The sequence below is a fragment of the Gouania willdenowi genome, chromosome 4 (assembly GCF_900634775.1).
Source record: "Gouania willdenowi chromosome 4, fGouWil2.1, whole genome shotgun sequence".
NCBI classification, from domain to species: domain Eukaryota; kingdom Metazoa; phylum Chordata; class Actinopteri; order Blenniiformes; family Gobiesocidae; genus Gouania; species Gouania willdenowi.
The window spans coordinates 728,830-800,918 of NC_041047.1; the positions used below are offsets into that span (position 1 = coordinate 728,830).

At 39.5% G+C, this 72,089-nt stretch overlaps 4 protein-coding genes across 5 annotated transcripts; 3 read left to right on the forward strand and 1 right to left on the reverse strand.

Annotated features, from left to right (window-relative positions):
• Positions 1–421: 421 nt before the first annotated feature.
• Positions 422–18,758, forward strand: cdc14ab (cell division cycle 14Ab). Of its 2 annotated transcripts, XM_028444949.1 has the most exons (16): positions 422–792; positions 2,041–2,131; positions 4,184–4,259; positions 6,099–6,191; positions 7,879–7,958; positions 8,843–8,909; positions 9,254–9,316; positions 9,429–9,516; positions 12,582–12,812; positions 12,890–13,028; positions 14,267–14,381; positions 14,566–14,666; positions 16,978–17,025; positions 17,099–17,224; positions 17,782–18,073; positions 18,519–18,758. In XM_028444949.1, the coding sequence occupies exons 1-16, from the start codon at positions 696–698 to the stop codon at positions 18,546–18,548; spliced, it is 1,737 nt and encodes a 578-aa protein (XP_028300750.1). In that variant the 5' UTR covers positions 422–695; the 3' UTR covers positions 18,549–18,758. The 2 variants fall into 2 exon arrangements, with proteins under 2 accessions (XP_028300750.1, XP_028300751.1); XM_028444950.1 differs by lacking the exon at positions 17,782–18,073.
• A 2,197-nt stretch (positions 18,759–20,955) lies between these two features.
• vcam1b (vascular cell adhesion molecule 1b) lies at positions 20,956–29,269 on the forward strand. The gene is made up of 9 exons (XM_028444948.1): positions 20,956–21,077; positions 21,649–21,951; positions 22,015–22,365; positions 22,912–23,178; positions 23,304–23,582; positions 25,657–25,962; positions 26,047–26,319; positions 27,699–27,959; positions 28,061–29,269. Exons 1-9 carry the CDS (start codon positions 21,038–21,040, stop codon positions 28,216–28,218), a joined length of 2,238 nt encoding a protein of 745 aa, XP_028300749.1. The 5' UTR covers positions 20,956–21,037; the 3' UTR covers positions 28,219–29,269.
• Positions 29,270–41,650: 12,381 nt separating this feature from the next.
• On the forward strand, positions 41,651–57,664 carry slc30a7 (solute carrier family 30 member 7). The gene is made up of 11 exons (XM_028444474.1): positions 41,651–41,830; positions 42,038–42,139; positions 45,784–45,897; positions 45,968–46,055; positions 46,135–46,264; positions 48,540–48,698; positions 49,675–49,725; positions 49,818–49,953; positions 55,774–55,864; positions 55,950–56,099; positions 56,943–57,664. The coding sequence occupies exons 1-11, from the start codon at positions 41,751–41,753 to the stop codon at positions 56,988–56,990; spliced, it is 1,149 nt and encodes a 382-aa protein (XP_028300275.1). The 5' UTR covers positions 41,651–41,750; the 3' UTR covers positions 56,991–57,664.
• Positions 57,618–61,671, reverse strand: dph5 (diphthamide biosynthesis 5). The gene is made up of 7 exons (XM_028444475.1): positions 61,537–61,671; positions 60,648–60,772; positions 60,482–60,590; positions 59,997–60,117; positions 59,530–59,569; positions 58,060–58,163; positions 57,618–57,994 (listed from the first exon to the last, which is right to left on the reverse strand). The coding sequence occupies exons 1-7, from the start codon at positions 61,669–61,671 to the stop codon at positions 57,762–57,764; spliced, it is 867 nt and encodes a 288-aa protein (XP_028300276.1). The 3' UTR covers positions 57,618–57,761.
• Positions 61,672–72,089: the final 10,418 nt, after the last annotated feature.

Consider the following 72,089-nt stretch of genomic DNA (forward strand, 5'->3'; position numbering starts at 1 on the left):
GCTCCTGTACCCCTGTTTGGGAACCACTGGTTTAGCGTTATATTCAACCTCCTGAGCATGTAAAAAACATATTTTAAGAAAGTTTTTATTTAAACACTAACATTTGTATTCATAAAAAGAAAAATAATTAAATCTCATTGACATTAATAAAATGTTAACTGTATCACTAATTAATTTAAATGTCAAAATCCTGATTTCAGCTCAGAATTCAAAGTTCAATCTATTTAAGTCAAAATTCTGACTTAAAAGTCGTCTTTAGTGCCTCTGTTCATCTATAGTTTAAAAAAGGCTCCTAAACGCGTCATGACGTGTTTTTACCAGTATACGTAAAGGCGGCTTCGGGAGGGGGCGTTTCCCTTGGCCGCCGTTGTTATGGCAGCGGCCAATCTCCACCCCTCCCCCCGTTGTCATGGTAACGTATCTTAAGGAGGGATTTGTTCAATCAGAGCCTGAGAGTCTGTTTGGTGTCAGCGGGCTAACATGAACCGGAGCGCCGGAGCGTTTACCGGCGGTTAAAGCAACCCCTGAGCCCCGGAGGCGGTGAGGAAGCACCGAGCAACAGCCACGGGCCGCTTTAGGCACCGATGGGTCCCAGTACAGAAGGTTTTTAAAACTTTTTTGAGTGGTTTTAACCCCCCCTGGCTGGCCGCCTGCTAATGCTAACAGAGCTGCTAGCAGTGGGAAAAGTTTGAGCCATGACCGGGGAAAGAGTGAAACACTCCCCGATACTGGCTGCTCTGTTCCGTGGAAGTGACGAGACGGAGCCGGCAACTGGAGCCGAGCTGATCAAAGGTGGAGCTGGTTATTATTAGTATTTATTTATCCTATTATTAACTCTAGTTCACACACTCAAAAAGTGATTTACTCCTGTTATAAATGTATCTTTTTTGTTTTCAGATATTAAAGTGTCGGGTTTAATTATTTTTGCTGCTGTGGACATTATTATTTTTATTCAGGAAGTATTTGCATTGTTCACCGTAATTCACACACTCGCATTGATTTCTCACCGTTATAGTGATATGTTTATCTTTTTGTTTTCATATATTAAAGTTTGTGTTTTGTTTTTGCTGTGGACATTATTTATTTTCTACGGGTAGTCCATTGTGACAACGATATGTAGTTTTAAACAGACTGTAAACGTTTAATATATATATAGTTGCTATTTTACATTATTTGTGTATTTGACACAAAATATTACGTTTTTATAGCTGTAAAAATCAATGTGAATTTATGTGGTTCTCTTTATTTTAACTGGCTCTACCAATAAATTAAAAAAAAAAAACACACGATTAAACAACTATAGTAATTATTAACATGCTGTTATGGTATTTCCATAATGTACCCCAGAATAAAAACGATTGCATAAATTAGTGTATGTTTGTAAACTTTATTTTCTTTTTATTCTGATTATTATTTGCTCCTCTAATGACAGTTTTGTCTCTTATATTTATTACAACTCTTATTTTTATTTATTTTACTACATTCCTCTGATTGTTTTAATTTGATCATTTCCACAGTGTAATTGTTCTTGCTGCTGAATTTCTTCACTGTGGCATAAATAAAGAATTTTTACTTATCCGTTCTTATACATTCATATTTTTTGTCATAATTGATGAGTTTTTCATTATTTCCATAATACAAATATATATTTAATTCCAGCAGCAATAATTATTCAAATTATTGTTTCTTAAAAGGATGAAACAATCTTTTTAAATTTTGATGTGAAGCGTTAAATAATAATAAAGAACAAAAAGATTTTTCACACATTCATATCACAGTATTTGGTAAGGTTTTAATCAATAGTGTTTCTGTCTAATATTAACTGCTATGCTCATTTGTATTACAAGTGTTTTAATTGGTCCAACATCATCAACATGCTTTTTCCTCAACATATTTTAATAAAAGCCAACTTTTATTGACGATCAATGTTGATTTGTGTCCATCCAGTTTACCTGCTGTTAGTGTACGATCCCAGTCCTGTTTCAGTGATCCATCACCAGTAGAACCAGTAGAATGATCCAATGTGTTCTCCTCCCACAGAGCGACTCTACTTCGCCACCTTACGAAGCAAACCCAAGAGCACGGCCAACACGCACTACTTCTGCACCGACGACGAGTTTGTCTACGAAAAGTAAGGCCGACCAACCTTGTATGGCACACGTGTCAAACTCAAGGCCTGGAGGCCAAATCTGGCCCTTTAAAGCATCAAATTCGGCCCTCAGCAGAAAGCAAAAAAGTCAGAGAAGCCATGAATCATTGTGTAAATTATGTCTCTAAAAATAATTTGCAAATTCAATGAAACTCCACAATATTAGCAGGGCTCACATTCCCCCATGCTTATATTACATGCAATTTTTAAAAACATTTTCCACAAAATTTCCCAAAATTACTTAAAAACGGGTCACATAATCAAATAAATATAAAGTGAAGATCCTGCAGGGACTGAAATCTGTCACTTAATTGCTTTGATATTATCAGTGCTGTAGTTATTGGATCATTTATTTATACGTGGAAGTACAAACCAGAGCACAATAATGATTAAATTACTCAGTTTCCTGCCTAAAATCTGCAGCCCACTCAAGGTCAAACTGGTCCATAATTGGCCCCTGAACTAAAATGAGTTTGACACCCCTGTCGTATGTGGCGCCAAATGTAAAAACTCACTCACCGTTTCATAGCTGACATATTTTGAACATTTAGCTCATTTTTATTATATTTGAGACAGAAATTCATGTAAAGCAGCATGTTCTACATCATTGTTAAAAATGTGTACACACAAGAAATCTAAATGTAAACGTTAAATCTAAATCTAAATGTTGAATCTAAATGGTGAATCTAAATCTAAAATGTAATCTTAATCTAAATGTTGTATCGAAATTGAAATGTTGAATTTAAATGTTAAATCTAAATCTATAGCAAATGTTAAATCTAAATCTATAGCAAATGTTGAATCTAAATCCAAATATGAAATTGGTAGCCAAGTGTAAAGCTAAATGTTTAGATATAATACAAAGTGGACACCCCACCCTCCAAGGTGTTCTTCATGATTGGTTAAAGTGGTTGTACATACAGAATCTCAGAGTTAAACTGGGTGAGGGCAGTTGTCCACATGTGCAGCCAGTACACCAGGTATTACCGCTCCTTACAGTTCATCAGTTTGGAGCCATCTCACCATGCCTATGACTCCTCCCCTCTCCTCATTCGGGGCCTTGTGTTCGACACGTGCTGACCTGCTCACGTTGCATAATTTATAAACATTTAGCTTTACACTTGGTCACTGATTTAACATTTAGATTTGCATTTATCATTTAGATTTAACATTGAAGCAATATCACACTGGAGGTGGTGCTGTGTGAAATATCAGCACTAGTGTGATTGGGTCGTAGATTATCACACCAGTGCTGATATTTCACACAGCACCACCTCCAGTGTGATATTGCTTTCATACAACAGTTCTACAGCCACATTTCATTAGTTAACAGTAATAAATGACAATAGATTATCATTTGTTTATTCAGCTAATCATTTGGCTCCACCAACAAAAATAATGTAGTGGTGTAGTTTGCCCAAGATGCAACAGTAATTGAGGGTATTTAGATCATGTACAGCGGAGTGATATGATCCGTAAGAAGTCCTGGTGCTTTATATCAGCACTCTTGGAATGTCTGTTGTCCAATCAAATTAGAAACACACGGGATGAAGAAGTTTCATTTTTGCTTTACACTTGGCAACCGATTTAACATTCATATTTAGATATTAAGATTCAATATTTAGATTAAGATCTAACATTTAGATTTAACATTTAGATGTTCATTTAACAATTAGATTTACCTTTACATTTAGGTTTAACATTTAGGTTTACATTACATAACATTTACATTTTTCATGTGTACAGATTTTTAACAGTGATATAGAACATTCTGTTTGACAGGTATTTTTGTCTCAAATCAAAGAAAAATGAGCTAAATGTGTTTAAAGAGTTCAGCTCATAACCTCGGACAAACCCAACATTCCCAGTATCGCTGTCAGGCTGATCTAAAGGCCTCTGTAGGTCCTCATCAGGACAGTGTACAGTACATGACTGTTGTACACACACACACTGGTTCTACTGGTTGAACTGGGAGAAGACACTGGTGGTCCTGCAGTTGTTTGACTGTGTGTGTGTGTGTGTGTGTGTCCACAGCTTCTACGCAGACTTCGGCCCACTGAACCTGGCCATGTTATATCGATACTGCTGCAAACTGAACAAGAAGCTGAAGGTGAGAGGGTGTGTGTGTGCACGTGGAGCTCCTCCCACTGCAGGAATGTGATGTTTAATGGTTACTGTGGGAACACATTCCTCCCTGTTGGGTCATGGCAACGGTAGGACTGGCCCGTCCTGATCTACGGCGTGCGTGTGCGTGTGCGTGGTGTTTGTAAAGTTAGTTCTATACTGACTCTAGCAATATGACCAGCAGCAACAGAAGATGGTTCGTTATAGGAACCCTAGATGTGAATGAAACAAGAGACCAGTCGTATAGATATGTTTGTATTGTTATAAAAGAAAAATATATACGGTACATTAGTTGTGTGGTAATGATATGAGAAAACAATACCAACAGGGTGTGCAAAGGTTGGTGTTGATGCTCATTAAGGAGGGAGAGGGAAAATATATATTTATAATCCAGCAGGTTTTGTTGGAGAAACTAGATGAGTGACAGGAGGAAATGGATTTGTCCTACCACATCCTGGCTCACCATTCTGTGTTCAGCAGTGATTGTGTTGATTTTGGTTTAGGGTTTCATTCATATAAAAACCTGACCTATAAGCACAAATATGTTTCTTATTCCAAAAATAAATATGTTAATCAATATATTACTGTAACCCAACATTCAAACTTCAAATAATATATGAACAAACATGCAAGATAATGTCTATGATTAAAATGTGTTACATGTTACATTATAACAAAAAGCATCTATTTCATAAACTTCCAATTAACTTTAACTCATGAATCTCTAAATCCAAATGATTATAGTGCATTTAATATCACCATCAAAAATATTCAATTCATAATCAGTTCAAAATACTCAGTCCATAAAATAAAAGTGTTGCACATCAAACAATTGACAGAAACAAAACACGTAGCCACGATTTAAACAGACAAACATTTACTGCAGCATCAGTTTTGTTATTGGTCTGAATTATGGATTTTAATTCTTCATATTTTTATAGAATTCATCCTCAATTGTGACGTACGTTCTTCTCCAGTTTCTCTGTGATTGTGATTGGTCTGACGCTGTAATCTCCTTCTCTGTCACTAGAGCGCGCACGTAGCCAGGCTGGAATCAGCTGATTAACTTAGTGTGTTGTAATCTAGATTCATAGGACAGCTTCTGTCTGACTGACTATGTTTGGTTAGCTGAAGCTAACAGAGATAAATCCAGGAAATAGTTATCTAGCTTCATAGTACACCCCCTGTGTTTACTGTTTACACACAAACAAACAAACATCCTATCTCATCGAGGTCGGCCAACCACAGTGTACATCTGTCAATTATTAAGAACCGCCCACAAAGGAAGTGGTCACAGTGCTGATTCAGCATTTCTGGCAGAAAAAACAAATGTCTAAACTTTGGAACTTGTTATTGAATATTTTTGATTATCTCATATCTCATGTGGGGAGTGGTGGCCTAGTGGTTAAGGACGCTGGGCTTGTAATCGGAGGGTTGCCGGTTCAAGCCTCACCGGGGCCGTCACTGTGGGATGTTGAGCAAGTCCCTTAACCCCGAACTGCTCCCCAGGCGCCGCAAAATGGCTGCCGACTGCTCCTCAGGGATGGGTTAAGTGCAGAAGACAAATTCTAATAATGTACTAACATTACATGGCCAATTAAAGGCGAAAGCCCGATTTAATCTTTAATCTTTAATAATGTTTAAATGTGTGTGTGACAGTCTGCCGCTCAGCCTCATTAAAGTAAATTTTTTTCTTTTTTCTTTTCTCTATTCTTTCTCATGTAGCATTTTGAGAAAGAATGAGACATGATGATTAGCATGTTAGCACATTAGCATGTATTGGACGTGGTGACGTGTGTGTGTGTGTGCCCGTGTGTGTCCACAGTCGTTCACGCTGACCCGTAAACGCATCGTTCACTACACCAGCTTCGACCAGAGGAAACGCTCCAACGCTGCCGTGCTAATAGGAGGCTACGCTGTGAGTGATGTCACTTCCTCCTCACCCTCACACATGTTTGCCCTATGACTGCGCTAAGCTAACCTTAATATGTTGGTTAACGCCTTTTTGGGATTTCTTTTAAAGGGGACATATCATGGTTTTAAATCCTTCCTTTTTACATATAAATCATACAGTTGTGGTCTATATAAAGAAGAACTGCAATGCTTGGGTCTGAATTCCTCATTATTATAGCTCCACCCCTTTTCTAATGTGCTTCTGAGAGCAACTCGTTTTGGTGCTGTCTCTTTAAATGCAAATGAGACACTTCATACCCCGCCCCCTCTTCAGGGGACACTCGGTTCAACTCCACCCTGCTCGGCCATTTTTGTAGTTTGATAGAAGAGATACGGCTATGTAGCGGAGCATAAACTTTTTATTCAGAGGTTATTTACAAAATGTCAACAACGTTAGACTTGTCCATCCAGCCTTACATGTTCCAGCCAGAGTCTGACCCAGTGGAGTGAGATGAAAATGAAGATGATGAACCTGCAGAACCCTAACAAGTGAGCTAACACAAGCACCGAGCTAACGCTAGCGCCAAGCTAACGTCACGAAATGCATTTTAATACAGTCTTTTCTGAGACAAAAACGTCAAAATGAAATGACTAATGAAAACTTTAGACTTAAATTAAATCACGTAGGCCATATCATCAAGGATCTAAAACGAGCACACAGCGCTAACATATGAAGACGGTGCTAATGCTAATGCTAACAAAACAATGACAGGGACGTCTTATCATCACTTTTTAGCGTTATTTACAGCTTACCAAAGTGCTCTGTTCATCGTCTCCAAAGATAGAAGGAATTGAACCCTCAATCAGACAAAGTCTTTCTGTAAATCCTTCTTTATACTGGTGGAGGTTGATGAAGCAGTCATCATTGAAGTGCTTCACACACACAAAAATGACCTTATCCACAGATGTGGTACATTTCTATAAAAAATAAAACTCAACCAGACACTTTGAAAAGGTTCTGATGCTGGGAGACGGTGTAATGAAGCGTGTGGGTTACTACATCCAACAACCCAACATTTTGACTTATCCTCTCGTAACTTCTGCATCCTGGAGCTTGGACTACAAAATAAAAGCCAGAAATAAAAATGGTGGATTGCTCGAAGTGTTGGACCTGGAGTTGATGAACTAATTTGGCAGTTCTGCTGCAAATACTGTGACGTAATAGTTCAAAAAACGTAATAGAGAATAGAAAAATCAAAACAGATTGAAAAATATGACCAAAACAGAATATAAAGATATCTACGGAGCACCTGAAGAGACTAATTTTAACTTTTCTGTACTTCTAAACACTCTAAATATACAACAAAATGCATTTAAGGGCTAAAAAAGTGGATTTAGCATGATATGTCCTCTTTAAAAGTTAGAATTTGGAGGAATAGAATGTTTTATTCAGTGATTATTACACTTATTTCTTCTTTTTCACAGAAAAGAACCAAACAAACTCCAGTTTATAATGATTTGTTCTGAACTTTGTGTTGTTTGGAGGTCAATTTAAACACATTTCAACAAGTCAATGTAAAGTTAGCGAAATGAGTCCAAATAACGTCACCTGTGTGTTAGAATCCTCCCTCAGCTGCTCCGTGTTCTCTCACAGGGACGTTAATGAAGGTGTGTGCGTGTGTGTGTGCGTGCGTGTGTGTGTGTGTGTGTAGGTGATCTATCTGAAGAAAAGCCCAGAGGAGGCCTACAGGGCTCTGATTTCTGGCTCTAATGCTTCATACCTGCCTTTCAGGTGAGTCTCTGTCTGTCTGCTCATGTGTGATAATGAAATGACTCCAAAATCACTTAAACATAAACAACAAAAATACAGTTTCCTTCTCCCTCACCTGGAAAAATACACAACAGATCTATTCTATATATGTCTGTGAACTAAAGTAACTCCATCAGTCGAAACTGTCAGGAAAAAAAACAGAATTTTTAGCTCGTGTGCAGCATTAGCTTTAGCAGCATTAGCTTTAGCAGCATTAGCTTTAGCAGCTAACTCGGTCTTTCTGCCTCAGGGGCCGATACTACGTTTATGCTAAAAATCATTCATGGAATCAAAGCTACAACTGGTAAAATAATGTAAATCTCTGTCAGACTCACTTCCTACATCGTCAGCCATGGAGAGTTTATCCCTCTGACCTTTGACCTAATGAGGAAGAACTGAACCAGTGTGAGTGTGAAAAGGCTTTTTCTGCTGCAATGCTGTTAGCATAGCCGTTAGCATCGGATGAGAGTACACTTCCGGGTCACATACTTTGGCCAATCGTTAATGGAGAAAATGAATAAATGTGTTTGTTTTTCATTTTCTGTACGGAAGCAAAAGAGCTTGAGTTTGATAAAACAAGGTGTTTTCCAATTTTTCATTTTGGTTTTGGAAACAAATATCAAATAAAGAGTGTTTTTTTTGTTTTTGTTACATAATGAAAAACGAATGAACAAATGACAAACAAATTCTAATAATAATAATAAAGAGCCTTTGTATGTGCACGTTGTCGTGCCAACACTTGGTGCTAAATCTGCTGCGACACAAATAAACCGCGGCCACAGACCTGCTTATGTCACAGGATTAAACAGAGCCCTATCCAGGGGCATTATGGGAAACGTAGTCCCACTGTGTGTGTTTGTGTGCAGGGACGCTTCGTTTGGGACCTGCAGCTACAGCCTCACAGTGTTGGAGTGTCTGCAGGGAATCAGGAAGGTACGTGTGTGAGCTGTTGTGTTGTTTGGTAGCTACATAGATATATATAGAGATAGATAGATAGATGATATTTAGCTTTTTATTGTGATTTTACAAAGTCATATAACTAAATTGTAGCAGCTTGGAATGGTGGACACATAAAAACATTAAATAACAATAATATCTTAATAAATTAAAAGCACACCAATATCTGCTGTACTTAAGAAGAGGTTAATACATACATACATACATATATACATAATAAATATAAAAGGTTAAATACAACAGTGCAATGGATGTTTTTAGTTTGTTTATTTCCTTAGTGTGTGTTAGATGTTGTTTACAGTTTGTTTATGTTTATTCAGGCTCTGCAGCACGGGTTCTTTGACTTTGAGAACTTTGACGTGGACGAGTACGAACACTATGAGGTGACTCATTTTTTTAGTGTTTTTGTTCAAAGCATTTTTTTTTTTTAAAACCATCGTCTGATTTTACGAGTTAGTGGAGCAGAGTGCAAACGTCTGTGTCTGTGTCTCACAGAGAGTGGAGAACGGGGACTTAAACTGGATCGTTCCAGGGAAGTTTCTGGCCTTCAGCGGCCCTCATCCTAAAACCAAGGTGGAGAATGGTGAGCCCTGATTGGTCGTCACTGATGTGAATCCTTTGATGTGAATCCAGGGTTTTCTCCTGCGCTGTTGAGCATAGGGCCTTCCGACGTTGTAATTATTCTCCCCTATGGAGCGATAGCGCCCCCTACTTTCAGTTTTCTGCAACGTAGGGAGATTTTCTGTTGATTTTTCCTTTTTTAATCGGTAATTGTTGCACACTTGGACACTAAAAGGACTTTCAGGTGTGCACGGGTTGTTTTATATGAAATAGATTTCATGTCACAAATGATGGGAAAAAATTGTAATTTTTGTTATTTGTATGTTTTTTATTTACTTGCGTCAAATGTTGTTTACAACCACAACTGTCCAGTGATAACTTCTTCAATCTACAGCTACAGAAACACAAATTACTGTTGTCAGGTGAATCGATATAGTGAATAGATATGACCTCGAGGATCAAGAGCTGACAGCTGATGCAGTGGCCAAGCGGTTAATGCATTTTACAAAATCTACAATCTGAAGCAATAAAACAATGAACATGTATGTAAACTGTCCCATAAAACTAAAGAACATTTTAAATACGCTTGGCCACTGTATCAGCTGTCAGCTCAATCCTCATCTCCACATAGCGTTTACCTAAATGTAAACAAGGAGAATCACTCTCGTGACTCTTTTTGTTCATAAATGACTCTAACAACATTTTTCTAACAATCTGTGGAGGTAAACTTCAGCATGCTGCCTTTACAGTGAAGAACAATGACTTTGTGGAGTGATATGAACAAAACAGAGGTTTATTCCATTAAGTATGTTATGTTCAAACTCTGAATATGTTCAGGCTTAAATGAGGAAAACTCAGAGTATCTCATTCCTAGACATTTCTCTGAGTATGTTACCATGGTAACATTGTCTGTGAACTAAACCTGGTCACTGACAGGTTTTATCAAAGAAACCCTGGGTTTCTACCTGGCTCCGCCCACCTGAACACTTTAATGAACCATAACACTTTTCTCTGAAACACATTAGTGACATCACACACCACAGACGTGTTCACATCATTACTAATGTTGTGTTGATTTATTGTGATAACAGTAGTTTTCTTTCTAACATTATAGATGTAGATCATTTAGTGATAGACACTGAGAGGTTGATCTACATTAAAACATCTACTGACGTCTGTAGTAAAGTTCACTGAATACAAACCTGTAGATAATATAAAGTAGAAGATGATCATTTAAATTAATACACTTTTAAGGCTTAATTGTTGTTTTATATTATTATACAGTTAAATCTGTAGATCATGCATTTTTGAAGTTATGATGTCACAGTGAATTGTGACGCTGCTCTTGTAAGTGACAAGTTGCGGGTTCGCGTCCCGCTTCAGTGTTTTTTCATGACATTTTTTAGGATGTTGAGATGATTCTTGTGATAATATTACATTAAAATCAATATAAATGATTAGATATGAAGCATCAGTCACTGTGTTTATATCCAGTGTAACAGGAGGACTCTCTATACAGACATCCTATGATGCTGACACGTCTCCTCAGACACATTTTATTATTATTATTCACCACTCGTCACATCACTGAAGAGATAAAGTGATGAAGTGATCATAAAGTGTTATTAATTACAGGTGATTTAATCACTATAATCACTGAAGACTGAACACACCTTTAGAACAGGATCATATTCATCAAACACTGACTTATTTCACCATCAGGGTGAATAAATCACTCTATTCAAGGTTGTTATCTCTGATCCATTGATGATGGCTTTTTACCACACGCATACACGTCATTAACCCAAGGTTTACATACTCAGGGTTTATTGATCCACTTCATACCAGCTGTAATGAATCAGATACACAGAGTTTATCATGGAGGGTATGTTGACCTAGAGTTTATGGATAAACTCAGAGTTTGTTAAACCTCCTTTATGGAACACACCTCTGGTGTGCTAAAAAGACACAGCACTCTGTCTCCAAATTGTCCCTTCTGATTGGTCACACACACACACACACACACACACACACACACACACACACACACACACTAATTAGATTAATTAAAAAACATGCAAATAATAACATAATAAAGAGGTTTCCCATCATTTGACTTGAAATTTATTTCACGTGTGTGGATTTTTTATACACAAGCTCACATCACATTCTACAAGCTCACATTTTGCAACATATTTACCGTCATACTTTTAACTTTCTTTAATCTACATAACCCAGAAACACATACATCACCCATACGGTCTGTTTAATACAGGCAATCTGCTTTACCTGAGGACCCCTGTAGCTGCCCCTGATGCTGCCTGTGTGCATCCTCTGCTTGGTAACTGTACTTACTGTCCAATATGGACAGCTCTTCAACCACGTGTAGCAACACATGAAGCTGCTCATCATGTTTCTAACTCACAACGTATCATTCTACACACACACACACTCTGATGTGAATACGTCTGTTGAAACGTGTTTGTCTTCATTGTGGTCAGACAGGTTCAGGACGTGTTCTCACGGGTCAGATCTTCTTTGTTTGGTTCAATTAAAGCTCGTGTGTGTGTGTGTGTGTGTGTGTGTGTGTGTGTGTGTGTGTGTGTGTGTGTGTGTGTGTGTGTGTGTGTGTGTGTGTGTGTGTGTGTGTGTGTGTGTGTGTGTGTGTGTGTGTGTGTGTGTGTGTGTGTGTGTACCATTATTAATGTATCTTTTACATAATATCTCATTTAAATTTGAAAAGTGAGTCTTTGAATCAAATGTTATTTCTTGTCTCTACAGTGTGTGACAGTATTTATTTATATATAGGCATGACTAACTCTATCTACATTATCATCACTTTCACCAATTCAACATATCACTTTTAGTTTTACAGTAAGGCTGGAGCAAAGATTAAAAATACAACAAAACCCAACTTTAGCTTTACTTCACTAAATTTGACCCTCAGAAAGTTAAACATTTCTAAATTTTTTACGCCGGTGCCGCACACACACAATCCCCCTGTGCTGTTTAAAAATTCCTGGTGAGAACCCTGTAATCCTTTGATTAACTGTTGTTGATAAAGGTTGCTGGCTTGAATCCCTACAGGCTACCCTCTTCACGCTCCTGAGGCCTACTTCCCGTACTTCAGGAAGCACAACGTGACCACGGTGGTGCGCCTGAATAAGAAGATCTACGACGCCCAGCGCTTCGTGGATGCTGGCTTCGACCACTACGACCTGTTCTTCGTAGACGGCAGCACGCCCAACGACGTGATCACACGCCGCTTCCTGTATGTGTGTGAGAGCGCAAAGGGAGCAGTGGCCGTGCACTGCAAAGGTTCTGATCCTCACACACACACACACACATGCTCAGCTCAGCTCAGCTCCAGCCACTAACCACTATTTATCTGTCAGCTGGTCTGGGCAGGACGGGCACTCTGATTGGCTGCTACCTGATGAAACATTATCGCTTCACGGCGGGAGAGTGCATGGCATGGATCAGGATCTGCAGACCGGGCTCTGTGATTGGACCACAGCAGAACTTCCTGGAGGAGTGAGTGTCAGAGATGGAAAACCATGAAAACTCTAAAATCATACATTGCATAAATTTGACAATACGATATGATTTGTGTCACTATACAATATATCCCCATACTAAAAAATACCTTATATGTTGCGTCACAATGTCAATAATTAAAAATGTCCCCTTAACTAATACAAAATGGTATGAAATACATTTTATTTAATTTTTTTAACTTGTGAGAACTTGTGGTATGTTTATCAAAATGTCAAATTACATTTTTTTTTTAAAGTTTAACTTTTACTTCTTACAACAGATTCTGTTAAGTTCTTAAATTCTTCAAAAAGAGTAACCACATACATCTCCAGTATGTTTTATTAAAAAACATGATTTAAACATTTAAACATCGCTTCTGTTTACTGCACAGTATAAATGTGTCCATTCATTGATCAAAGATGAATAACAATTAACCTGTGAATATACAGAGAGGGAGGGGCTTCAATGACAGTCATAGGGCAGAGCTCATCTGCACCAGGAGAGTCTGGATGTGACATCCAGCAGCGCACACAGCACCACTGCTCCCTCCGTTAAACACTGACTGGTGTTAAACTCACGTAATCATTTGTTCTCTAGGATAAATTGACTAAATAACACCATCTTTATCGCTTTACTACTTTTATGATGTTCAAACCACAGAAATGTGTTTGTCCTTTATTCTCATTGCTCAGTAACAGATGATGTCACTTCCTGTTGGTGTCAGCAGTGGTTTCTATTGGCTGTTTAGTCAGAGTAATGCTGCAGCGCATGCGCCCTGGTCTCTCTTTTTAAAGCTATAGGGAGCCATTTCATAAGAGTCAAAGAGCCACATTAGGCTCCAGAGCCGTAGGTTGCAGACCCCTGCTCTGGTAGAACCACAGCTGAACATCTGGCCTGGTATCATAGTCCATCATTTGTGGTCCCTCCATGATGGTTCTGATGAGGTCCTCCTCAGTATCAGTGTGAACACTGGCCCTCATATCTGATTTCATCCTATTTTGTGTTGAGAACCATGTCTCACAGACTGCAGCTGATATTGAGAACTGTGCTGTGCGTGTACGCTCTCTCACTGTGTGTGTGTGTGTGTGTGTGTGTGTGTGTGTGTGTGTGTGTGTGTGTGTGTGTGTGTGTGTGTGTGTGTGTGTGTGTGTGTGTGTGTGTGTGTGTGTGTGTGTGTGTGTGTGTGTGTGTGTGTGTGTGTGTGCGCGCGCGCGCGTGCGTGTGTGTGTGTGTAGGAAACAGGCACCTCTGTGGTTACTGGGCGATAACCATCGTTCTCAGAGGGCGGAGTCTCAGCTCATCAGCAGCATGGAGGAGCTCAGCCTAAGCCCCGCACACATGCTCAGAGAGGTCAGACACACACACATGGTTTGATATTTATGAGTAAATGATGTTTATATGATATCATACAACACTCACTTCCCTCCCATCACTACCACCACCAGGGGGAGACATTTAGAAAGTTGTTTTATAAAAGTTGAAATGTGGAGTAAAATCATGGGATTAAAGTGTGTGTGTGTGTGTAATATTTCAGGGTGAGCTGACAGACGGTGTGTCGGCTCCGACTCAGGGAGACAAACTGAGAGCCTTAAAGAGCCGACGAGCTCCCAGACCAGCCACCACTGGGACACTGAGGTACCACCGCTAGATACATTCACCTGTAGAAATACACACCATGACACACACACCATGACACACAAACTTGAGCAACAATGTCAAGTTAAAGTGTACCTGCAGTAGAAACGTAAATAACAAATGTGTTTAATGTACTACTAATAAACAATATGACTTTTTATAACTATTTCAAACCTTGGATCATAAACTATGGAGAGATAACATTTTAGTCAGGATGTGACACACGTTGGTTGATTGTCACGGCCTGTGTCTTTAAATACTGTAACTGGTGCATTTTGGGAGGTAGAGGCGTAGCACGTGTTTACATAGTGTGAAGTGTAGTTTTTCAGCAGCAGTGTGTAACCTCTCCCTCATTGACCCTGTTTACATGGGAGCTTTAGTTCCTCTTTAATTCAGAATAAAAGTAAAATCCTCCTTGTAAACACTTAATTCCTAATGCAAATTTAATTCCAAATTAAACTTGAATCTGAATTAGGTGGCTGGTTTATTTCAATTTAAATTCCAAATTAAATATTTCCTCTATCTTGTAAACACTTAATTCTGCTTTAAATTAATTCTGGTCATTCTGCACCTCACGACTTGCTGCGATGATGCGCTGGTGACGGCATAGTCCAAGATGGCCGCCCGGGCTGGAGCTGAGACTATTTATTTCACAAGATAAATATATATAATTATAGTATTAAACACAAAAAGAAACCAGGAATAACCCCAGAACATAAATTAACAGAGGAAAATAACGTAATGTCAGATGTGCGTTAAGCAACAAACTGTTCTAGTTTCTGTTCTAAATTACATTAACATTAACAGGAATAATTATTCAACCATGTAATAAACTGCTTCTCAAAGTTAGAAACTTCTCAGAACAGTGCTGAGTGAGAAACAGAGAGAGAGAGAAACACGCACACGCCAAACCTCCAGCCAGCTGCTCGTTAACTACAACAGCGACGACAACAGCACAACGACCCACGGAACAACGCTAAGTTAAACAGTTAAAAGATGCATTGAAAGTTTAAAACCTGCCGTTGGGATTGAAGATCTTGCTTCACGAAGCTGTTGTTAGCAGCAGAAACGAGCCATGGCTGAGTAGTTAAGTGTTGGAAGTGATAAATATGGTTAGAAACTGATGAAAGCTGCGTGACAGGATGTGTGTTCATTGATTGGATGATGATCAGCACCTGAACCAACAGGTAAGTTCTCCTGACAGAGTTCATCATTTTGCCACAAGGAAATAAGAGGGAACAATGTGGGGGGGTGTGGTTAGTGCCATGACCCGCTCCATAGTATTCCCTGTAAACACAAACGTAGTAGTGCTCTGAACACGTACGTTTACAAGCTGCTTTCAACCACTTTCTGTGAAGAAATTCTGTCCATTAGCGTAGCCTATTAGCTTAGCATATTAGCTTAGCCAATTAGCTTTGCACCCAAAGTGGTGTGCACGTAAAAGTTTTCAGTGTGTATCCCATACCGATATTATGGAGCCAACATCTGGATAACTCTGACTTAGTGTTGTTATTTGGCTCAGAGACACTAAAGAAATGTTTCTGTTGTCATAGCAACCATTTAGAAACTAAATGTCCACTCTTCATAGTTTTTGTCCTAAGGTGTAAAATTGTTCTAAAAAGTTATTTTAATGTGATTTTTTTATGAAAAAAATGCACATATTTGATTAATTGGTAATACATTAAACACATTTTTGTTATATACATTTACACTACAGATACACTTTAATGAATGTTTAAAACACAAACATGACTCAGCATAATCACACAACATTATCAAAAAGACACACATTACACTAAAAAACAACAAAATGACACACAAGACAACAAGAAAAACACTAAATGATGACAAAAACACAATCGGGCGTAAAAAATCAGAGCAGAGGACGACAGAATCTCTCTGAAGAAAAATAAGGTTGAAAGTTGTGCCAAACAGGAAGCGTAAACATAAAATGATGTGTGTGAGGACACCTGACATACCTGAGGGTTGAGACGCTGTGATGTACGAGTGTGTTTGTGTAGATTTAGGACATCCTGAGCTGTTTCCTTACACTGACTTATTACTCACACACACTAAACACTCACTGAAACGCTGACACCACTGTGTGTGTGTGTGAAAGAAGCTGCTAGCATTAGCTGCTCCTGTCCCACATAGCAACACACTGCTTGTTATGGTTTAAGTGGTAACCATTTAAACTGAGGTCTGATCGTAGCATATGCTTACGTCAACATTGATCAATACCAAAGTTTGCGTGAATGTGATGGACCGATCAGTATGTTGATCAGAGGGGGGCGTGGTCTGTGTGTTTCAGGATGGAAGAGATGAAGCTCCACAGCAGGTCGTCCTCTCAGCCCCTCAGGTAACATCACACCAGCTCACCTGCATTCAGCAGCACTTCCTACTTTAACCTGATTGGTGCGTTCGTGTCCCAGGCTGTCACTGGGCACTGGCCAAGGCCCCGCCTCCCCAATGAAGATCTCCAAACTCCCAGCATCCTCTGCTTCAGCTGCAGCCAAAAGGATCAACAGGAGCTCAACATCTCCGTCCAACAGCAGGAGGTCAGTCTTCATCATCATCATCAATGTGTGCTTCTTATTATTCTAAATATTCATACGGAGGATAAAGAACACATCAATCACAAAGATTACATTTCATTTATCCAAAGCCACGCCCATCAGGAGCAGTTAGAATTAAGGGATGTGATCAATATCCAACAGTAATGGACCAGGATTAGAACCAACAACCCTCTGATTACAAGCAACCAGTCCCACGTGTTTAGTTAGCTTAGCATGTAGCAACCAGTCCCACGTGTTTAGTTAGCTTATCATGTAGCAACCAGTCCCACGTGTTCGATTAGCTTAGCATGTAGCAACCAGTCCCACGTGTTCGATTAGCTTAGCATGTAGCAACCAGTCCCACGTGTTTAGTTAGCTTAGCATGTAGCAACCAGTCCCACGTGTTTAGTTAGCTTAGCATGTAGCAGCACCGGTGAGGCCAGAGTGGGGCGGGGCTATGTTACACTATTAAAATGATAACATTGATAGAATAACTGATGATAACATAACGTGTGTAATTTGTCCCGCCCCCTACCCCTCCTCCTCCCTGCCGACCACAGCTCGGTCTTCAGCTCCCGATTGGCCAGCTCCCTCAGCGACCTGTATGTGGAGGACAGGAAGTCGGCATACGCCTCCGCTCCCTCTTTCTCCCTAAGCCCCGCCCCTTCCACTCTAGCTCCACCCCCGGTTCCTCGCTATGCAAACGGGACTCGCGGCGCGCAGCACGAGGTCAACAACAACAATGGCAGTGGCGGCTCAGCAGCGCCTCTTGCAGGAAAGGGCTTTGTCTACAGGAGCCCCTACGGCGCCATGAAGGGCCAATCAGGACGCTACCTGAGCCGTTCCATACCTGTAAGTGTGAGCTAGGCCCCGCCTCCTTTGTAATGACGGCACTAACATGTGGAGAGATGATCCTGATTAGTCAATAATTAGACAGCCTCTGATTGGTTAGGGACTCACCCTCCGTCGTTATCCACCAATCAGCATCAAGGGGGGGTGTGTGTTCGTGCGTGCGTGCGTGTGTGTGTGTGCGTGTGTTCATGTTATCTTGTGATTGATTTCAGACCAATCGGTATCATGGTCGTCCTGGTGACGGTGTTTTGTTGACACTTCTCTTCCTCTGTGTGTGTGTGTGTGTGTGTGTGTGTGTGTGTGTGTGTGTGTGTGTGTGTGTGTGTGTGTGTGTGTGTGTGTGTGTGTGTGTGTGTGTGTGTGTGTGTGTGTGTGTGTGTGTGTGTGTGTGTGTGTGTGTGTGTGTGTGTGTGTGTGTGTGTGTGTGTGTGTGTGTGTGTTTCAGTCACTCCAGTCGGACTTCATCCACTACTGAAGCTGCAGCGCTCACATGAAGACTCCGCCCCCTGTATGTAGATGTACATATGAATGATGCACATGCGTGTTAGCGTAGCCCACAGAAACATAGATATATATTTACATTTTATATTTTAACAGAGTCTATTTTTAACCTTTGGATGACGTCGTCATGGTTACAGTATTTTTATTCTGTTTATAATAATAATAATAATAATAATAATAATGAGATGAAGAATGATATGTTCCTTTAAACTCAGGGGATCTGTGTGCGTATGCGCGTGTGTGCGTGTGCGTGTGTGTGTGTGTGTGCGTATGCGCGCGTGTGTGCGTGTGCGTGTGTGTGCGCGTGTATGCGTGTGTGTGTGTGTGTGTGCTCTTTGAAATAATGTTTTTTTCTGAGGTAAAAATATGACCAAGTTTTGGTTTTAGAAACAAAGATAATGAAAAATTTTACTGAACAAAAATACACGCCCACTTTTAATAGGACACAGCTGTAATGTTTTATATTTTATTTTTTATTTATCTATATTTTATTGTCTTTTTTTTCAGATAAAAAGTGAAATATATTTCATTCAAACAGCTTTTTTTATTCTCCAGCTTAAGTCACACTGTAAATCTTTTTTGTCTAGTTCTTCACCTCTCCACTAGAGGGCGACGTCACTATAAATTCTATTGCTGATTATTTAATTTAATTCATGAAGTCATTAATTTAAAAACAAACCCACGTGATTTTATTATGAATATTATCACCATCTGTTTATTTCTAATAAAATCAGATTAGAAATAAGCAAGAAGTTCATACTAAATAATACTGGTTATAATAAATATATAATGAGTATTAAAACACACACACACACACACACACACACGTATGGATCAAGGGTTGTTTGTGTTACTGGGAGAAACTTTGCACATTTCCGAGCGTTTCTGTGAGAAATCAAAGGTTATTGAACGTTATCTTCTGCTGATTGAGGATGAAGTGCCTTCAAATAAAAGTTTGAAATAAAGGGAAATTAAAAGTGTTTGTTTGTTTAAATTAAAGATTTTTTCTCATGCAACGTTTCTCTGACTTATGTTTTTCATCTATTTTAACAAACAGAATTAAAATTACACTATTCCATCTTTATTAATGTTATTCTATAGTTACGTTAAATGTTGAAGATTATTCACTATTGTTTTGTTTGTATTTAAAAGCTTGAAAAATGAAATAAAACATTTCACTTTATTTTGAAGTTCTGAACAAACCATCAACGGTTCTGGATGGATGGTGATGGATGATGATGGATGATGGTCATTTGTGTCCATCCCAGCCTGTGATTGGCTGATCTGGTTAGATCAGCAGGTCTGGTCCTGGTCAGTAGATGATGGAGCCACAGTGGGGGACAGTCACTGCTGTGGTATCTGTCATTGTGTCCTTGGGCAAGGCACTTCACCCACATTGTCTAGTGGTGGGAGGGGCCTATGGTTCACTATGGCAGCCTCTCTTCTGTCAGTCTGCCCCAGGGCAGCTGTGGCTACATTAGTAGCTTACCACCACTAAGTGTGGAGTGAAAGAATAATGCTTTAATTCTATAAAGAGCTTTGAGTGTCTATGAGAAAGTGTTATATAAAATCCAATGCATTAATAATATTATTATTATTATTCTGGTATTTTTGCTAAATTCAAAGTATTGCAGTGCTGTGTTTGTCCTGCAGAGGGCGTCCTCCATTCACACCTAATGAGATTTGACCCAAATAAAGCCGATGTTTCTTTAAGCCTGAAACCGTTTAATACAGATTATTATTATTATTATTATTATTATTATTATTATTATTATTATTATTATTATGTCACAGGACTGAGGCTCTCTATGAACACATACGTAAAAAATTAAAAATATCAAAAATATGTACTAGAAAATTCGATTTGTAAAAATGCTAAAAATAGAAACATAATTTGAAAAAATAGAAAAATACCAAGTATTTGTTTTTAATTATGACGGCGTATTAGAGCCACTTTAAAATAAAATCAAAGTCATAATTTTTATGCATTGAGAAGTGATTGATTACAGGGTTATCAATGTTCATTTCAACAGGGAATTGTGAGTGCTCTACTATTACCAGTTATTTAATATACAACTTTATTCTTATAAAATTACAACTTTAATCTAAAAATATTATGACTTTAATCAAGAAATATTACCACTTTAATCTCGTAGTCCTCTGATTACTTTTATCTAAATGTGGCCCTAAAGCGCCGTCATATTTAATAAATGATGCCATAACATGTAAGAACATTTATAGTTGTGTGTAAAATGATATAAACTATTGATACATTAAAATGGCTTTTAAACAGAAATAATAGAACACGTGAAAAGGAAGCTTGAGAGTGTAACAGTGTGTTTGTCCTGCAGAGGGTGTGTGTGTGTGTGTGTGTGTGTGTGTGTGTGTGTGTGTGTGTGTGTGTGTGTGTGTGTGTGTGTGTGTGAGAGCAGACACAAAGGATGTTTCCTCCGCTGAGTGAAGATGATCTCTGCGTGTTTCTACATCTCTCTCAGATTTACAGGTAAAATGTGTTTATTTCTGCTTCATTTTCACATTTAATCACACACACACACACACACACACACACACACACACACACACACACACACACACTGTGATGATGATGATGATTAAATCATTTCTCTCACAGAGACAAAAGCATTCTTTAGACTCTTTGGGACTTTTATTATTTTTAATTATTTATTTATTTTCTCTCTTTCTTTAAAACACCTTTTCAAAATAAAAAAAATTAATTAGTTTTTTTATTTTCAGTATTTTCTGCAGATTAACAATAAACTAAGTTTCTTATTAATCTGCTAGAATCTTGTTTTCCTTTGAAGTTGGTTAAAACATATTCCATGGTGTGATCATCATTATAATCTTTATTAATTTTATTTGAATGAAGTTTGTCTTTTTTTAAACTATTACTGTAATAAATGCCCTATTACAATCCTTTATTTTCAAACCTTGTATTAATGAAAAACGTGAAATCAAATAGTTTATCAAAGAAAACCATCTTTAAAAAATCACTTCATGTATAGAAATCAAGTGATTTTATGTCAGTTAAAATGTGTTATGTACGTTAATTCCAGCTGTGCTGCTGATGTGCTCGTGGTGCGTTCAGGGACTGCGTGTGGACGTGTCCCCCAGGCGCCCCCTGCTGGAGCTCGGCAGACGCTCTCAGTTGTTCTGCTCAGTCAGCGACTGTCCGTCCACACCCAGTGTGTCATGGTCGACGCCCAACGACCGCCCGCTGTCGGCCGATGTTAGCACTAACCGTAGCGGCTCCAGCCTGACCTTTGACCCCGTCACCACCGACCATGAGGGGGCGCTGCTGTGCACGGCGAGCTGTGGAGACGAGAGCAAGCATGTGACGGTGGTCGTACAGCTTTACTGTGAGTCTTCACTGGTTCCTCACTGGTTCCTCACTGGTTCCTCACTGTGTGTTTCTCCTCCAGCGTTCCCTGAGCTCCCAGTGATCAGTGGACAGGAGCAGCTCAGACTGGGAGTAGAGTCACTCCTCCTCTGTGAGGTTGACCAGGTTTATCCCACTGAGAGCCTCAGGCTGACGTGGACCAGAGCAGACCTGGTGCTGCAGACCAGGGTTGGAGACCCAGTCGACCCAGTGTCATTTGGCCCAGGATCGGTTCGTTCCCAGTACAAGTTCACCCCTCAGGTGGAGGACGAGGGTCGAAACATCAGCTGTAGAGCCACACTGGACCTCAAGGACCTGCTGGAGTTTCAGGAGCATCAGGAGCTGAGCCTGGACCGTCTTCGCCGAGAGACCAGCATCAGCCTCAGCCTCCTGGGTGAGTCGGTCACCGTGACAACGCGTCTGTGAGTCTGTCACCGTGACAACGCGTCTGTGAGTCTGTCACCGTGACAACAAGTCTGTAAGTCGGTCACCGTGACAACGTGTCTGTAAGTCGGTCACCATGACAACGTGTCTGTGAGTCTGTCACATGACAACACGTCTGTGAGTCTGTCACCATGACAACGTGTCTGTGAGTCTGTCACATGACAACACATCTGTGAGTCGGTCACCGCGACAACGCGTCTGTGAGTCTGTCACCGTGACAACAAGTCTGTAAGTCGGTCACCGTGACAACGTGTCTGTAAGTCGGTCACCATGACAACGTGTCTGTGAGTCTGTCACATGACAACACATCTGTGAGTCGGTCACCGTGACAACGCGTTTGTGAGTCTGTCACCGTGACAACGCGTTTGTGAGTCGGTCACCGTGACAACGCGTTTGTGAGTCGGTCATTGTGACACATTTGAGAACGTTTGAACTTTCTTTGACCTCGGTGTCTTTTGTAATTGTTGTTATTTATTGTTGTTGCTTTTGTCTGTAGCCCCGCCTTCAAACACCTCCCTGTGGGTGAGTCCATCTCAGGACTTTGTGGAGGGGCGGAGCCTCTCCTTTACCTGTCACTCAGACGGAGCTCCACCCCCTTCACTGGCGCTGAGCAGGGAGGGGGTGGAGCTGAGTAGGGTTGACTCTGCCCCCTCCCTCACCTTCAGCCTTGGCCCTGCCTCCCTGCAAGACTCCGCCCTCTACCAGTGTGAAGCAACCAATCAGCTCGGACAACAACTGGTGTCCACATACGTCAGTGTGAGAGGTTTGTTTGTTTGTTTATTGTTGTTTGTTTATAATTATTTATAGTATTATTTATATATTATTTATTTATATATATTATATATATATATATTATTATTTATAGTATTATTTATATATTATTTACAGCCCACCCTCTACAGGTAGAAACCAGTCCTCTGCTATCGGCTGATCGAGGCTCCGCCCTGGTTCTGTCCTGCAGAGCGTCAGGATGTCTCAGACCCACCATCACCTGGAGCCGCTCGGACCAGAACCAGAATCGGAGTGTCCTTCAGGGGGCCGGGAACCAGGACGGGCTGTCCCTGCTCCGCCTGCAGGACTTGGACCTCCAGGACCAGGGAGAGTACCAGTGTGAGGCCGAGTGTGACGGAGTGAGCCGGACCAGAACCATCCAGGTCCGCCTTTACGGTCAGAATCACAGCTTTGATGTCTTTGATGTCTTTGATGTTGTTTGATGGTCAGTGGGACAATAATGGGACAGAATCGCTGCATTACCATGGGCTGACCTTTCAAAATAAAAGCCTGTGATCAGCAGATGAACAAACCTCCCTCAATCATTTGCTGTGTGTCTTTCTGCTGTGACCTCAGAGGTCAAAGGTCGCCCAGCATTGTTGTTTTGTCAGCAATAAAAATGCCATTCACACAGCTGGCTTTTCAAAATAAAAATGTCAGCATTAGAATAATGACGAACCTGATCATTAAAACAGAGTTTTTATAGTCATTATGTGTATGTTTGTTGTTGTTTTGCTGTTATGAGTACATTATTGTTATCTTTTTGTGTATTTATCTTTCCTGTTTTTTAGAGTCACTAGTACAGTGCCCGTTGGAAATATGTATTCAAATAGTAGGAGGAGCTTAAGTAGAGTTGTCAATTATGACCAAATGAGTATGTGTTTGAAGGTTGTATGTACATACTGTACTCTGTAGTGTTATAAAGGGTTTATTTGTGGGTGTAAAATAAAATAGTGTGTGTGATTTATCTGGTTTAATTCTATAAGACATGAATATGATAAATGTGTTTGTTTGTTTTATTCATTTTTATAGTTTTTGTTTGGTGTATTTTTCTGTAATGTATGTTATTTGGAGTCATTATGTGTGTTTTTGTATCTTTCTTTTTTTGTGCATTTTTTGTATAATTATTGTTTTTTGTTGCTATTGTAGTGATTCTGGAGTAATTTTGTGTATTTTTGTATAAATATTTAGTTTTCTGTATTTCATATTTTTTGTTGTTTGGTGTATTTTTCTGTAATGTAAGTTTTTTTTAGACATTTTGTGTGTTTTTAGAGCCTTTTTGTATATTTTTGTGCATTTCTTTTGTTGTTTTTTGTACTTTTAGTATCAATATTGTTTAGTTTTGTTTTATTTTACTCATTTAGTATATTTAACTTATGTGTGGTGAGAGCGTGTTTTGACATTGCATCAGCCACGTGCATGCACGTACTCCGTCACAGGTTGTTGAAATGCGTGAGACGCGCGTTAGTGAACAATTACACAAACAGTTACAGTATATGGTTTGAACAATGGGAACGTTGTTGGTAAACGACTCACCAGTGGCTGATGGTTTCTCAGAGAGGTAGCATGGCACGGTGATGAGACGGAGGAGGAAGTGAACTCTGTGAGTTGATGGGAATCATTTAAATAACCATGAAATATTAACTTTTAGCAGTACAAAAACATACTACATGTAATATTGACCTATTTTTTTTTGAACCCAATCAAACTGCGACACAGTGACGTCATGAACCCGAAATCAGAAGTATCGCACTCAATACCGAACTCATTACCAAGAGAGTTGTAATCTTGTTTTGCAACACCAAATGACTCCAAAATAACGAGAGTATATGTGGAAGATCTGGGAGATATTTGCTACACACACACACACACACACACACACACACACACAGTATTTGTGTTGTCATTTTGCGTTATTTGGAGTAATTTTTGTGTATATCTTCTGTTGTTTTGCTTGTGTGTAGTACTGTGGGTTTGCAGTCATGCTCTTTGTGTACTTTTGCTGTCATTTTTTACATTTGTTATTTGTTATGTGTGTAATTTTGTGTGTGACTGTTGTTGTTTTGATCATTTTTGTTGTAGTTTTGTGTGTTTTTTTAAATATTTTCTGTGTTTATCTTTGATTCTTGCTTGTCATTTTGTACGTTTACTTTAGGGGCCGCATGTAGCCCCCGGACCGCCAGTTGTCCATACCTGGTTTTCAGCCTGAGGAGATGTGGATCAGGTTCTGATGTTCTCTTCAGGGCTTTATTCAAACTGTTGTAAACGTGAGGAGGTCAGAGCGTGAGAGCTGAGTTGTAGAAGTCGGGCTTATCTCCAGGACCTGTTGAGTGTGTGTGAGAGCGTTTATTTCTGGACTTTCAGAGAGTGTTTGAAGTGTTCTGTCAGAACCTTCAGAACCTTCAGGCTGCATGGATCTGTTGGTCTTTGTAGACTTTATTTTCAATCCACCTTCCATCTTCCTCTCCAGCGTTCCCTTCAGACCCGGTCCTTGAGGATCCCAGTCCTGTCATTTTGGGTGAGGAGGCGGAGTCTCACTGTGACATCAGTGGTGTCTTCTCGTCCAATCAGCTGAGGGTCCAGTGGCTATTGGGGAATGTCACCCTAAAGTCCGAGTTCTTCGGGTTCTCGGGTTCCTCCATGAACGTGTCGTCTGTGCTGATTTACCGGGTCCAGGAGGAAGAGGAGGCGGTCCTTAGCTGTAGGGCGGAGCTTTTGACGGAGGGTGGAGACGTGTGGAGGACCAGGAGGACTAGTGTCCAGTTGCTGGTCCATGGTGAGTCCCTCAGAACCAGAATTATGGAAGAACAGACCAGCTCATATTTTACTTGTTGTTGTTTGTTGTTGTTTTTGTCTTTAGCCCCGCCCTCCAACATCTCACTGTGGGTGACTCCGACTCAGGACCTTGTGGAGGGGCGGAGCCTCTCCTTCACCTGCCGCTCAGATGGAGCTCCACCCCCTACGTTGGTGCTGAGGAGGGAGGGGGTGGAGCTTTGGAGGGCTGACTCCACCCCCTCACGGTCACTCACCTTCAACCTCAGCTCTGCCTCCCTGCAAGACTCCGCCCACTACCAGTGTGAAGCAACCAATCAGCTGGGACGAACTCAGGTGTCCACGTACGTCAGTGTGAGAGGTTTGTTTGTTTTAATTACAAACGCATAACAAACATACACACATGCACAAACACACACACATGCTACACAATCAAACCCGTCCACACACTAACACACATTTAAATGTTTCAAACACACAAAGTCAGACATTTATTATTAAAATCAGATCTAGAACTGGTCATACACACATTTATATCATCACACATTAACTATTGTAATTCTACATGTTTTAATAAGTCGACCCTAAACAGACTCCAGATCGTACAGACGCTGCTGTCAGACTTTTAACTGGTGCTTCTAGAACATCCCACATTACCACCATTCTTTCTACTCTGCACTGGTTCTAGTGAAGTTTAGAATAAACTATAAATATTAGTTATTACATTACATGAGCGTTACATGGTCAGACCCCTCAATATATCTCAGACTTGTTGTACCCCTACACTTCAGGGTGAAGTCTTCAGTCTTCAGACCAGGGTCTCCTAAAGACCCTAAAACTAAATGTAAAACCAGAGGAGACCTGGTGTTCCAGACTCTGGAATAACCTGCACCAGTCTCTCAGGGAGCTCAACTGTGTGGTTACTTTTAAAAACTGTTGAAGACTTTACTTTACAGAAAAACTTTTAGTTACTGGATTTTAAATGTTTTTATCCTTTTATAATGCTTATGGCCATGGTTTATTATTCTATTATGATGTTACACTTGTTGTAATATTAATATTTTCACCACTGCTCTGTTCAGCACTTTGTGATTTTATCTGTAAAAAGCACTTTATAAATAAATGACTTACAAACCTACAGGCAACATAAACACAACATAAAGACACAATTCTAATCCAAAAAACACACACGTTATAAAATGTGATCCGTGCAACACAAAGTGTGAACACAAAAACATGTGACACAAGCAGCCAGGAATGCAACACACTTTCAAAATAAAACAGACAAAAGTCAGCAGGAGAGCACACTGACACACACACACACGCACGCACGCACGCACGCACGCACGCACGCACACACACACACACACACACACACACACACACACACACACACACACACACACACACACACACACACACGCACACACACACACACACACACACATACACACACACACTAAAAACACAGTTTGATTCAAACAGAACAGGTCAAAGGTCACATCAAAGCAGCTGAGTCATCACTGTTACTGTGACCAATCAGAAACAAGCTACACACACACATAAATACGTGTGTGTGTGTGTTTGAGAAGTGGCCATTGTTGACCTGTACGTCGACCTTTAACTGTCACTTCATCACCTGATAATGTGTTAGTGTCCTTGAACACATCACAGCCTCTCTCTGTGTGTGTGTGTGTGTGTGTGTGTGTGTGTGTGTGTGTGTGTGTGTGTGTGTGTTAGCTCCTCCCAGGAACACGTCCGTCTTGGTCCTCCCCTCTACAGTGGTCCATGAGGGTCAAACCGTGACCGTGTGTTGTCAGGCCGTCAGTTTCCCACCTTCAGCAGCGTCGCTACGCAAACTGAACAATGGGGCGGAGCTTTACTCAGACAATGGGACTTTCCTATTAGTCAATGTGACGGTGGGGGACTCTGGACTGTACCAAGTCACCATGACCAACGACCTGGGACGGCAGGTCAGAGTCTTTAGTCTGAGCGTCAGAGGTCAGTGAACGCACCATAGCCCAGTTCGAACTGGTCCTAACCAGTTAGTACTGGTTAGGACCGGTTTAGACCAGTAACTCCTCCTCTTCCTGTCCCTACAGAGAGAACCTCAGAGCAAACAAACCAATCTGTGGCCATCGCCATCGCTGTCGTTAGCGGTGCTGTTTTACTGCTGCTGCTTCTGCTCAGCCACCTGCATCGATCCAGGAAGAAGGGGTTCTACCAACTGTCCCCCGCCTCAGTGCATGTGGGATTATAATCTGTTATTAACCTGTGATTATAATATTGGATTATATCCTGATATTATAATATGGGTTTATAACCTGTAATTATAGGCTGGGATCATAATTGTAAATTATTACAAACCAGAGATTACATCAGTGTAATATAATGGCACAATCATACCTGGAGTCTGTGCCCTCAGATTAAGATGTAGATTTACAAAAAGATATTATAAATGTTAGATTACAGAAGTCAGATTACATAAGAATGATAGGAACAGGATATTAAAACTATGAGATTACATAGAAATCAATAAAACATGGATTAGAACGAGGAATTATGAGGAGAGATTAAATTAGATGACTTCAGATTACATCATTGGGATTACAAAATGAGATTGTAACAATGTTTACAAAAGGTGATAATGACAGGAAGTGGATTACACTGTCAGATTATAACAGATTAGAACAACAAAGGGTTTTTAGAGCACAGGATCACCATGGTTACAACAGCAGATTATAAAGTACATGCACTCATTAATATGAAAAGTGTCTGATTTGACTCTGATTTACAACAGGTGGATTATGGGATTATGACCTGAGATTCCATCATAATTTTAAAGGGATCCTCCACTGTTTTCACAATAAAACCCTGAGGATCAACAGTCTGTGATTTACTCGCCTACGTCGGCCACCGGAGCATGTCAGCGTACTGTTTAAAGGTAGGGTAGGGGATTTTCAAAAGCTAGCATGATTTTGAATGTAGCCTCCTGATGGCTCTGCCTTTACCCCCCTCCCCCCCTCCCCTCTGTGCTCCGTCTCACTCACATGCATGCTCACAGCTGCTGCAGAAGAGGAGCTCATCACTTGTATTGTGTAGAAACGTTGTTGTCTCATTCAGTAGTAAGTAAACAAACTTTATCATTATATATGTTCAAAAAACGTGACTAAAAACTCTGTTTTAACTCTGTCAGCGGTGACGAGCTTTAAATGTGAACTCATGTATGTGAGGGATCTAGAATGACAGGGAGATAGAGAGACGTGATTGGTTAAAAAAAAACATTGGTTGAAGTTATTACAGGTTTACAGCTGCTACAGAGAACATAAGATCTTAATTTCTGTCAGAACATAAAGACAATTTCAACCTAAAACTTAAAAGTGTATCTGGAGAAAATTACTTACCCTAGCTTTAAGGGAGAGTAAAGGTTCCTTAGCAGAGACATTTTTAAAAATGTGTAAAAATGGTGGAGGATCCCTTTAAACTGTTATACCTGCATCCCATTGTTACGGCAGAATTTACGGTTGACCTCATTTGAAGACATAATTCATTGCTCTGGTTGAATGATGGAATCCAGGAGAAGCATTGATGATTTTATATAAAAAGTTTATTCTATTGCTAAGTAAAAAGGTACAAAATGGAACAAAGTGAAACAAAATTAGCGTCCGTCCAGGCGGACGTCCGAAGGAAGTGCCGCGCCCCGCCCCAACAGTTTCAAAGCTTAAGCTTTTTATACAGATAAGAAAAGGTCCCAACAGTGAGAGACAAAAGGGAGGGAGTCAGATGCCCATAGTGGCAATGTTGGAGGATGATGAAGATGTTATGAGAAGGTTTGGCTCCAGTCTTTATCTGTCTTGATAAGTGTGTACGTCAGTGTATGTCCTTGGCAGAGACTGTGCTGCACTGAGAATAATACGATCTGTACTGTTTAATCATGATTCAGCTGTTCAAAAGTGTAAAGATTAATGGAGTCGTCATGTATTAAAACATGACAAATTGTACACATGAACATACATTTGAGGATATGATGATGAATATAAAATTTGCCATGACATTCCCCACTTTTGGTCGCCTCAACGACCAAATCAAGAAACAAAATTATTATATTCCACCTTTGCTGTCTGTCAGGGTTAACCATTAGCATCGTTATTGTCATACATTGGATATATTCTTCTTTTGTGAGGCACGGATATAGACATATCAAGAAAAATGTGGAAATAAACCTTAAAAAAAACTTCATCATTATTATCAATGGCATGAATCATCAAAAATCATCCTTTATTACATCTAGATAAGCAAAAATCATCATTTGCATCAAGGACATCACTCGTCTTCATCGGCTGAGTTCAGTGGTAACTGGGGTAACCAATAGCATCATGAGTGAAGAACCTTGAGTATTTTCCTCAATCGTAGCAGAAGGGTTTATGACTGTATTCCTGCAGCTAGGTGTGAGGTTGTCCTCCCTCAACCTAGCTATGAGCATTTGGTGTGGCTTATAAACAAAGCTAGGCCCTTGTTCTAGAGAGTTTTCTTGTGTGTGTGTCCCAGTGGCCTTGTCGGTTCCCCCTTCATTGTTCGGTCAGCCTCCGTCTCAGCATCAGCTGGTGTCGGCAATCATCTTGGATCCATGTTGCCTGCTCCGCGACCTTCACTGCCGTGTGGGTCGTTCCGGTCGGCGTTGTAGATGATTGGTTGTTGTCTGAGGAAGGGTAGTCTCCACACACCTGGCAACCTCTCTTGGGATCGGAAGGTACCTGAAGAGAAGAAAAAGGGGGTGGGGGGGAAAAACACTCACCCAAAATAAAATAAAATAAAATAAAATAAAATAAAAAATAAAATAAAATAAAATAAAATAAAAAATAAAATAAAATAAAAAATAAAATAGAATAGAATAGAATAGAATAGAATAGAATAGAATAGAATAGAATAGAATAAAAGTTTAGGGGTGTGAGGTTTAGTTAACTAACTAAATGAATAGTTAGTATGGCAGAGACAGGTCAGAGGTCAGGATCTGAGAGCTTTTCAGATCCTAAAAGGTGCTGCTGCACAATCACACAATGGTTAGGTGTGGGTTAGTGAGCTTTTAGCCATGCTAGCTCTGTAGCCCATTCGCACGCGAGTGGGAAAATATGAGGCTGAAAGAAAAGCAGGAAGTATTAATTCAATTTTCTTTTCCTGGAGTAAGAAGAAGCATAGCTGGAGTTGCAGTGATTATCTGTGGTACGTCTACTTACCTGGTGAGAAGCAACAATTTGAGAACCACTGTTTACAAGGACATGCAAGTCGGACGGAGAAGGACATGCAAGTCAGACGGAGAAGTGTGGAGTGTGATTACATGTCTTCTCAAGATGAATACATACAATTGGGAGACATGGAGATGTGAGAAAGCTAAATGAGTTTAACCAAATAAATAAATGATGTTATTTATTTATTTAAATTGTTTGTTTATTTTCTTTGCTATCTCTTATTTGTGAAGGAGAAATCTTATTCTATCCTTTATTTATTCTGAATAATGTTAACACTCCACACCTATTTACATAGCCTAATTCTTTTATAGAGCTGAATTTGTCAGTTCATTTATTTCATTCATTTCCCTCATAATTATTATTTGAGATGTAATTTACTTAATTTTGAAGGTCAATTGGTGGCAAAAGTGTCTCCTATTCTGTGTCTGAACCAGAGTTTAGCAAGATTATTGGCCCTTTAAGGTTAGACAGAATTAAAGTTAAGTTGAGTCGAACAATCATATTGTCTTTTGCTCTCTGTATTTATCCCATTCGTGGGGGTGACGAGCCCCAGCACGGTTTGGAGAGCTTCCTTAAATGCTTGGAAGTTACTCAACTTTAAACTATCTCTTATTTCAATCAATTATCAAGAATTTCAGGAGGACCCTTTTTTAAATCTCAGGCGACCCAGATTGGGCCATCAACCCAATGTTGAGAACACTTAATTTTTCCCTTAAAAGTGTCTAAACCCAGTGAAGGTGTTTTATGGTCTTGCACGCTAAGTGCTGTTGGAACAAGAAGAAAATGGTTGGAGGGTTTTGGGGTATATTATTTTCCTATGATAAAATATAAATCAAAAATCAGAGGGACGTTGGCCCCTCCCTTCCCTTTTTTACATAAGAATACATTTGGATTCTTAAAACCATATGATAAATATCATTGGAAAATCACTTATCTGATCATTTTGGATGTGTCTCCGTTTTCCTCTCTCTTGTGTCTACCTGCCTTTGTGCCCTCCAACCTCCTCGACCTCCTTCTCCTCAGCCATAAAGGTCAAAGCCAGGGTCAACTGTACGCTCCTTTTGGAAATTTGAAGATCTGTCCCCACTTTCGCAGTTGGATTGGAAGTCTCTGTAGTCTCTGGAATAGATATTATGTTAGAACATGCACAATATGTCATAATGTCACGTGTCTATTTCAATCTATTTCCCCTTTGTTTCCCAGTTACAGTTATGGACAATACTTCCCTTTAATTCTCATCCTTCATCATAACAAGCAGTGACCAGGCATGGCGGCTGGAGGAAGGATCGGAGTCGAGAAGGCGGTGGCATTCTGTTAGGAAACACTCAGAAACAGAAAGAGAGGAAACCATTAAGACTTAACTGGATAATTTAAAATATCTCTTTTCTTTAGTTGGATCTGATTCGTCTCCTTACAGCGACCTGTATTTTGGAAAAAGCTACATAATAACAACAACTAAGACGAAGACGTAGACAAGTGCACACCACAACGAGTATACACATATAACAACAACAAACATGGACACTGAACATGTAAGGTCAGTCAAGGTCAAAGCCAGTCATTCCACTGAAAGTGGTATCATATATAAAAAAAAAAACGTCGTTTGGTGTTTTTAAACACCCAGAAAAAACCTTTAAAACCTGGTAACTTTTTAGAAGGCCCAAGGCCTAAAACCTTAATTTTTAACAAGCAGCAGTGTTTTCTGAACACCCCACTACATAATTGGCAAAAACAGGGAGAAGATCAAGTGCATCAGAACCCAGGAGGAAAAGAAGGTGAAACAGAGGAACATGTGTAGTCAAACAGCCATTCATCGGTCAATCACTCAATGACACGTCCACGGCACATTCGCACTCACAACGCGGTTCTCTCAGGCATACGTAACGTGTCATCATTCAGTCATTCATGCACCGCACACGTTCATGCCTCAATTTTCACGTCCATGCATTCACAAGGTTCTGCTGCATAGTGTCTAAGTGGAATATAGGTCTCATCTAACCCACCAATGGCGATAGCCAGTCCACCTCGTCTCTCGGGGTCAATGAGCTCTTATTGCCCCCCCATGCTTTCCCTAGCAAGGTTTATCCTTTTTCTGCACATTAAACCGGGACTTCTTGTTTGAAAAGTAATTGCCTATGTACTCATAGCAACTAATGGGACATTTTTTTTTTTTTCTCAGGAAAAATTTGGTACCCCCCCCATGCTGTCGAGTGGCTTTGGGCCGGCCAGACAGTCCGACGCGGTAAGGGGGAGGAGCGCAAAATGAAAATAATGAATGTTGAACTAGGCTGTCTGTCGCAAGCAGCTTCAAAAAGGGTAAGGTACAGATTGTTTACGAGGGTATCGGTCAAAAAAATGTCAAAATTTAAACTTGTTGAGGCTGCAGTCCTCAATCTCTGTCTCAATTTTCCTGAAATTGAGTAAAAACAAAAGAGAAAAAGAAGAATCGTTCAGAAATAACAAAGGAGAAAAACGTGTGAGCTCAAAAAAATCATGGCCAATAAAAATTAAAACTTCAGCTCCAAAAGCTGAGGCAACAGAGGGCTCTGTCTTCAGCGGATGTAACCATATCTTGCATTGTGGGGGGCCTCCCCTCAATCAAGAAAATAAATGAAAGAAAAGCAAACAAAAACAACCTTTTAGTAACACTATTTTCTTCCCCTTTGTTTGTTGTTTTCTCATAAAGGCCAAAGCAGTGTAAATAAATGAGCAACATAATGAATAAAAGCAAAGATAAATGATGGGCACACTTGATCTCATGTGGCAAACAGAAGGGTTCTGTGTGAAGTTCTGTGTTTCTCATAGTTATGAATGTGGGTGTGTGACTGTATGTCTGGTCTGTCTGCGTGTGAGAGAATAAATGAAAACAAAATAATCTAGTGCACAGTCAGAAGATAGAGGGGTTAGTATTGTGCGAAGGAGAAGCTTGTTGGCTATTTGCTAGTTGTCCCCCTCCATGCCAAAGTTCAAGGCTAAAGTGATTTAGCACTGCCACCAAAGGCTGTGGTGGACTTCTTGTTGCTTGGTATCCTTGTGGCTTTTGAAACAGTGTCTTTTTGGTGAAGATTTCCAGCAGACGTGTGACCAGTCTGCAGTTGCTGCCCATCATTCAGGCAGTAGTCGTGGCGTTTAACTCGCAACTCATTGGTGGGGGGAGTGTCCACTCCGACGCCCACAGGTTCTCAGTCTTTGATGATGGGGCAGGATGTGTTAATCCAGCATTGGCATGCGGCCCATTCATAGACGATGAAGAGTTGACTTGGGACTGAGCGAGTTATTTCAGCATTGCTTTGCTGAATGGGAGTTGAGTCCTTGAGTCCTGAAAGGTCACACACCTTTGATTGTCCATTTCCTTCTGATGCTTGGTCCTTTGAATGATGTTGACATTCCATTAGCGTAAGAGTTGAAGGTGATTTCATTCTTTCATTGAAGATGTCGTTTCTTCAGGGGACAACCACAAAGCCAACAGAAACTAACAATTTAAATAATAAAAAATGATAATGATGGTAACAGTAATATTAAAATAAAATAAAATGAAATACTGTATTCATCTCTGTACGTGTGTGTGTGTGTGTGTGTGTGTGTGTGTGTGTGTGTGTGTGTGTGTGTGTGTGTGTGTGTGTGTGTGTGTGTGTGTGGCCACACGTCCAAAAAAAAAAGAAAAACACAGCAGCGACGTGTGTGTGTGTTTGGCTCTCTGTATTTCTCTCCCTTTCTCAAAAGCTGACACTCGTCAAATGAAAGCATTAAAGCCAAGCCAAAGGGAGAAATCTGATTCCACGTTTAAACAAAATAAAAACAAAGATAAAAAAAAGTAAAACTCGCCTGAAAGCATGATCTGAGTTCACATCATACCAAGATTGTATATGCGTATGCATATATTATTTGTTTATTGGGTTGTTCATCTGTTTGATTCACAGAAACACAATTTAGGTTAGATTCGGGGTTTTAATCTATTTTGCTTTTGGTACAGAGGTGAACTCAGATCATGGCACCGCTGGGATGTTTTGGAAACTTTGGTTGCCCGTCTATCTATGGTCAGGACCTCACAGGCTGTGGGTGTCCGAACAAAACAAAGTAAATAATGACCAGCCGTATTTTATGCCTAAACAAAATATCCGAGCCCGAAGAAAACCAGAGAGAACCTACAGCATTAAAAAGCATAGAACCTCAACCATTTGAGCCTTTCTCATAGCTATTCACTGCGTCAAAACACAGAACAGCTGAGGATCAAAATCAAAGCTCAAAGCTGAAAATCAATACAATGCTTGACTGGTTCCAAAAAAAAAAATCAATACAGAGCGAATATATATATATGTAAATGAAAATTTATACATATATGTTTATAAAGGCAGCTTTACCTTAGTCCGAATTGGTGTTTGAGGTTCAACCGATGGTTCGTGCTCCAGTCTCTGTCCGAGGGGTGGACAGAAGATGGTCCTGTTCGTGATCGCCAATTGTTACGGCAGAATTTACGGTTGACCTCATTTGAAGACATAATTCATTGCTCTGGTTGAATGATGGAATCCAGGAGAAGCATTGATGATTTTATATAAAAAGTTTATTCTATTGCTAAGTAAAAAGGTACAAAATGGAACAAAGTGAAACAAAATTAGCGTCCGTCCAGGCGGACGTCCGAAGGAAGTGCCGCGCCCCGCCCCAACAGTTTCAAAGCTTAAGCTTTTTATACAGATAAGAAAAGGTCCCAACAGTGAGAGACAAAAGGGAGGGAGTCAGATGCCCATAGTGGCAATGTTGGAGGATGATGAAGATGTTATGAGAAGGTTTGGCTCCAGTCTTTATCTGTCTTGATAAGTGTGTACGTCAGTGTATGTCCTTGGCAGAGACTGTGCTGCACTGAGAATAATACGATCTGTACTGTTTAATCATGATTCAGCTGTTCAAAAGTGTAAAGATTAATGGAGTCGTCATGTATTAAAACATGACAAATTGTACACATGAACATACATTTGAGGATATGATGATGAATATAAAATTTGCCATGACACCATAAACTAGCATCAACGAGCTAACGTGTAATAAATGGTCTTATTGTGGGGCTGAGTGGGTTCTACTTCCTGTGTGATAAACAGATTAAATACATCCACCTTTATATCTTGTTCACCAAATATTTACAAAGTGAAATGCTAATGCTAATGTTGCTAATTGGTCCCTCTGTCATTACAGAGGAAGGTTTGTGTGTTTGTGTCTTTGCCTTAATTAAAGGTATTTATTTCCTCTCCCGTGTGTGCGTTAGTGTGTGTGTGTTTTCCAATGCTCAGCGAGGGCCTGTTCCCATGGCGACAGCTCCAACGCTGTTTGTCCTGCAGAGTTTTTTGTGTTGTTTTTTTCTCACAGTGAGGGCAGTCCTTTTATTTATCAGACGCACAAAAACCAGCATTAGTAACGCAAACACTTAAAAGTAACACAAACTGCAGCTGTGAACACAAAACAACACACAGACGCAATACACAACAAAAACACACAACAATATGAGAACTAAACTGAGCTTGACAACATCACACAAAACTTTCACAAAAGAAAGAAATGATGCACAAAAAAGACACAAAACACGACAACAGATACAACAGGTGTGTGTGTGTGTGTGTGTGTGTGTGTGTGTGTGTGTGTGTGTGTGCGTGTGCGTGCGTGCGTGCGTGCGTGTGTGTGTGTGTGTGTGTGCGCGCGTGCGTGCTCAATCTGGCTTGTGGTCTGGTTGTCATGGTAACGCAGAGGCGAATGTGGGCGATGTGTGAGGAGGCCACTGTGTGTGTGTGTGTGACTCATGGTTGAAACACTGGGACGTCCTCAGAGCTTTATTATTTATGTATTTATTACATTTCTAAAACCTGTGATTTTATGTTATGTTATTTTCATGAGATTCAGATCATAACTTGTTCTCAAAATCTATATTTTTTTACAGCACTTTGAATTTTACTTTTATGCTAATGTGGCAAAAGCAATAGTGAGACTGTCGTACAGGCTAGAGTTAGCTTTAGCTCTATCGTTAATTATTTAACTCAGTCGTAAGAAGATGATGTCATCCCAAAATGGAGAACTAAGTACAAAGTTGATGGTACACAGGTTGGTTTTACCAAAGAAGCCAGAGACACTGTTCCATATTTACAGCTTTATTACAATGACGTAAGAATAATTTACACATTAATGTACATTATAAAATAGCTAAACCATATATCTCCTATTTCAACACACACACACAAACGCACGCACGCACGCACGCACGCACGCACGCACACACACACACACACACACACACACCAACAGGGCAGACTAGTAGACTGAGGTCAAGCTGGAGGGAGGGGGAGAGAACCAAAATTATGGGGTAAACATCACACAAATCACTACACACACAACCAAGAAAACGAGTGCACTGCAAATATATAGAGAGATCACCACCAACACAGAACACCATCAGTTCCTGTAACAACAATACAAACACTATCGAGCTGAGGCTCAGAGTCCTGTAGTTCTCAACAATCCTGTCCCAGTGAGCTGGATGCAGTGTAGAAACAGCTGTGCCAGCCGGCAGCTGAGTTGTGAATGCCCAGATAAACCCAGGCCCAGCTAAGCCCAGGCCCAGATAAACCCAGGCCCAGATAAGCCCAGGCCCAGATAAGCCCAGGCCCAGATAAACCCAGGCCCAGATAAACCCAGGCCCAGATAAGCCCAGGTCCAGATAAGCCCAGGCCCAGATAAGCCCAGGCCAAGGATTACAATTTGTGTCGACGTTACGAGACAAAACATTCGGAGAAAAATAAAAACTTGAATGATGGTGAAATGGTGCAGATATCAGAAGATTTGGTAGTGAAGCTCCAAAAGCAACAAGGATTTTTTACCAAGCTTCACACACCAGGACCAGCTTTGTAATATCCCACAAAACGCTAAAACAGAGCCATTCTCAGAGGGAGAGTTTGTAAAACAGTGCTTGGTGGACTCTGCAGCGCTGATTAGTCCTGAAAAATAAGAAGCATTTGTCTCGCTCCAGGCATTCGGTGACGAGAAGGATCGAAGACATTTGGAGCTTCATCTGCAACGTGAAGTGGCAAATTTTGACTTTTTCTCCTCGGCTTTGGACGAGAGCTGTGATGTCCGTCACACGGCCCAGATACTTGTATTTGTTCGTGGGATAACGAACTTTAAGATTACGGAGGAGCTGGCAGCAACGCGCTCAATGAAAGGGACGACGACAGGGGGCGCTCTGTTCACGGAGGTAAATGTATGCATGGACACGCTGGGACTGAAATGGGTCAGACTGAAGATGTCACAACAGATGTTGTTGAAACGTTTGTAAGATAAAGTGTGAAATCAACGCAAATCAGAAAGTTGTATTTTATGTATTTTACATCAACGTCTGTTGTGCAAGTCAGTGCTTAAAACTGACCATGTGATTAATGTTGTAACTAGAATAGTGAACTTCATCAGGGCACGAGTGTGGAGGACAGATTATACACTTACTGATGAGGTGACAGCACTGATGATTAATGATTAATGATTAATGATTGATGATTGATTGATGACTGATGATTGATGATTGATGATTGATGATTGATGATTGATTGATGATTGATGATTGATGATTGATTGATGATTGATGACTGATGACTGATGATTGATGATTGATTGATGACTGATGATTGATGACTGATGATTGATGATTGATGACTGATGATTGATGACTGATGATTGATGACTGATGATTGATGACTGATGACTGATGATTGATGATTGATGATTGATGATTGATGATTGATGATTGATTGATGACTGATGATTGATGATTGATGACTGATGATTGATGATTGATGATTGATGATTGATGACTGATGACTGCACTGAACACCAAACTACAAGGCGAGGCCCTTTTCATCCATGAAATGCACAACGTGGTGAAGGCTTTCATGGCCCAGTTATAGTTTGTTTTAAAGCACCTGGAGAGCAACAATCTCACTCACATGCAAACCCTGAAGGAAGACACCCCATCAGATGATCACCTCCACAGGTACTGTGGTACTCCTCTATGTAATCCCACCTGGTCCATCACTGTGGGACATTGATCTTTTAACGTACTGAATGTCATGGTAAATAAAAAGCAGCGTGTGGTGGATGAAGCTGTAAAAACTTTGTGCAGTGGTGTTTTTGTCCTCTCCTGACCTCTGACCTCCGACCTTTGACCTCTGACCTCTGAGCTGTTGTGTAACAACGTCTCCTCACGCTGCAGCTGATGCTTTTATTGTGTTGGTATTTCCTGAAGTGTCGGAGCTGCAGCTGAAGACGCTCACGGCTGATGAAACTGACAGAGTTCAAAGGATCAGCGATCCCAGCAACACGTTCAGGAAGTGGACCCTTTAAGACAGCAATAAATGCCTTCCTGACAGAACCTTCTGGAAGGATTCAAACTGATGACTGGCCTTAAATAAACTATTTTTCCCTGAATCGAGCAGGAAAACACACTTTAGATCAGAGATGGACAGTTTTTATCACAATCTAAAGTCTGACTCATCAATATTATTATTATTCTTCTGTCATGTATGTTTTTGAAGTCATTTTGTGCATTTACTGTTGGGGTCTCACTGAATCAGACCCTACGTCTGCTTTAGATACTGAAAGTCAGAGATTAGTGGGAGGTTTAGGGACGTCCGACTTTAATTCAAAAGTTAAGTTAGGACAATAGAAATAAATTCATCCTAAGACACAAGTGAGATCACACTTTGTACCTAAAATACACACGTTTGTTACGTAAGAGGCTAATTTCTCTGCTTTTGTTTTAACTATAACGACAAATCTGGTGTCAAAGTTTTATTTTTGGGGTCAAGGAGTTCCATAAATAGGTTCCAAGTTTAAAAAAAAAAAAAGTTTTCCCCTTTTCATGACAATTGGAGGTAAAATGTGCAGTTTTTTTATTGGAAAAAATACATGCCAAAAGAAACTGTCCATTCACAACATAATAATAATTTTAAATATATGTATTTTTTTCATCTGTAAATAATAATGTTCCTCCACAGCCTTACTATGTGAAATATTACTCAGTACTCATTGTAAAACCCCACTTACTGCTTATATATATTTCCTGTACTGTTTTCTTGACCAATATCTATTATTTATTGTATATTTTATTTTTGCCTTCATTTTTTCCTCCTCTATTTGTATTTTAGCTTTATTATTTCCTTGCTTTCGATGTCTTTGGCTGCTGTAGCGTGGGAATTTCCCCACTGTGGGATAGAATAAAAGATAATCTAATCTAATCTAATTAATATATAATAACAACATAAATTGTTGATAGATGTAGAGCAGTCCCAAACTGGGGGCTGTGACACCTTGACCCCCCAAAACACATTTTGATACCGAATTTGTCATTATAGCAATAACAGAAACAAAGATATGGGCTCTAGAGAATTAAACACGTCTATTTTTAATACAAAGTGTGATCTGACTTTAGTCTAACGATAAATATATTTGTGTGACACTAAGTGGAAGTCAAAGGCCGATTATGATACATTTAGAGCTCATTGATGTCTTTGTCTTTCAGGATAAACACTTGATTAAAGTTTAACAGTCACAGAATAATGTGATCAGCGCCATCATCACTTTATCACTGAAGTCCACAAAGATTCATTGATTTTGTTCTTTTTTTTGTGACGTAAAAACACTAAATGTTCAATGATTTAATCATGTTTAAAGTGTCTTAGACTTAGTTTAAACTGAGCCATAGAGGGGTCTGTTGCATCGCAGCGTCACCTAGAGGACTCAGTAACAACTGCACACATCTATTTTTTACACACAAAAACATAAGCGAAAAACACGTTTTAAAAACTATTAGTTTTTAAAAATAAATATTTTTTTTAAATGTATTTTAAAATTAATGTACTAAAATTCACTATAATTTATGATTTTAAAATGTATACAAAATTAAGACCCCTTTGTTATTACAAATGAACAAAAACTTTATTTTAAAGTAAATGAAAAATCGGACCCTCATATTTATAGTGAAATTAATATTTATAATTTATGATTTTAATAGATGAAATAATTAAAATTGTATTTATTTTATGGTAAATTAATAACTTGTTGTGTCTATCTATAAATACGTAAAGTGACATATTTGTCAGTGATTGAAGAATACATTTAAAGTAAACACTTTTTTATTCGTTTTGTAATTAACTATTTTTTTACATTTATTTTGAAATAAATGTACTTGAATTAACTTGAATTTATGATTTTAAAATGTATACAAAATTAAGACTCGTTTGTTTTTTTTTGTTGTTTTTTTTGCAAATGAACAAAACCCATAATTTTAAAGTAAATTTAAAAAAATCGGACCCTCATACATTAATATTTCTAATTCTTGGTTTTTATACATGACATGATTAAAACTTAAGTTGTTTTCTTTTTTCCCGGCGGTCTCGTGTCCACGCCTTTATTGTGAAAGTCCAGCTAGGCGGATGTTAGCATTCTTCAGCTAACTGTTAGCTGCAGCAGTCCGTGTGTGTGTGTGTCTGTATGTGTGTGTGTGTATTGGGTTGGAAACATGTTGCCATTATCCATCAAAGACGATGAGTACAAACCGGCGAAGTTCAACCTGCTGCTCAAACTCTCCGGATGGTTCAGGTCAGGAGCTAACAGGCTAACCATGCTAACACAGCCGGCCGCCGGCTAGCCTCCGGCTAACAACTCAAATACACTTCAAAATCTCATATTTATTGTGTTTACCAGCTTGTTTGTTGTTGGTGTGTGTGACATAGCTTTACTGTGTTTAATAAGCTCTTTAAAGGCGGTTTGTGTGGTTTATTGAGGGTTTTTGTGATTTTCTTTTAGGTCGATTTTATCGGATAAAACCTCCAGAAACTTGTTCTTCTTCTTGTGTTTAAACCTTTCCTTCGCCTTTGTGGAGCTCAGCTACGGAATCTGGAGTAACAGGTAGTGTGTGTGTGTGTGTGTGTGTGTGTGTGTGTGTGTGTGTGTGTGTGTGTGTGTGTGTGTGTGTGTGCCACGTATGTGTTAGCACAGCATCTGCTCACATGCTATTATGGGATGAACTCAACAAACCAAATTAAAACCACAGAATCCTGATGAACATGTGAATAAATTCAGTGATTGTTTACAAATAGTCATTAACAGAGTACAGTTACACTTTTACACTCAGAGGGAATTATGTCATAATAATACTATGGTGTATTAGGGCCACATTAAAATAAAAATAAATCTGAGCACTACAAGATTAAAATTGTAATATTTTAAGGAAAAAAAGTACTTTGTTAGAATGAAGTCATATCTTAATAAATTTGTATTTTAAATTGCAATTTTATGGAATAAAGTCTTACATTTATGAGATTAAAGTAATATTTAGATATTAGTCATCATATTTTGATAATAAAGTTGTAATATTTTAAGATTAAAGTCATAATATTTTGTAGATTAGTGTTATTTTCTGAGAATAAATCTAAATCCAAACAGGATGTTGTTTTGGAGAACATGGAACATTTAAGGCTGTGATACTGTGTGATTTATTTCTCAACCTGTGTGACTCAGACACAGTCTGAATGTTCTCAACTCATGATTCTTTTAAAATTATATAAAATAAATGACCTGTTATTTCAGCCACTGCTTGGAAACTTAATATTGACACAAACATTAAAACATTTTGCAAATATATCTCATTATCAGTCTTTACATCATACAAAACTACGATACGTTGAAGTCAACGATTCATCAGCATGTATGGCTTGAAAAAAAAAAAAGTGCTGATGTGACCAACTGAGAAAGTTAGTGTAGAGCCTTGATAAACACAGGATTTATTAAACACACACCAACCTCGGTTAACACGCTAAATGGAACAGGCTTCACCAGGCGGCTGGCACTAGGACCTGGAGGCGGAGTAAATGCGTCCCTGTGCTGCATGTACAGGCTGTAATATCACAAAGCGCTACTATATTTACCAGGGAGCAACTATTTATTCATGGTGATACATTTTCAGAGTTTTACTGGTGATTAGTTTCTATCTCCTTCTGCTCCACAGTCCAAACTGAAACCGTAGTCAGTGACGCACACAGACTACAGTCGCGTTCTGAACGCACCTCATACAAACTGCGCGGAAACAAACTAGTGTGGGCATTTAGGAATCAAAAAAAAGAATCGAAATGCAAACATTTTTGTAACAGTTCTGGAACCGGACGTTAGGAACCGGTTCTCGGTGCTCAACCCTAGTCATTGTGTATTTCTCTATCTTTCTGTTCTCTTTGTGCATTTTTTGTATAATTATTGTTTTTTGTTGCCATTGTGTAATTCTGTGTATTTTCAAATATTTCCACATCAGGAACTTAGTGAAGTGAGTGATTTTGGTCCGTTTTCACCTTGTTTCACATTAAACAGGTTTTTCAGTGTGTTTGGTTTTTTTCTGCACATATAGAAAAATAATGTGTGTATATATATATATATCTCGAACCTTATTAAAATCATAGAGGAACAGGATTATAATCTGTATTCTAATTTGGATGTTTTGAAGTCATAAGACAAGTGTCGTGCTGTTCAGTGTAGCTCCGCCCACTTCCCGCTTCACGTCCTGTTTTCCTTGAACACGGCGTCTCCAGAATGTCCAGCAGGTGTTTGATAATGTGTTCACGTCACAGCATGTTTACACATCTGTTTGGTTTCTATTGCATCACCTCTCCCTGTTTAGAGGCTTTACTGCTGTTAGTGTAAATGTATATAATGAAAATATGTTTAATGTGTAATTAATAAACAAAATATGTGCACCTTTTTATTAAAAAAACACATTAAAAATATTTTTTTAGAATTATTTTATACCTTGTGGGACAAAAACTATGGAGAGTGGACATTTTGGACAGGATATGACACATGTTGGTTGATTGCTGTTAGCTGTTGCTAGGCAATATACTGTAGTTTTGTTGGTCTACAGTTTCTGAACAATTTTGGAGTGTAAAGCCAATGGTTGCTATGACAACAGAAACATTTCTTCAGCGTCTCTGAGCCAAATAATGACACTAAGTCAGAGTTATCCAGACGTTGGCTCCATAATATCGGTATGGGATACACACTGAAAACGTTTATGTTCACACCACATCGGGTGGTATGTGAGGGATCTGTGGGCTAAGCTAATGGGCTAAGCTAATGGGTTTGTAAACGTACATGTTCAGAGTACTACTACGTTTCTGTTTACAGGGGATACTATGGGGGTGTCATGGCACTAACCACACCCCCACACAATAAAACAATAAAAGTACAAGAACAGTCTTCAAAGTGCTTTGTTCAGTCTAATAACAGTTTGTAGGAAGAAGTTGTTAACGTGACGAGATGTTCTGCATCTCAATGAACAATATCTTCTCCTGGAGGGAAGGATCTGGACCATGGCTTTACCAGGGTGACCAGTACCAGAAGAGTTATTGATGATTATCAGAGCTGGATTAAAGAGTCTGTAATCATAGAGAACCTCCAGAACAAACAGCTCACAGAGCTTTTTACAGAGAGAACCACCTTGTTCAGAGTTCTCCTTTCTTTAGCTGTGATGTTACCAAACCACACAGTCATAGAGCTAACAAACACACTTTCTATGGTGCAGCCATAAAAGTTAAGCAGAATCTTAGTTATTATTAAATTCTCTAAGTTTCCACAGAAAGAAGAGACGCTGACGAGTTTTATTTATAATGTGATTATAGTGTTTTTGTTCAGGTCATTAGACAACGTTAAACCCAGAAACTTGTTCTCAACAATTTGTACTTGAGAATTATTAATGACAACAGGCGTGTGAGAGTTACCATGACAACAATCAAAAACAAGTTCACATGTTTAGTTCAGGAGGAACAACATTTTTAATTTCTGCTCTTTAAGATGAATCATCATTCTCAGTGATGAGACCAATAATGATGACATCAGCATATTTGATGATCAAACTGGAGTCAGAAGAAGCTGCACAATTATGAGTGTATAAAGTAAAGAACTTAAAATGTCCCCTGAGGAGATCCTGAGGTGAAGATATTCAGCATGGAGATCTTTGCCCCTGAATGTTGATCTTCTCACTTGGTGGAGGGAACATGACGGAGCCTATCCTCATATTTCCTCTGCATCCCAGACACAAGCGTCTCAGCAGAGCGAGTCTTTTCCTCTGCAGGAGACGTTGTAACTGCACAAAGAAGTTCTGAAACCTGGGCATGTTGTTCAAAAACATAACTTTCTGCATTTATTTGTTGTTCTAGACATAAAACTCATTTAAGTTGCGCTAAAGTCAAAGTTGGTTTAAAAGCCACAGGCAGATTGTATGTTATTTTTTATTTAAGTTGTTGGCACATGACATGTTAAAGCCAATGTTTTAAGTGTAAAATATGCCAATAAAATATATTTCATACATAATGTTCTCATGAAGGTTTACACATTTACAGATTAGTTAAATAATCACCTTATACTTAAGTATCAGGATTTATTGTATCATGACCTATATTTAATCCTCTAGCATACAACCTTTATCACTGAGGGAGGGGTTCTCCCTCTGAGCATCTGTTGAGTGTGTGATGTTTAGTGTGTATCTTTGTGTGTGTGTGTGGTTCCAGCCTAGGCCTGATCTCAGACTCCTTCCACATGTTCTTTGACTGCACGGCGCTGCTGGCCGGCCTCGCTGCCTCCGTCATCTCTCGCTGGAGATCCAACGATAGCTTCTCCTACGGGTGAGTGGCTCCGCCCCCTAAGCTCGCGTTCACCATCAGCGTGTGTTTGACGTGTGCGTTCTCCTCTCAGGTACGTGAGGGCTGAGGTTCTGGCTGGATTCGTCAACGGGCTTTTCCTCATCTTCACTGCATTCTTCATCTTCTCTGAAGGAGTGGAGGTAAGAGACGGAGGAGGCGTTAGAGGACAGGTTTGATCTCCTTTAACGTCCTTTGTGTGTGTGTGTCCCCAAACCCCAGAGAGCTCTGGAGCCTCCAGACGTCCATCATGAGCGTCTCCTCCCTGTTTCTGTGGCTGGTCTGCTGGTCAACCTGGTCGGGATCTTTGTGTTTCAGCACGGAGGACACGGACATTCACATGGAGACGAAGGTCAGACGTGTGTGATTTATTTATTTAATTTTATTACATTTTTTATTTCACAGAGTAGGGGGACATGTGAAACGTCTAACTCTGAAACACTACATCCTGCATTTTGAGGGCCAACATTTTGTGAAGTAAAGCTAGTTTCATGAATTTGATATTTTTTGAATAGTTTTATTTAGTTGATTGTTTTTGTTTAGATTAAGAAGAACATTGTTTATATTGAACACTGATTATGGGTTAAATCCCAAACATACTGGGGCAGAACGAACACATACTATCCTCAGAGCTTTCATACTACAGCAGCATAGTTTACAGTAAAATCCTACATTTCCCACAATCCTTATTGCTTCTCTGTAGTCTGTGTACTTCCTGTTAAGGAAAACTTTTTGTTTTCAAATTGTTATTGTTATCAAGGTCCCCGTGGTCATGAAATTCCTGAAAAAGTTATGGAATTTGAAAAGCCAATTTTCCAGTCTTGAAAAGTTATGGAAGTTTAAAATAAAATAGGAAATTTTTCCAATGTTTAAAATCCAACCCTCGCTATTATTATGGGACGTTAAACATGTCCCTTAACTCTAACACCTTGTGGTGTACATCACTTTGAAAAGTGTGTAGTTAAAATTGAAATCTCATAATTAAACATGATTGCACTTAATTAGTTGTTGAATGTTACATTCATTAGCTGCTGTATCGTTATTTACAAAACATTGCAAAATGAGTGTTAAAGCTCCATTGTATGATGCTATATGATAGATAAGTGATGGACGCACCTTGTATTCCCTGTACCACATGTTGCTACTAACCGTGGGACACTGTCAGACCTCTGGTACACTGTCGTACTGGAAAAGCACACGCATTTACGGTAGAAATGATGTTAATGGTTCAGAAAAAATCACCACCTTCCCGAGAATTCAGTCAAATGACTAAAAAAAGGTCTCAGAGAGGCTCTAGACATCCGCTCATAGAATATCCATGTGAAATTACAGCCTGATTCAACGAGCATTAAGGGAGGAGGAGTCATTTGAAAAATGGGGCCCCTGGCGTCCCGTGGCACATATTTGACTCACAAATAAATGAGAAAATGGCGTTTGTTTTTATTTTGTTTTGGGGCTCTGAGCGTCGATGCGTACACATCCATTGATTATAGCTACTAAATTTCAGCCTGATGTGTTCATGAATGACAGAGGAGTAGTGATTTTAACTAGTGTACACAACAACAGAGTGAGGGTGTTGTAAGTCTGGTAGCACTTTTTAGGCTGGGAATTCTGTGTTAAGGAAGTTCTTTTAAACACACCTCAAGCCACATTTAAAAGATTGTAGCAACATAGAGCAAATAATTGCACGATTTATCATCCTATTGGTCAGTAATCGATAACTAGTCAACTATTAAAATAGTTGCTATTTTAAAGGTTTGGGTACTTCTGTAGCTCGTCTTCATCTCTCCTGCTCTGTTTAACCAGGTGGTCAAATGCAGGTCTTTGTTACATTTAATGCAGGCCAATGTGAGATGAGCCCAAAACTCATGTCTCAATATTTTTTCTCAAAATGGCAATATATATTAACTCAGTAAAATCTGACCAGAAAGACAATTCTGGGTGAAATTTGCTGATGAAAAATGCCACACAAGCACATTTATTAACAAACAGCAGTACAAAATGTCACTTCAGTCTTTTTTTCCACTGAGGGACAGCACGTGTGAGTGAGTTCTGTAGTGTGGAAGGTCTGGGTTAGGACACTTAAAATTCATCAGACTGTTTTTCATGATGTTCTGAGAAGTAGCAAAAGCACTGACTCCTAAAATGAGTATTTTAATACAAAATAAGCTATAAAAAGATATATATCTCAGAAATATGTAAAGAAGTACACTGACTGCACTTTGTGAATATTATTAAATACTCCCATACTGGACAATTTGACCTATGTGCAATATGTAAATTAAAGTTATTTATCTGTTGAGTATACTTATGTCCTTTCCTTGTTTGCACCTTTACTTATAATGTCTTGGCTGATTTGTTGTTTATATTTGTTAATTTAATCTGACTCTGGGACATGCACAACAATTCTGTTGTACCTGTTCTTGTTCTATTTTGACATGTGCATATGGCATAAATGTATTATATTGTATGACGTGATTTCTACTGTATGATTGTATGAATTAAAACAAGTTAGAAAAATATAGATATATCGATATAGGAGATATTGTCATTTTTCCTACGCTCAACAGCGCTGGAGAGAACCCTGGTAGTCCTGCATGACCTCTGAGTTGTTCTGATGTCTCCAGGTCACGGTCACAGTCACTCTCTGTTCAACGGCAGCTTGAATCATGGACACAGCCATGCAGGACACGACGTGCACGCCAAACACGCACACGATCATGGAAAACACGATCATGGACATGGTCATGGACATGGTCATGGACATGGAGGAGGAGAATGTCATGGTGAGTATAAACAGTGATGTCATTACCATCAAAGTTTGTCTCCTCATGTTGATCCAGCTGTTATCACAAGGGGCGGGGCCACAAACAGAATTGTATCTGATCCCGGATAAGCCCCCAATTTATGATACGACCCCCTCTAGGATGTGAGGTCAAGGTTTGAAGGGCCGCAACATAAACAGGATGCCGCACAGAAATTAAAGGTTTATCAAACGTATTTATTAACAAAATCCTCAAAGTATCAACAGAATAAAATAAAAGGGACTGGAGATCCTGGTTAAACTGAACCAAAGTATGGAGGACACTGGGCCAACCCTATACAGGGCCGTCGTCCCAGTGTCCACCCTCTAAACTATTAAAACTACCTAAAGATGAAAACAGGACTACCAGAGATCTCCAGTCCAAACTAAAACAACAAACATCTCCAGTGGGAGCTGAAGACCTCTCCCCACATGTCTGCTGCTGGTCAGTTGTTGTACCTCCTTCCTTCTGGTCCTCTCAGCCCTTTATAAGCTCCTCCTCCCTCTCCTACCTGATTACTGATGTGAGTCAGGTGTGTTTGGAGAGAGGAGGAGGGGCTGAGAGGCCATGAGGAACCAGCCGTAACACATGATCAACATTCATTGACCAATCAGGGAACTAACACTGGAAACAACAGACTGTGTTTTTGGAGTCACACTCGTGGGCGGGGCCTCAGAACCAGGAATAATTAAGGGCGTAACATGTTAATGATGATTCAGCCTTTTATCACCACCTGATCATTGGTGCACTGTAATTGGTCAGATACCTATTTTTATAAATTACACGTTTGGTCCTGTCCTACCACACTATTAACTATTATTATTATTATTATTAAGTGGTATCACTAATAACGTGAGCTTTCAAAAAAGTGTGTGTGTGACCTGTAGAAAGAATGACCGTGTTCACTGATCTCAGATCAGAAGAAAATAAATCATGTTTGTGTTGTTGTTACTTTTAGATGAACTGCAGCACACACCAGGAAAAGGAGCCAGTAAACAGATCCTACAGGGTGAACACACACACACACACACACACACACACACACACACACACACACACACACACACACAGGTGTGATAGTGTGACCTCTGACCTCTGCAGGTGTCCTGCTCCACATCATAGCTGATACCCTGGGTAGTATAGGTGTGATCATCTCAGCTCTGCTGATGCAGAAATATGATCTGATGATAGCTGATCCAATCTGCTCTATGCTCATCGCTCTCCTCATCGGAGTCAGGTAGGAAGAACACCATCACTAACACATTCCTGTTTTTTTTTTAACTATTTCAATTTTAAAAAGGATTTTTTTAACAAATTATCTTTGAAAATAAAAGTAAAATAACATTCCATTCGTACTGAGAGGTAAAATAAAACGTAAAACTTTCTAAAAGTTAAAGGTTGAATACAGACCAATGAATACAAAATCACTCATTTTATTACAAGCTTTATATAAACACTGAAGACAAGTGTGACCCCAGTTTGGCCCTGAACCAGCTGTTGGAAACCCCTGGCTTCTTTAGGTGTGAGTAGAGGAATGTTCTCTAACCACAGCTCAATAAATAAAAATAACATTCAACTGTAGCCACATAGAAAAATAGTAATAATTTTACCATCAAAAGCCTTGTCTGTGTTATTTGTTTAGAAGTAAACCAATGTTCAGATGTTATAGTTTTCAATAAAGTAAAAAAAAATTGCTTCAAAGTCACTAAGATTTTTTTTTTAGAAAAACTGTTTTTCTCAGGTTTTTGTTTTGAAACTGGTGATTTATGTAAAACTTGCTCTATTTAACTGCTGATTACAGAAGAACTAAACAATAATGTATTTTTTTTCTGATGAAAATAGATACTTTAATATTTTAGAATCTGTTTCAGATTGTCATAGTATAAAATATTCTGTGGGTCTTTAAAAATCAGTCAAAATGCTCTAAAACAGCTGGTACTGAATGAGTTAACTGCTCACAATCAGCTTTAAATCACTATGAAATAATATACATTATTATTTTTATTATTATTAGGAATGATCTATAATTAGCTTAACTGTAAGTGTCTCCTTCCTTATCACTTTGACTAAATAACTGGACCTGACTACATAGCTCTGCCCATTTACGCTGCTTGACTGTTAGCTACATGCTAAACTAAGTCAAACATGTGGGACCATAGACATGTGTACGTAGACTCATCATTGAGCGTTGCATCATATTGGAGATGGTAAAAGTGAATTCAGAAGCTTTTCTGTTCGAACTAGATCTCATGGATGACCTTTCACAGGTATGACTGAAAAATGACTTTTGCTTGTATTTGGCCATTATATAATTATCTAACGAGCAGATTTTATGGCTTTGTGGTAGTGGGGCACCGATTGCAATTTTCGATTTATTTATTTTTTATTTGTTTTAAAAGCCTGACACTGATTTTGGCTGATCTCGATTTTTTTTTCAAAACTGACATTAAACACCTTGATTATCCCAATCTTATTTTATTGTAAAACATTGAACAATATCTGTGAAACATTACAAACGTGTTATTTTAACTGCACATGAGGTGGTTATCTCATGTATAAATTGAAAGTTTAGAACATTGATGTCCAAAATACTAAACTATATCAGTTACTTTAGTCTTTGATTTTTCACATTTTAAAAACTAAATAAACATGATTAACAGGTTCCACTGCAGAGCTGTTTGGAGTTCTGACTAAAATAAAGTGCACAGTCAGCAGTATTTAGTTTTACAAGAAAATCTATCTATAATGCAAGAAAGGTCTGCGTGCGTGTGTGAGTGGAGTGAATATCTGTCCGACGCGGTATGAGTTTGACCTGAAACTTTGTCAACGGCTTCTAAAGTGTGTAAAGTGTGTGTGCATCTGTTATTTTGGAGTAATTTGGTCATTTCCAAATGTTTATTTTGATTTTATTTTTGCTTAACGGCACATCTATTTCACTGCACAGCGACGAGCTAGAGTCACATGTGCAGCCAGAGCCAATCACTGCAGACACAGACTGTAAACACACGAGTGAGAGATAGTAGTGATGGGAATTCCAGCTCTTTCTAGAGTCGGGTCTTTTGACTCGGCTTATTTAAAAGAATTTATTACCGCTAATAATGTAAAATTATGCACAATATGAATTACTAATATAAAAAAACATCCACGGCTTACACGACGTGGAGGAGGATTAGCGCTCGTGTACAGAGACGCTTTCAGCTGCAGACTGTTGGACATAAACACGTTCAACTCCTTCGAGCTCCAGATGTGTAAGGTTGGAAATGAACACTCTTTTTACTGTGTTTTAATCTACCGACCTCCTGGTCCTGCTCGTTTATTCCTAGATGAATTCTCTGAGTTTATGTCATATTGTTATGCTGGAGAGTGTATTAATCCTTGGTGATTTTAATCTACATGTTGATAATTCCTCCTGTCCTATGGCAGCTGAGCTGATGTCTCTAATGGACTCTTTTCACTTTGTACAACATGTGTCAGGTCCAACACACACTAAAGGTCATACTTTAGATTTGGTCTTTTCTTTTGGTTTAATGATTGACCATCTAGGTATTGAAGACTTACAAATAAGCGATCATTGCTGTATCATATTTAATCTGTCAATCACACTGGTACAGACTATTTCTAATGTGAAAAAGCAGAGACTCATTCTTAATGAAGCAGCTATCAGTGGATTTTCTGCCTCTTTTGATCGAACTACATTTACTAGTTGTGATGTTGACACTTTTATGACAAACTTTAATAGCCATTGTTTGTCTGTTTTGGACACAGTAGCACCAGCTAAAAATACTCCAGGCTCTAATAAGAAACCTTGTCAGTGGATGAATGAAGCTATTTTTAGCTTTATGAGAAGCTGCTGGAAAGTGGAACGGTTGTTGAAAACCACTAAACTAGAGGTGCACAGACTCTATTTAAAAGAAAAGATAATGGAGCTAAATGAATTAATAAAGCATGCCCGCTCTGCTTATTTTACTAATCTTGTTTTGCAAAATAAGAGAAGCCCCAAGGTTTTGTTCAATACTATTGAAAATCTTGTTGCACCCTCACCGTCCCATGTGTCTGTACACACACAGGAGGACTGTAACAATCTTTTAAATTTCTTTGTAAATAAAGTACAAGATATCAGGGCTAGCATCACTCCTCCTTTGGTTAGCTTTTACACTACAGTAGCCCCTGTGAGCTCATGGTCCTCCTTCACTCCTGTCAGCCTACAGGATGTTCAGATTTTAGTAGAAAGATCAAACCCTCATCGAGCTCTGTAGACATTGTTCCTACTTTTCTGCTTTTAAACGTTTTTGATGTTGTTGGTCCTTTGGTGGTAAAATTAATTAATCTTTCACTTTTATCTGGCTCTGTCTCCAGCTTTTTTAAACATGTGATAATAAACCTCATTCTTAAAAAACTCAATCTTGATCCGGGGGAGCCTATAAACTACTGACCCATATCTAAGCTTCCCTTCATGTCTAAAATCATGGAGAAAATGGTTGCTAAGCAGCTAACCTCATACATGGAACAACATGATATTTATGATAAATATTAATCTGGTTTTAGATCAATCCACTGAAACTGATCTTCTGAAAGTTTCTAGTGACGTGATGATGTCACTGACTCTGGTCGTTACACAGTTTTAGTTTGACTTGATCTGATGCTGCCTTTGATACAGTAGATCATAGTATACTGGTTGATCCACTTACATCTGAGATGTGTTTTCTGGTACTGTTCTCCAATGGTTTACCTCTTATATTAATAGAAGAACCTTTAATGTTACTATTAATGATGTAATGGCTAATATGTCCAACCTGTCATGTGGAGTAGCCCAGGGCTCTGTTCTGGTTCCTGTTTAGTTTTTATTGTATCTGATGCCTCTTGGTTGGTTGATCCATGGTTTTAAAAATGTGTCTTATCATTTTTATGCTGATGATATCCAGTTGTTCTGCTCCTTTAATGACTCAGCGTTTCACTTTTTATCAGAGATCTTAGATTGTATATCCTGTATCAAAAACTGGTTGTCATCAAATGATCTCCAGATAAATTCTAATAAAACATAAACTCTGATCATGTGATTAAAAAGTCTCTTGGTGATCTGGGCTCATCTGTTAAAACCAGCCTCAGAAACCTTGGGGTTGTTATTGATCAGTCCATGTCTTTGGAGGGACATTGTTGTCAATTGACTAAAAACTGTTTTTACCACCTGAGAAATATCTCTAAAGTGAGGCATCTTTTATCAAAATCAGATCTAGAACTGGTCATACACACATTTATATCATCTCGTATTGACTACTGTAATTCTGTTTTTACATGTTTTAATAAGTCGACCCTAAACAGACTCCAGATCGTTCAGACGCTGCTGTCAGACTTTTAACTGGTGCTTCTAGAACATCCCACATCACCTCCATTCTAGCTACTCTGCACTGGCTTCCAGTGAAGTTTCACATAGAATATAAAATATTAGTTCTCACGTTCTGAGCATTACATGGTCAGGCCCCTAAATATATCTCAGACTTGTTGTACCCCTACTCATCAGGGCGATGCCTTCGGTCTTCAGGTCAGGGTCTCCTAAAGACCCCAAAAACTACATTTAAAAACCAGAGGAGACCTGGTGTTCCAGGCTGTAGCTCCCAGACTCTGGAATAACCTGCACCAGTCTCTCTGGGAGCTCAACTGTGTGGTTACTTTTAAAAAACTGCTGAAGACTACACTTTACAGTAAAGCTTTTAGTTACTGGATTTTAATTTTTATTTATCCTTTAATGTTGCTGTTCTTATGATATTTATGCACTCTTGTTTTATTATTCTATTGTGTTGCACTTGTACTTTTACCACAACTCTGTACAGCACTTTGTGATTTTATCTGTAAAAAGAGCTTTATAAATAAACTACTTACTTACTTACTATATAAAATGTTTATTATATAAATATACCTTTATATATACATTCTACAGTGACTATTACTACTGAACACATTTAATGTGACATAACATACAGAATCACACAACAAAATATAAATTAATATGTATAGAAAACATTTTTTAATTGTCATCCAGATAACAGTTTTTTCCTTCAGTGAAGATTGGCATAAAAAAATGAAGTGGCTCAGTTTTGAGATGTTGATCCTGGAGGATAAAGTGATTTTGCTGTCGGCGCACGAAAACGCAAGAATTTCCCTTATAGAGGGATCGTGAGCGCACAATCACCTGCTTCGTGTTTTATGTGCATGGTTGTTTACACGCGTGTGGCTATTTAAAACTAATGTGAAAACATAGCCCCTCCCCTTTCTGATCAGCGCTGACAGAGACGACACACATATTGACCAATCAAATGCAGCTTGAAGAGAAGAAAAAAAGGCAGACAGAAACAAAGCGGCTGTCAATCAAGAGCCGGTTCGTTCATGAAAGAGTTAAAACTTTTAGGTGCTTTTTTTTTAAACAAATATAATGATGAAGTTTTGTGTTTAATTACTGCTGAATGAGACAACGTAGTTTCAACAATACAAAGTGGATGCTACTTTCAAAATGATGCTAGTTTTTGAAAATTACCTACCCTGCCTTGAAGTGTTACTTACATTGGTAGCTCTAAAAACTCTTAAAAACATTAGAAAAATAAGGTGGTTTAGCACTTACCTATGTCTTAATTACAGTATAATGAGTAAATATTAAATATAATCATCAAATCTAAAGTTACGTGCATTGTTTTAACACCTATTTGTTTCCCAAATATATTAATGTGTGTGTGAAAGGGTTTTAAAAAAGTAAGAACTAATATCTTTGTAGAAAGACACTTTATGGACTCTCGTCCATTCACACAGGGCAGCTTTTCCTCTACCAATATGGCGGCTACACTGATGTGTCACAGCAACAAACCCACCTGCTCATTGAGTCTATGTATTCATGTCTATGTGTGGGTCTGGTGGCTACGTGCTAAGCTAACAAACATGCAGTGGTTTGGAGTTCCTTTCTCTCAGAGGAAGAAGAACAGTTATTGTATGTAACACATGGAACACAAAGATTCTTCTCCCTTTATGAAGATGTTAGTTTCAGAGTCCTGTGCTGACCTCTGACCCTCAGCGTGGTGCCCCTATTGAAGGAGTCCATCGGTATTCTGATGCAGAGGACGCCGCCGTCGCTTGATCATACTCTGCCTGAGTGCTACCAGAGAGTGAGTACACACACAAACACTCAATCAGTATTCATTAGCCCCGCCCACTACAGCGTCCTTATGTTTTCTGTGGCGATGCATTCAGGTGCAGCAGCTTCAAGGAGTTTATAACCTTCAGGAGCCGCACTTTTGGACGCTTTGCACGGACGTTTACATCGGAACGCTGAAGCTACTTGTCGCGCCGGACTGCGATACGCGTTGGATCCTCAGTCAGACGCACCACATATTCACACAGGTATCAGTCCTCGAACGCACCACATATTCACACTGGTATCAGTCCTCGAACGCACCACATATTCACACTGGTATCAGTCCTCGAACGCACCACATATTCACACTGGTATCAGTCCTCGAACGCACCACATGTTCACACAGGTATCAGTCCTCGAACGCACCACATATTCACACAGACAGACATTAGACTAATGTAACTATTGAGATTATTACACATAAATATACTGAATGATTAAATCATCAGCTTGATCTGGTTTAATTATAGGAAATCAGAGAATTATTTATTAACCATAACTTCATGTAACTCATTATCAGATAAATGAGTTATGAGTTATTTGTGCTTTTTTTATTTTTTAGAAAATTTCATTTTAAGTGAGAAAATAAATTAATAACATACAATAACACTAATAGAGTGACCCACATACACTAATATATTTTATAAAATATCAGCAGTTATTGTAGCCTTTTATGTCTATTGTTGATGTATTCACATTTATTTGTGTTTGTAAAGAACCTGTTTATACTTTAAGTTGGGAATTGTTTCATTTATTTATAGTTTTTTTTATTTATCGTGATAAATACCAGAAATTATCGGGATACATTTTTTTAGTCCTTATCGCCCATTCCTATTGAACACACCACATAATCACACAGGTAGGGTCCTTGAATGCATCACTCATCACTAATGCTTTTATTATTGTCATTTTTTTTATATTTAGTCATTTCGTCCAAACAGAAAAGCTTTCATAGTCTGTGTACATGGCTAATATACATAAGTATTAACATGATTTCCATTTGTTGGATCTGATGATTTTTTGCACTAACTTCAGTGTTTTCTCTGCAGGTCGGCGTCCGACAGCTCTACATCCAGATTGATACCGCTGCTATGTAGAAGCTCCTCCCACTTCACAACGGACCACTCAGTCAGCCGCTGGGTCACAAGTGGACAGACTGGGACCTGAGGGGGCGGGGCTTAAGAACTGAAACTCTGCCCATGTGATAATTTTTTTACACATTACCTGTCAGCAAGCCCTGCCTTCTTCTGCACTTTGTAAACTGGTGCATTCTGGGTAAGTGCCTTTTCCCACAGACAATCTAAGCCCCGCCCATTGTTGGTGACCTCATCGCTGGTGTCTGTTGATTAGCCCAGTGTGTGATGTCACATTTTTTTTTAGCTGTGCCAAACTATGTGACCAAACGGTAATTCCCAGTGTTTTCTTTTTTAAATACTTATTTAATATCGAAGTCACTTCTGCTTTCATTTGTTTTATTATGTTTAATTTAATGTTTTTTTTATTGATCATTTTCTTTAAAGGGTCACATGATGGAAAATACGTGAATTTCAATGTCTGGAAACTTCTTTAAAGCCTGTAATGATTTGAACCAAAGAGAAATAGTCACTGCGGGGCGTGTTAAAGTTGAGGTCTGCAGTCCAAAGCTGGCCGTTTGTGTGAATTAATGTGGCCTGTTTACGGTAGATATTCAGTTACACCCTGAACAGACGCACACTGAGCCACTGTCACACCGAGAAACTTTTTAATTAAATAAAAAAAGCCTGAAAAGTGATGAATGTTCTTACAGGAGCGTCTTTGTCCTCACAACTGCAGAGAAACGTGTGTGTGTGTTGGTACAGGTCCTCACAGAGGCAGGTAACCCGTGTGTGTTATGAGACGTATGTGGAGCTGTCAATCATCTCTAGGTTCTCCAGAGCTCCTGGTTCTGCGTTGGTCTTCAACATGTCCACCTCCAAAGGGTGGAGCCTTCCCGTCACCACCAGCGAATGGAGCGGAGGGCCCAGGTCACATGACTCCAGCTGACACAGCTTGGCCGTTCTGATCACCTGCTCCTCAGAGCCAAGCCTAGCCACGCCCACACACACCGTGTCCTCCGTCAGACCTGCAACACACATGTAACGACGTCACTTCCTGTCAATACTTTTCAAAATGAGCAGGTTTGCCCACCTAGCTCCTCCCCTTCTTCCCTCCTTCTCTGAATGATCTGGAGCAGCTGATTGGCCGCCTGTGGGACGGTCATGAAGCGCGGTGGCTCGTAGATCTTCTTCCCTCTGGAAACCAACGTTGATTCACACAATGACATTTGAAGCTGCTGGAGCAGTGCATTGTGGGACATGGAGTCACGTAGATGGATACGTCTGTCTACAGGACTCCACATCCCACAATGCACTGCATGAAACCTTTCCAACAATCAAATATATGAACGTTTGTATTAAAGGGTCTTTATGAAGAACAATGGTTTAAATCAGTGGTTCTCAAACTTTTAGTGCCTAAGGTACACCAAAGGACAAAAACAAATCTGTAGCCACGCCTTCAAAACACGTTATCACTCATATCGTGTACAATATCTGTTAATGTGCATAATTATTTACTACTACTATATTACGCATGAAATATTTATTAACGAAATATTTCCAAAAAAGTGTAGGTATAGTTTGCCTGTTATGAAATGAGTGAATACAAAGCAGTACATTAAAAAAAATATTTGTGTAGTTGTATTGTGATAATTAGGGCCCTATAAAATCCCAAATTGTTTTTTAAACTAAAAAAAGTAATTACTTTTTTAGAAATATTTTTTTCATTAAATATTAGTTTTTAACTCCTGTGAGGAAACAAAAAACAATAATTAAACAAATGTGTGTCAAAAATAAAGATACAATTAAAATGTAGATATAAGTTGTAGTGACATGGATTATTCTGACCCATCATTTTTAATTCATGTCAAATATGTATGAGAACAGCATTAATATCACCATATTTACCCTCAGGGATCAATGATTTACTAAATCTGATCAGGTTTTGATCAACTTCATTTAAATTAACCTAATTTAAATAATCCTGATGACATCATTACAGACCATAATAATTAAATTAAAATAAATGGACACAAAGATAGTTATTTCACCACTAGGGGGCAGAATATTTACAGTATCAGAAGTTATCAATAATCTACAACAGAACAACTTTATCCAGATCTTCTGTAGCTCTGAGATGTTTAAACGCTCTGAGCAGGTGAAGATGATTAATGCTGAGTCATGTTTTCACGGAGAGATGCAGCGCTTGACGAGAAACGGGCGGAGTTTCACAGACACAGTAAAGTTAAACAGGCACTAGTGGCTCTGTGTTTAGGAGTTAGTGATTAGTTTTTTGGCAGTTTAGACGGTGTTTAATGTGACCACCAGGATGGGGGGGGGGAGGTTGTGCACCTAATGAATGGTCCCCACAAACATTTCCCCATAAAAAAAGTTCCTTTCCTCATGGTGACAGTGTTTCATGCTGATTCTGTCCACTTCCACATTCAACAGTGGATTTTGTTTTCATTGGTCGATTCCGTTAACGTGGATTTTATAATGCTCTAAATATTCATGTATGGTACGGCACAACCGTTTGTGAACCACTGGTTTAAATAACACTCACCTCATCATGTTCTCTATGTTCTGCTCTTTCATTTTAATATCTGGAAAACACAGAACATCATGATTTAACACAGGAGCTGTTTTTGTTAGTGCCTAACCATGTGCACGTTCCCACTGTCAGAGGCTCAGCTGCTCTCTGATGATGAAGACAAATGTCCGTCTGACTCTTTTATTGTCACTCATAAATATTAACCTGATCTCCGGTGACTCCCTGGGGTCCGGCTCTGACTGATGGAGACCAAACAAGCAGCTGGTGAGTCCCTGAATGCATCGCAGGGTGTTTGTACAGAGGCAGTTCAGACCAAGGGCAACGATCATGGAGCAGATTCATCATCATCAGATTCTTTCCTAAAGTAAATGAGTTCATTTATCTGTGTGTGTGTGTTACCTAGCATACACGTGTGTGTGTTACCTAGCATACACCGTGTGTGTGTGCTACCTAGCGTACACCGTGTGTGTGTGTGTTACCTAGTAGACACAGTGTGTGTAATCCTCCTCGTCTATTCTTGCTGATCTTATCGTAGAAACTTTCAGGTTTCCACGTTTCCGTCCAAAACACCATCGACACCGTTTCTCCAAAGTTGTACAGCTGACACACACACACAAAGTACACACTATAATTTATTGTGTATTTTTAATATTGTTTTCATTCATAAATTGTAAATGTCACGTACGACAGATTTAGATTAAATGTAAATCAGAGCCAGCCTCTGATTGGCTGCTGTGACAGCTTTATTATTATTGATGAGTCATGTTAATGTGATGCGTTCAGGTTCATTAGGTTAAACACAGCTGCTACAGAAGTACGTTTATTCCCTCAGCGAGGCCTCACAGGTTTGTTTCTTTACCCTGAGCATTGCCTACAGGCTCACACTCATAATACAGAGGAATGGCTTTCTTTGCCCTCAGGATTGACTGTAAGGCAGAGCTGGATAATCTGTCAGGAGTCTGACCTGCAGCCCGCAGCAGCCCACGGCGTTGATGATGGAGGCGTTATGGATCACTGTGTATGGTATCCCAGCATGCACTGCTCTGAGGACCAGGTCACTGTGTGTGGTGGCTCTGTAAACAACGCACAATAAATAACCCTCTGTAAACAAACAAACAAAGTGGACTCACCCAAAGGGATCCCCCACCACCAGGAAGGCCACGTCAGACACATCAGCGTTCTCCAGGATCTCATCACATCTTTGTTCCACCAGCTCTCTGTCGGCCAGGATCAGAGACTTCCCATAGAACTCCTCCTGAAGACCAGAACCAGGAACTGAGTTAGTGGTCAGAGTTCTACACTGGTTTCAAACTGGTTCTACTATAGACTGGGGTTAAGAACCAGTTCTGGATTATTAAAGGATTTATTCTGGAGTTATTTTAAACCAGTTATGAACCACAACTGTTGGCTCCGCCCATTCCTACAAAAACAATCACCTGTGGACTCTACAATCTGAGACAGCGCTACAGTGAGTAGCTAGTTAGCTTAGCATAGATCAGTGGTTCCCAACCTTTTTTGGATCGTGACCCCACGTTGATATAAAAACATTCTCTTTCACCAGTGACGGGATGAAAAACTCAACACTGATTGGATGTCGACAAAGTCACATTTTGAGTGACTTCCTGTGACTCAGGACGTGCGAGTTGGCAGTTTTAGTAACAATATGTGCCATATCAGATATTTTTTATGCTGCATTTTGTTATCGTTAACTACATTTTAATTTGACATGACAGTATAGAATACAGTTGTTTAATATTTTGTTTTAATTTGCAAAATAATTTATTTTAAATTAAAAAAGGCGACCTCGTTTAAACTCCAGGCGACCCCACATGGGGTCCCGACCCCCAGGTTGAAAGACAGGAGCGTAGATTGGGCGTGGCTTCATTGCTCCAGGAGCCCCGCCTATAATCAGGGTGTTTTTTTTAATTACTCTTTAATATCGCAATAATAAAACAAATATTCTACCCTAAACTACCTAAAAACATGTTCATATATGAGAGAAAAGAACCGGTTCCTCACCAGCGCCTCCTTCCCCACCGTCAGCACCGACGTGTATTCCTCCAGGTAAACCCGGGAGCAGCGCTGCACCGCCCGCAGACCTTTCACCGTGATGTCCGCTGCGTCCCCCAGACCCAGACCGACCAGGTACAGCATGGCTCCACGTGCAGCTCGCACTGCTTTACGGTTTGTCGGAAAATGTTTAGTTACGACAGTAAAAGCCGCGGTACGGCAGCGCCCCTCCCACACCAGACAAATCTGTGAATTTAACACTTATATCAACTTATTAAATAAACGAATCCAAATGTGGATCTATGTTTGTTATTAAACCTGATTATTTAACAGAAACAAATAAATCATAAGCGTTTATTTCACCTACATAAATATTTAGACTTAGTTTGTTGACAAAACTATGAATTAAACGAAAAACTTCCACGTTGCTTAAATATGTAGCAACTAAAACAAATAGAATGTGTATTTTTGTAGGGACGGATTATATTTTTATTCTGCTTTCAATATGTCATCACAACGAATTATGTCCTAATGTTTATTAGAAATATAAGTTCATTTAATGAGAATATTGAAGACCTTTTCTGCTGTGCAAAACATGATCAGAACACCATCAATATGTATTAAATATGTAGTAAACTGTAAAAATGCACCAAAATGAAAATTGTTGATCTGAAACTGAAAGATATTATTATTGTAATTATTATTTACATTGTATTTCTGTCTCTGACTGTGTAACAACTAACTCCACTAAAACACAAGCATCGCACAAGCTCATTTTTCTTTCATTTGAGACAATATTTCATGTAAAACAACATGTTCTATATCATTGTTGAAAATATGTATACATGAAAAATAAATCTAAATGTTAATTGAAATGTTAATGACGTGTGATTGACAGATGCTGACCTGCCCACTTTGCATAATTTCTAAACATTTAGCTTTTAACTTAACATTTTGTTTTCTGTCTTTTTTGTTTTTTTCCTTAACTTGTCTGAACATGCTGTCAAAGGTCAACACTACAGTACGTGTAGTCTTTGTAACAGCAATGCATGTTTTGTTTTTGCAATTAAATAAATGAATTTACAGAACTGCCAAGTTTCATAAAATAACAATAGTGAGACTTTAGTGACCTGATTTCTACCTTCAGAATGATGTCATCACCTCCATACCAGCAGCTCTCCCTGCACTGTGGCCTCCTAATGCTAGTTTTAATCAACCACAAATTACAAATGAAAACTAACAAGAATTTTGACAAAATACATTTATTAGTCAATATTTCATATCAACAACTGTCCATCATTTATCTGGGGACATGTCTCATGTTGTAGGTGTTTATCACAGATGTTGATGATGACAGAGGCTCCCACTTAAAACACTGTGGCCCAAGGCAGTGCTACCTTTACCTCAGCTCTCCTTGTCTGCAACAGAAAGGACGTCATTAAAAAGATCATCATGTAAAAAACATTCAAATATCAAGTCATTTTTCATTGAATCAATGTCTATAGAAATACACTATTACATACAATAATAATCATAAGAACAGTTCAAATGAACAATAGATTAAACATTTGTTTCATTTACTATGTATTTATGATGATATAACCTACAAGTGTAATTCAGCTACTAACAGTGTTTATAACACTGCTAGTAGCTGATTAAGAGTTTTAATTCATTTAGTTAATGTCTATCACAGACATACTGTACATACATAGGAGTGGGAGATATGGGAAAAAAAATCATATCACAATTTTTTCTTTGTAAAATCACAATCACAATATGATTTTTTTCATTCAAGTAATTTAGACTATTTTAAAGTTATTTATCAATAAAACAAACCAATTCACCAACTTAAAATCATGGCCCTAAATGGAAAAAAGTAATAAAAGATCATTTAAGACAAGGTCATTTTCAAATATTTTTTGTAATTGTATTTAAGTAATTTATCAAACTGGTTCTAAGTATAATTAACATCAAACTAAAGGTCTGACATGTTCTTATAGTCACAGTCTTTTTACTTTGTTTAACTAAAGTGGTGTAGGGTTAGCATTAGCATCACATGCTACATAACAAGGTATCATATCAGTCTAGTGATTTCTATTAGTTATTGAGGTAACACACTCATAATAATAAAATCCTACTTTAAACAGTGTTTGAACGCCTCATTTCACACAGTTTAGACAATCATATCCTTTACCAGATAAAACGTTACTGCTTTGGTTACATTAGGCCTGGGTGATATGGACCAATATTCATATCTATATATTTTTACTCTAAATGACAATAGATGATATAAACCATTTATTTTTTATCAATAGTTTTACAATAAAAACAATAATGGGTCAAAGTCAGTGGAGCCACAAAGACCCTTTTATTAATCACTAGCAGCACAATAACTACATTTTGACTTTTTCCTTCATTAAGGCTGAAATGTGATTAAATGATGTAGTGATGATTTTTTCAGGGCAGCTCTGAGTTGTTGAAAGTAGTTTTAAAGTAAATCACATTCAGGACACTGTCTCTTTAAGAATGTGTAAACAGCCCCGTTAGCTGCAGCAGCAGCAGAGTTAGTTAGAGAAACACATGCAGTGTTTCCTCAAACATCTCTCAGTGTTTAACAGACAGACAGACATCTGCACTGAGCCTCTGACAGACAGTCACTGACACAACTGACTGTGTGTGTCTGTGCACTGGGGGGAGGGGTTAGTTTTTTAGACAAGTAAACTAACAGTATAACACACACACACAAATATAAACAGTGAACATAATTAGGTAGTTACATACCATCTCAGAAGGCGTCTGTTCTCTAGAAACTCTTTCTTTTGGAAAGCATGTCGACGAGTCGGTGCGTGTTGTGTGAGGTGTCTAGAGACTGCTCGTCAAGACCCGCCTTACGTTGCTTCTGATTGGTTTATTATTGTGTGATGCCTGCCGTGGTTGGTTAGATTTAGGCACAGGGAGACATGGATTGGTCTGGAATTGGTTATCTCTGTCAGTCAATCAGAGTTACTAGAGCTACAGCAAGCCATGAGGACCAAAGTTCATTATCATGAAAAAAATGGAGTATTGAATGGGGAAATATAAGCGTGAGAAATGTCAAGTGTGGCATTTGGTGATAATGCATCAAATTGCATGACTGTCACACTCAAAGGGTGAGGCTTGGCAGCTCTGAATTTATTTTATTGCATAATTCTGACCAACACCAGCCCTCCCTAAGGAAGGGTAAGAAATACTTTATTACAGGGTAGATATACTGGGCTCTGCAAGCAACATTGGTGTAGGGTAGCGGTGCCTGGCTGGTGGTGCTTGTGTTTGCCTGCTTATCGGTCCGTGGCTGGGGGGACAGTTGATGGCGTTCTTTCTCGTCGGGGAGGACGGGGCCGCCTCCCTGTGAAGGGTGTTGTATCGTGGTGCCGTGCGGGCCTGTGCTGGCCCTGGTGCGGGTGTGGGCTTCTCTCCTGCTCGGCCACTCCCTGTTTTGGCGGGGCGGGCAACTCTGGGCCAGCGTGTGGTGGGGGTCGCCCCCTGGAACGCTGGGGAATGTGGCTGGCTCACTCACTTGGTGCACCACACACCCATACCCAACCCTTGGGGGGCTGGATGGTGGGGCTGGGGGTGGAGGGGGCCACCGCCTGTGATACTAAGTAGTGGCATGGGGCTGCACTCCCAACCACAAGTTGCCCTACCAATCTTTCCAATTTTAATCACACCTCAACAAACCACCCCCCGGAGGGTACGACCACCACCTCCACCCTTATTGCACCACATACACATATATACACAAAGGTTGGATGGGGAGCACCGCTCCCCTCCATCCCTTTTCTTGTAATTGCACCTCATTCATTCACTAAACACACACGTTCACACAGGGGAATGGACAGGCACCATAACAAGGTGGTGGGAAGGATCACACATTTGGGCCTGTCGAGTGCGGGCCCGGCCCCTCTATTGATGGCTGGGCCACTGTGTAGAGTACAAATACATTAGGATGGTGCGGTCGGCCTGTCGGCCTGGCAGGGCGTGGGGGTGCCTCTTCCCTTTGGGTGTGGCTTGGTGCTTGTCTCATCTCCTCGTTGCCTTGGGGGCGGTCCCCGAGCTGTGCAGGCCCAGGGCGGCCTGCCGTGCCAGTGTGGGGGATGGGCGCGCTAGGGGGGTGCTGGCCTTTGTATCGGTGTTGGGGCAGGGTTGCTTGGCACTACGGGATGATGCTGTTTGCTGGGGGGTGGCGCTAGCTGTTCCGATGGTTGAGGTCGCTGTCGGCCACTTGGTAGGTCTGTCCTGCTATCTGCGGACTGGTGGGTGAGTCCGGGTTGCCCTTGGCTGGAGACTGCAGCATCTCCTTGGTGCCCTAGGCGGCTGGGGATTTGGTCGTCGTCCCTGGGCGAGCTACTTCCGGTGCTGCTTCTATTCCGGGTCTTTCTGGCCTGGGGTTTGGTCCCTGCTGGCTCTGGGCCCACCGGCTGCCCGTTCCTGGCTGTCTGCTGAGCGTGGGCCTTAGCTCCTCTGCTGGGGTCTTGGGCGGGGGGCTCTCTGGGTCCTCCCCTCGGGGGGTTGGGTGCGGGGGTGTGGGTGGGTTTGGCGGATGTTGGCGGGGGCCATGGGGTTGGGGTTGGGTGGCGAGGTGCGCTGGGTCCTCGGCTCCTTGGGGCTTTCTCGGGTGTGTATGTGGGGGGCGGTGGCTGCCTCTCGGTTTGGGATCTTGGGAGCATCTGGGGGCTGCTTGGCTGTGGGGGGTGGCCTGGGGCCCCTTGGCCCCGGCTCTTTCTGCTAGCCTGGCTGCATCTTCAGGCCCGAAAGAACGCTTGGGTTTGCAGTAGCGGTTGTTGCACAGGCTGTGGGATAAAACTGGTAGTGGGCTTAACCTTAGACACGTTGATCCTAAATACCTGTTTTAGGTATTATCACTCACTCCTTCCCTCTGTCCACAGACACCACCATTATACCTAAGCTACACACAATTATATTTAGATTTAGATTTAACATTTAGATTTACATTTAGATGAAACAATTAGGTTTATGTTTATTATTTATATTTACATTTATATTTATTTATATTATAGTAATGTGTACACATTTTAACAGTGATATAGAACATGCTGTTTCACATGAATTTCTGTCTCAAAACAAAGAAAAATCAGCTAAATGTTAAAAATATGTCAGCGATGAACAGTGAGTTTTTACATCTGGTACCCCATAGGATATTCTTAAAGTAATTCCTCAGTTTTGAGAGATTTAAGAATAAATTGATATATTTTCCAGGTATTTTTTAGATATTTCTGAGACAATGTTTGTGATATTTTTGCTTTGTTTAGTTCTCAGGTTTCTGGGCTGGATTTAGTTGCATTTACATAAACACTTTTTTTATTTTCTGGTTTTCAGGGCATCTCCATGGCGACGGCGGGTGTGTGAAAGCAGCTCGAGTTGTGAATGAGACGGTGGGAAAAACACGTGACTCCTCCCACTGCTGTGCTGGTACTGGGAACCAGTTAATGACTGGGATGGTTGGAGCCTTACATAATGGATGCAGCGCTTTGTGCTTCCATGTTGGAGAGCAGTCACACACACACACACACACACACACACACTGAGCTCAGATGCCAGGATAATTTAATCCTGGATTAGAACTAACTCAATGTATCACAACAAACACAAGGTTTATAGTTTCACCTTCAGAAAAATAAAGAAATTTTTTAGTTTTCGTTCTTAGACGAACTGACGTAAACACAGAGAGGTCAGCGTGTGTGTGCGTGTGTGTGTGTGTGTGTGTGCGTGTGTGTGCAGGATTATAATGTTTAGTGTTAAACTTTAATCTCTCTTGTGTTTTTACCTTACACACACTGTTCCTCAGATTTAACTGATGGTGGAGTTTGTGTGTGTGTGTGTGTGTGTGTGTGTGTGTGTTCTCCAATTACTGAACAAAAGCAGTTCATTCAGGCCTTCAGAGCTGCAGCTCAGCATGGATAATGAGCTGCTGAACGCTGAGGGAACTTCCACCCCCAACCCCCCCACTCCCCCCCCCACCCCTTCAGGACCCCATCACCCATGAGGACCCCATGAAGACCCCAGGCTGGGGGCTGGTGACGTCTCACTGCTGAAGGAAAGATGGATCCTCCACTGTCCTTATTAGTAGATCCATGTCTAACATATTATTTTAATTCAACTTCCTTTTATAAACAGGACTACTTTACAGTTTTAGAGCCTGTGTTCCTCCATGTTTAAATCATGTGATTGATGATGTCACACGGCCCCACTGCCTGTAAACATCCCATTGTTTTCTATTGGAGTGAAACATTCAGCCTTTATAGATCATTTAGTAGGATTTTCAGTCACAATAACAACTTGTTCTGCTGTAAATAATCAGGAAAAGTTAAAGATGTCGATGTAAACCTTTTGTTTACAGAAAGAAGATAAAAACAGTTCCAACTCTAAGGTTTGGTAGTAGACAATGAAGCAGAGAAGAAGAGCTCTCCTAAGGGACCTTTACTCTCCCTCAAACAGTGTGCTGACACGCTCTGGTGGCTGGAGTTAGAGAGTAAATCACAGACTGTTGAAGGACGTCTATCCTGAGGGTTTGTGGCCAATAATTGATCTTAAAAAAGGAAGATTCTGATTTCAATCAAATCTAAGAAAAGTTGATCTTTTGTAGTCTATGAACAATGAATTTGTTCTTTTCTGTGAATATTTGATAAACAAAGAAACAAAAATGACAAAGCGTTTTTTTTTCTTCCATTTCATAACTATGAAGTGTTTTCTGTTGAGGGATCAGAAAAGGTTGAAGGTATTTTCCCTCTCAATGCAGAAAAATTAAGTTTTTATAAGTAGACCATTTGCTTTTATTTTGAAAAATACCTTATTTGGTAGTCCCTTCCTGCGGGGCAGTGCTGGATCGACCGCGCCACGTTGGAATGCAGACTGAACAAGTGGAAATCACAGAAATCACTGCTTTTCCTTCAAATTAAAAGTCGTATGCTTTCACTAACTTTATTTGTTCTCAGTGTAAAATCAGAGACTTTTCTAACTTGATCTCAGGGCGTTTCTCTAAGTGCGATTTATTGTGAAAGATGATCCTTCTCCTATTGATCTGCAGCTCTTTGGAGCTTCTTTGTTTATTGACTCATGGCTGCAGTTCTTCCTGCTCCATCGATCAGTGGATAAACATTTGGATCCTTTAGCAGCAGAACGACTCCATCATTAAAGGAACACAAACAACATCTGATTCTTTACTTAATGAGTCGACTCTTAGTTCTTCTCAGGTTTAAACGACTCCTTGATTCATTTTGGGATCAAACGACTCTTTGCTGATTCTTCAGGACTTTGATCTTCTCAGTGGTTGCTACGATGCTCCACATGGATGTGATTATAACACACACACACACACACACACACACACACACACACACACACACACACACACACACACACACACACACACACACACACACACACACACACACACACACACACACACTCTGATCCAAACCATAATTACAGGCTCTGACGTTCAGCAGTTTGCAGCAGAATTTAAAGAATTCAAAAGAACCACGAGACGACCCAGAACAGAACCAGACAGACACGAATACCAGGACCAGAGACCAGGTTTAGTACCAGAACAAGGACCTAGACCAGTAGCAGTAGCAGAGAACTAGACCAGGAAATGATCCAGATTTTAATTCAGGATCAGCATCAACAACTGTAGCAAGAGTCCAAGTCAGACACCAAACTATCTAGACCAGGACCAGAGCCAGGACCAGGTCCAGGGTGGAGGACTTGGACCAAAGGGAGCAGAGAGAACTTTGGACCAGTTTAGTAGAAGAAGAACCAAAAACCAGATCCAGAACAATAAATGCAACACTGGTGGCCAACCTTTGGTCCATGGGACCATCACAGGACTAAGTACTGAGTAATAAACCCAATCAGAGAAAGTCCATGTCCTGGTTCAGGTCTGAACTATGGAACAAAGACCAGTACCAACTGGTTTATTGTCCAAATGGTTTTGGTGTTTGAGAGAGTCCCAGTGCACCCCCCACCGCCCGTCGCCATGGAAACGCAGAGCTATGTGGGTTCTGAAAGGAGTTGCAGCTCCAAGGAGAAAAGCCTTTGTTCCTCTACCCCCCCCCCCCCCCCCCCCCCCCCCCCCCCCAGTCTGTTCATCCCAGTTTCAAACCAACATGTTCCCAGTTTAGTCCCAGTGTTTACGCTTTAAACTGGTTTAATGGGAACGAACCAGTAACGTTAGTTGTTTACTATTATTTGTTTATTTTTCTATTGATTCTTTATCACCTTCATTGTTTATTTATCGGACAGTGACTCATCATTATTCCTTTTATTGTTTATTAATATGTTTTTGTTTTGATTTGTTTGTTTATTGACGTTAATGATGATGAGTTTATTCCCAGTTTTCATGGTCCGTTCCCAGTGGGACCATGAAAACATCAACAAGACTTTCTGCCTCTTTTAACCTCAGATGTGACCTCCAGCTTCCGTTTCCGCGGCAACCGCCAGCGTCTGACCCAAACTGGGAATCCCATCACTACGGTAACAGATGGTGATATTAATAAATTAATACATTTAGCATATTTTCTTAAACTACATCGAAAGCAACACATTTAATTTGTATAAAAGTCCAAATGAACCAAAATACACTTAAAGACTTTAAATTAATTAGTGTAAAGTTCATTCATTCACTGGCTCAGATGGAGGCAGATGATTGGCTGAAGACAGCAATCAAAATATGGACGTAAATTTGTGTCTTCATTATTCAATCAAAAAAAGGCTTCAAAACTGTTTTCACTTCAGTCAAAGAAAAAAAAAAGTTGAATGATAAAGACACAAATGTACTACCCATAATATAACCCAAATACAGAAAAATATGACTTCAATAAAAAAAAAAAAAAAACCATTTCAATCAAAGAAAAAAGTTTTCAAATGCAATTATTTGGGTCTCAAATAATTTTTACTCTTTTTTATTAATAAAAATGTGAGTTTTTGATTTAATTAAACTTTTTCTATTGAAGTGATTTTTTTTTTTTTATTGAAAGATTTTCTTTATTTTTTAAATTGAATAATAAAGACACAAATCTATCTGCAAACCAAAAGACAAAGAAGAAGAAGAAGAAAAACTGAATCTAACTTCCTTTTTGAATCCCCTGCACGTGACTCTGATGTATAACAAACTAAAGATGCTCATTATTGGACTTTTATTTTGGAGGGTTTATATGTCGTCAGTGTTTGTCTGTGACTGCATTACTGACGGAGGAGGAGGAGGAGGAGGAGGAGGAGGAGGAGGAGGAGGAGGAGGAGGAGGAGGAGGAGGAGGAGGAGACTTCTTCTCAGCAGCATCACCGTGCTCGTGCTCATGCTCGTGCTCGTGCGCGCTCTTCCCGGACCAAACGGATCAAACGGACCGAACTCCACGCGGTCGGAGGAGAAAGTTCGTAGTTTTTCAGTGAAAACGGATGGTTTGGATGTGAGGTGAGTTTGATCCACGTGTTCATCATAAAAGCTGAAAAAAACCTGAGAAAACTAAGGATTTGAAATGCTGAGAAGTTGTTTTTAAGATGAAAACCTTTGATTCTCAGAGAAACAAAAGTCATTATTAAATCTGGATCTGACGTCATTTTGATGTTTAAATAGAAGATGTGAAATGTTTAGTTTAATGACCTTCATCTGTTCTGAGGAACATCATCTTATTATTTAAATTAAAAACAGAAGATATGATTTAAAATCTCAAAGCAACTTTAAGAAAAAGAAAAAAAACCATAAATATGTGAATTTGAGCAGCTCTGAGAGAAGAACTGTTTGGTTATGATGTGATTTATCAGGATTTAGAAATTAATAAAGTGTCTGAACAGATTTGATATGATTGTAAAGTTGCACTAAAATAAACAAAAACATTTAGCAACAAATGTGAATTATTTTACTTTTGACCAGATTTACAGCAATATTTGTAATATTTACTTTTCTTGTAAAAATGCAATGTCAATGCGAAATCTAAATGTTAAATATTACCTTGAAATCAAAATGTGAAATCTAAATGTTAAATATTAAAAACTAAATCTAACTCTAGATGTTAAATGTCACTGGTGAGCTTTTATTTTGGTTCATCCATTGAATTTGCATATTAGCTGAATATTTCGTTTCACCTGTGCTATTTAGACTTAACATTTAGTTTTAACATTGACGTTACATTTTTAGGAAAAAAGTAAATATCACAAATTTCATAAATATTGCTGTAAATCTTGTCAACAGTAACATAACAAAATCAAATATGGTTTTTTAAATGTGGTTTGTTGCTAAATGTTGCTAAAAGTTGCTGTTTATTTTTACAATCTGTGCCTCATATTTTTAATAGATGTGAATGAAGAGGCCACGCCCCTGTGTGCAGATATGTAGAGTACTGAAATATCTACTCAAGTAGAAGTACTGTTATTTCATGAAAATTGTACTTAAGTACAAGTAAAAAGTTGGTCAATTAAACTTTAGTTTATTGTTGGTAATAAATCTTGGTACGGGTCCCTTACGGGCGACCGTGGTTCAGGTGGTAGAGGGTCGTCTTCTGATCGAGA

Coding starts and splice junctions, on each gene's coding strand:
- cdc14ab (XM_028444949.1), top strand. CDS start 696: ATGACCGGGGAAAGAGTGAAACACTCCCCGATACTGGCTGCTCTGTTC. Junction 2,132..4,183: donor GACGAGTTTGTCTACGAAAA/GTAAGGCCGACC, acceptor GTGTGTCCACAG/CTTCTACGCAGACTTCGGCC. Junction 14,667..16,977: donor GCCACCACTGGGACACTGAG/GTACCACCGCTA, acceptor TGTGTGTTTCAG/GATGGAAGAGATGAAGCTCC.
- vcam1b (XM_028444948.1), top strand. CDS start 21,038: ATGATCTCTGCGTGTTTCTACATCTCTCTCAGATTTACAG. Junction 21,078..21,648: donor CATCTCTCTCAGATTTACAG/GTAAAATGTGTT, acceptor CGTTAATTCCAG/CTGTGCTGCTGATGTGCTCG. Junction 23,583..25,656: donor CATCCAGGTCCGCCTTTACG/GTCAGAATCACA, acceptor CTTCCTCTCCAG/CGTTCCCTTCAGACCCGGTC.
- slc30a7 (XM_028444474.1), top strand. CDS start 41,751: ATGTTGCCATTATCCATCAAAGACGATGAGTACAAACCGGCGAAGTTC. Junction 41,831..42,037: donor AAACTCTCCGGATGGTTCAG/GTCAGGAGCTAA, acceptor ATTTTCTTTTAG/GTCGATTTTATCGGATAAAA. Junction 56,100..56,942: donor CGCACCACATATTCACACAG/GTATCAGTCCTC, acceptor TTTTCTCTGCAG/GTCGGCGTCCGACAGCTCTA.
- dph5 (XM_028444475.1), bottom strand. CDS start 61,671: ATGCTGTACCTGGTCGGTCTGGGTCTGGGGGACGCAGCGGACATCACG. Junction 60,591..60,647: donor GTGGTGGGGGATCCCTTTGG/GTGAGTCCACTT, acceptor CGTTGTTTACAG/AGCCACCACACACAGTGACC. Junction 57,995..58,059: donor GGAAGAAGGGGAGGAGCTAG/GTGGGCAAACCT, acceptor TGTGTGTTGCAG/GTCTGACGGAGGACACGGTG.